The 72,089-nt window shown below is 37.6% G+C and overlaps 2 protein-coding genes across 2 annotated transcripts; one reads left to right on the forward strand and one right to left on the reverse strand.

The window, feature by feature from the left end:
- Nucleotides 1-4,096: 4,096 nt before the first annotated feature.
- On the reverse strand, nucleotides 4,097-4,800 carry LOC138896077 (uncharacterized). Its single transcript, XM_070180855.1, has 2 exons — nucleotides 4,494-4,800; nucleotides 4,097-4,413 (listed from the first exon to the last, which is right to left on the reverse strand). The coding sequence occupies exons 1-2, from the start codon at nucleotides 4,798-4,800 to the stop codon at nucleotides 4,097-4,099; spliced, it is 624 nt and encodes a 207-aa protein (XP_070036956.1).
- A 13,634-nt stretch (nucleotides 4,801-18,434) lies between these two features.
- Nucleotides 18,435-50,240, forward strand: LOC104089624 (uncharacterized). The gene is made up of 24 exons (XM_009594562.4): nucleotides 18,435-18,812; nucleotides 18,950-19,059; nucleotides 20,396-20,468; nucleotides 20,664-20,725; nucleotides 22,775-22,916; nucleotides 23,663-23,881; nucleotides 24,050-24,116; nucleotides 33,673-34,072; nucleotides 35,001-35,148; nucleotides 35,233-35,393; nucleotides 36,729-36,828; nucleotides 38,260-38,334; nucleotides 38,462-38,596; nucleotides 40,576-40,665; nucleotides 41,165-41,341; nucleotides 41,422-41,526; nucleotides 41,602-41,760; nucleotides 42,252-42,296; nucleotides 42,409-42,630; nucleotides 47,936-48,042; nucleotides 48,154-48,210; nucleotides 48,303-48,363; nucleotides 48,449-48,692; nucleotides 49,624-50,240. Exons 1-23 carry the CDS (start codon nucleotides 18,672-18,674, stop codon nucleotides 48,608-48,610), a joined length of 3,018 nt encoding a protein of 1,005 aa, XP_009592857.1. The 5' UTR covers nucleotides 18,435-18,671; the 3' UTR covers nucleotides 48,611-48,692; nucleotides 49,624-50,240.
- The last annotated feature ends 21,849 nt before the right edge of the window (nucleotides 50,241-72,089 follow it).

Consider the following 72,089-nt stretch of genomic DNA (forward strand, 5'->3'; position numbering starts at 1 on the left):
GTGTAGGCGAACAATCTCGCGGATATAAATCTCATCCAACCGCTCCGAAGAATAAGTAGTACAAACTGGAATAAAATGTGCGGACTTGGTCAACCGATCCACAATCACCCAAATAGCATCAAACTTCCTCAAAGTCCATGGGAGTCCAACTACGAAGTCCATGGTGATACGCTCCCATTTCCACTCTGGAATTTCAAGTCTCTAAAGTAATCTGCCCGGTCTCTGGTGTTCGTACTTCACCTGCTGACAATTTAAACACCAAGCGACAAACCCCACTATATCTTTCTTCATCTTCCTCCACCAATAATATTGTCTCAAGTCCTAATACATCTTTGGCATCACCGTGCTGAACTGTGTCCTTGAGGACCAGTAAATGGGGATCATCATACTGGTGCTCTTTGATGCGGTCATATAAGGAAGACCGAGAAACCACACAAGCTAGAACTTGATTGGGCTTCGAAACATCTAATCTCACGAAATGGTTGGCCAAGGCCTGAACAATAACTGCAAGAGGACTCTCACCAATAGGAATGAATACAAGGCTACCCATAATCAAAATGACTAATTTTCCGGACACACTACTAAGTCCAAAATCACCAAACAAGGCTATTGGAATCATCAAAACTCTATTATTGGGTCGTTTACACATAAGTCAACATTCGGTCAAGCTTTTCAACATAAGCTTTCATCCTTGAGACTAAGTGTCTCAATTCACTCCGAAACCTCACCAGACCTGAACCAATTACCCCGGCAAGTCACATAACAACTATAAAGTACAAAATGAGCAGTAAATAGGGATAACGGGTCTGAAATACTCAAAACAACCGGTCGGGTCATTACATTCCCCCCCTCCCCCCACTTAAACAAATATTCGTCCTCGAACGGGTTTAGAATTATACCTAGAGTCTCAAATAGGTGTGGATATTTGCTCTGTATCTCTCGCTCAATCTCCCAAGTAGCTTCTCTAACTGGCTGTCCTCTTCACCTCACTTTTACTAAAGCGATGTTCTTTGAGCTCAACTTTCAAACCTGCCGGTCCAAAATGGCCACCGGCTCCACATTTAAGTCAAATCACCATCCAACTGAACCATACTAAAATCCAAAATATGAGACAGATCTCCGACATACTTCCGAAGCATAGATACATGAAATACTAGATGAACACCCGATAGATTAGGCGGCAATGCAAGTTCATAAGCCACCTCTCCAATCTTCTTAAGTATTTCAAAAGGCCCAATATACCTAGGACTCAACTTGCCCTTCTTCTCGAACCTCATAACACCTTTCATAGGCGAAACTCGGAGTAGTACCTTCTCTCCTACCATGTAAGCAACATCGCAAACCTTCCGATCAGCATAACTCTTCTGTCTAGATTGCGCCGTGCGAAATCGATCCTCAATCAATTTAACCTTCTCCAAAGCATCCTGAACTACATCAGTACCCAATAGCCTAGCCTCACCCGGCTCAAACCAACCTACCGGAGATCAACACTGTCTTCCACCTCATATTGAGCAATCTGAATGCTTGATTGGTAGTTGTTATTATAGGCAAACTCTGCAAGCGGCAGAAATTGATCCCAAGACCCCCCGAAATCTATAACACAAGCACGTAGCATATCTTCCAATATCTTAATAGTGCGTTCGGACTGTCCGTCCGTCTAAGGGTTAAATGTTGTACTCAACTGAACTTGTGTGCCTAATTCTCGTTGCACTACTCTCCAAAACTGTGATGTAAACTATGTGCTCGATCTAAAATGATGGACACTGGCACACCTTGTAGGCGAACAATCTTGCGGATATAAATCTCAACTAACCGCTCCGAAGAATAAGTAGTACGAACTGGAATAAAATGTGCGGACTTGGTCAACCGATCCACAATCACCGAAATAGCATCAAACTTCCTCAAAGTCCATGGGAGTCCATCTACGAAGTCCATGGTGATACGCTCCCATTTCCACTCTGGAATTTCAAGTCTCTGAAGTAATCTTCCCGGTCTCTGGTGTTCGTACTTCACATGCTGACAATTTAAACACCAAGCTACAAACCCCACTATATCTTTCTTCATCCTCCTCCACCAATAATGTTGTCTCAAGTCCTGATACATCCTTGGCATCACCGTGCTGAACTGTGTCCTTCAGGACTAGCAAATGGGGATCATCATACTGGCGCTCTCTGATGCGGTCATATAAGGAAGACCGAGAAACCACACAAGCTAGAGCCTGACTGGGTTTCGAAACATCTAATCTCACGAAATGGTTGGCCAAGGTCTGAACAAAAACTACAAGAAGACTCTCACCAATAGAAATGAATACAAGGCTACCCATAATAACCGCCTTTTTACTCAGGGCATCGGCCACCACATTGGCCTTCCCGGGATGATACGGAATAGTAATATCATAGTCCTTTAGCAACTCCAACCATCTACGCTGCCTCAAATTTAGATCCTTATGTTTGAATAAGTGTTGAATACTCCGATGATCCGTAAATACTTCACTGGATACACCGTAGAGATAGTGCCTCCAAATCTTTAATGAATGAACAATAGCTACCAACTCTAAATCATGAACATGGTAGTTCTTTTCATGTGGCTTCAACTGGCGCGAAGCATAATCAATCACTTTACCCTCCTGCATTAAGACACACCCAATACCGATCCGAGAAGCATCACAATACATTGTATAAGAGCCTGAAGCTGAAGGCAAAACTAGAACTAGAGTTGTGGTCAAGGTAGTCTTGAGCTTCTGAAAGCTCTCCTCACACTCATTCGACTACCTAAATGGAGCACCATTATGGGTCAATTTGGTAAAGAGTGATGCAATAGACGAGAAAACCTCCACAAAGCGACAATAATTACCGGCCAAGCCGAGAAAACTCTAACTCTCAGTAGTTGAAGACGGCCTGGGCCAACTCTGAACTGCCTCTATCTTCTTCGGATCTACCTTAATTCCCTCACTGGACACTATGTGTCCCAAGAATGCCACCGAACTAACCCAGAACTCACACTTAGAGAATTTGGCATAAAGTTTCTCCTCTCATAGCCTCTGTAGTACAATATTCAAATGTTGTGCATGTTTCTCCTGGCTACGTGAGTACACCAGGATATCATCAATAAATACTACGACAAACAAATCAAGATACGGCTGGAATACACTATTCATCAAGTGCATAAATGCTGCTGGGGCATAGGTCAGCCCAAAAGACATCACGAGAAATTCATAGTGACCATAACAGGTCCTGAATGCCGTATTTAGGATATCCGAATCCCGAATTTTCAACTGGTGATACCCAGATCTCAAATCAATTTTGGAGAACACCCTCACCCCCTGAAGCTGGTCAAAAAAACCATCAATACGTCGCAAAGGATACTTGTTCTTGATTGTAACTTTATTCAACTGGCTGTAGTCGATGCACATCCGCATAGTACCATGTTTCTTTTTCACAAACAGAACCGGTGCACCCCAAGGTGACACACTAGGCCTAATAAACCCATTATCAAGAAGTTCCTAAAGTTGTTATTTCAATTTCTTCAACTCAGTTGGTGCCATGCGATACGGAGGAATAGAAATGGGTTGAGTACCCGGCACCAAATCAATACCAAAGTCAATATCCTTGTCGGGTGGCATACCCGGTAGGCCTGTAAAAAATACATCCGAAAAGTCTCGCACTACCGGTACAGAATCAATAGTAGGAGTGTCTATATCAACATCTCTCACAAAGGCCAAATATGACAAACATCCCTTCCCAACCATTCGTTGGGCCTTTAAGTAAGAAATTACCCTGCAGGGAACAAAATATGGAGAACCTCTCCACTCGATCCTTGGTAACCATGGCATCGCTAATGTCACTATCTTAGCGTGACAATCCAGAATGGCATGATATTGAGACAACCAATCCATACCCAAGATCATATCGATATCAACCATACTAAGCAATAAGAGATCAACTTTAGTCTGCAATCCCCCAATAGTTATCACACACGACTGATACACACGGTCTACAATAATAGTATCGCCCACCAGTATAGATACACGAACATGTGAAACTAAGGACTCACAGGGTATTTCCAGACAACTAGCAAAATAGGATGATGCGTAATATTAAGTACAACCAGGGTCAAATAAATTGGAAGCATCTTTGTGGCCCACTAAAACAATACTTGTAACCGATGTATCTGAAGCAACGATCTCTGGCCTGGTAGGAACAACATAAAATTGAGCCCGACCGTCGCCTGATCTGCCTCCCCCTCTAGGGAGACCTCTAGCTTCATGTGCCCCACCCCTTGCTGGCTGGACGGATGGCAAAATAATTGGTGCAGGAGTCGTAGCCTGACTCCTCTGCTGAACTGGACCTCCCGACAGGCGGGGACAATATCTCTTCATATGACCCAACTCTCCACACTCAAAGCAACCCCTCTCTGAAAATGTCAGCAAGTACTGAGTGGACCTCGAGAACCAGAATAACTACCATAAGAACCTAGTACAGATGAACCCTAACCTGATGGTGCCCGAGATGAACTCTGAGATAGAAGTGCACTAAGAGAAGACTGACTTGGTAGAGCACTATATGAACCATGGCTAGTTGATGCACCACAATGAGCTGGTCGAGCCATCCGAGCGGGCCTATAAGGTCGACCCCTGTTGTGATAGGACTGTCCCCTAGAAGGAACACTGCCGGAATTACCCGGACCATGAGACCTTTTGGACTCCCTCTCCTCATGCTCCTGAATACGGACCATCTCTTGCCACCGAGCACTATCAACCACCTCGTCGAATTTAGCAACTGCTATATTTCCCAAGGTCATAACAAAACAGAACTACTGGTTGAGGCCATTATTGAACCTCCAGATCTTCTCCCTCTCAGTGGGAACCAACCAAACTACATGACGAGCCAATTCTGAAAATCGCATCTCACACTAAGTCACAGACAAGTCCTTTTGAATGCTCAAAATGCCTGCGTAGTTCCTCTCTGCGGGTCTGTGGCACAAACTTCTCCAAGAATAATACGGAGAACTCATGCCATAAAAGTGGTGTTGCACCAACTGGTATGCTTCTCTCATAAGTCTCTCATCATCTGAAGGCTGCTCCGGTCAGCTGAAAAGTAGTAAATGAGACCTCACTGGTCTTCAGAATACCCGATGTACGAAGAATCCGCTGGCATCTGTCCAAGAAATCATGGGCATCCTCCGACTCAGTTCCACTGAAGGATGGAGGACGGAGTCTCCCAAACCTCTCTATTCTCTTTTGCTCCTTGTCATTCATAATAGGACCCACATGGGCCTGAGCAACTACAACTGGTTGGGCTGGTAATGCCCCCGGTATCTGAAGTCCCTGCACTACCTGTTCTGGAGTACGGGCGACAAGGGTATGAGTACCTCCCCCGACCTGAGAAGTGGCTGGTGCGCCCTGAGCCGAAACCACCAGAGCAAGGCCAGTGCAAACAGTCAATATGTGGGCCAAAGCCTCCTGAAGACTTGGAATCACAATAGGCATAGCTGCTGCCTAAGATGGTCACGCCGGCTTGACTATATCTGGAACCTGCTCTTGAGCTGGAGCAACTGATGGTTCTACAAGTTCTGCTCTAACTGTTGTACGAGTTACACCTCGGCCTCAACCATGACCCCGACCTCTCGTGGCCCTAACTGGTGGCACCGATGGTTGGCCGTCCGATCCGGTAGTACGTGTTCTCACCATCTGTGAGAGAATAGAATAACAAAAATTTAGTTTCCGTAATCAACAAATTCGCACAACAGAATACAAGAAAGTGAAGTTTTCCTAAGGGTTCGACAACCTCTCGAAGATAAGTACAGACGTCTCCGTACTGATTCGCAAGACTTAACTAAACCTGCTCATGACTCGTGAAACCTATGTAACCTAGGCGCTAATACCAACTTGTCAGGATCCAAAATTCGCATATCGTGATGGCGCCTATCTCAATACTAGGCAAGTCGATAACCTCAATAAATTACTATAATCTTTTAAGTTTGAAAACATAATATTTAGATTTAATAGAAAATCCCACAAATACTGATACAAATACTCTCCCAAAACCCGGTGTCACTGAGTATATGAGCATCTAATGATAACATAGTCTGACTAAAAAAACAATGTTTGGAAATATAGAACAGTACAAATAACTGAAAGGAAAGAGAGTCCGGAAGTACCTAGATATGCACACGGAGTGTAGAGCGTAGTATGAGTACAACCGACCCCATGTACTCAATAAGTAACAAGACGAACCTTTGGGCTGAAAATAGTGACGAGCTCAACAGGTACAGTCCAATATAGAAATAACAGTACAAAAATGTAGGCATGTTCTCAAGTTCAATAGATAAGCCCAATACAAGTAAAATAGATAAATTCTGCATGATATGAGGAATATGACATCTCTATATCTATATGCCAAAATACATGATGTATGTGATGTACCACAATGGAAACCTCGTGTACTCACACTCTCAGAATACTCAATCACTCGGTACTGTATATGGCTAGGGAAGATCTATCCCCAAATATATATCACTGACAGTCAGTCACTCAGTATTGTATAAGGCCAATCCAGCCTAGGGAAGATCCATCCCTCAACATAGATAATTAGGCAAGATCTATGCGAGGGAAAACCTATCCCAAAAATATAAATGATTCGGGCAAGATCCATGCCCAGGGAAAATTCATCCCAAAAATATAAATGATTTGGGCAAGATCCATGCCCAGGAAAGATCCATTCCTCAATATAAAATCAATTGCGCTCACTGTGTGGGGTGCAGACTCCAGAGGGCTCCTTCAGCCCAAGCTCTATAATAGCCAGATCTAGACATAAATAAATAAAACATGATGCGGCGTGCAAGCCGATCCCATAAATATCACTCACAATCTCTAGTCTCTCGGGCTCACATGACATGAAATCAACCCGACATAATGATATGATGTATTAATGAATGACAACAGAGACTGAGATATGATGTGCAAATAATAGATGTGACTGAGTCTGAAATTTACATTTTTAAACAATTAATTCAACAGCAATACGAACTATGTGGGTCCCAAAAATATCGGCATGTAGCCTAAACATGATCTTTAATACTAGTCTTAGCTCAATTTCTCTAACATGTGGAGGATATGTGGATAATGACATGATTATTTGATTAGGCAAATCCACATAATCAATTAAGCCGCAATTTCTATGGTGCACGCCCACACGCCCGTCACCTAGCATGTGCGTCACCTCTAAATAGGGGTGGCATGTGGGCCGATCCAGTCCCTAAATGGGCCAAGTGGACCGGTCTCGTAGGTCGCGGTCCCGGTCCCTAAATAAACGCGCTTAGCGGTCCCGGACTAAATGATCTTTTTGTAGGAACCTGCTGGGACCGAGCCCACGAACTCATGGTCCCTGGCTAAACGGGTCGAGCCCGCGGGCTAAGTGGGCCCAATGGTTAAATCATGATTTTTTTCAAAAAATTAAATAGAAATTAGAGACAAAAAGATGTTAAAAAAATATCTAAGGCAATGCCTTGTAAATTTATTATAGAATTGTGACCTAAATTTTTTAATTCAGATTTAAACACAAAAATATTATAAAAAGATATTCAAAGCAATGCCTTATAATTTTATTATAGCATTAAAAAATATGGCAATATCTTTTTTAGTCTTCCTCCCCCTATGGAATTAGCACAATATCATAATTGAGAAGAAAAAGAAACTAATCAAGATGTGCCAAAATACAAGTTACATAATACATACTAATTTTTGTTCATACAAGTTACATGGTATCTCTTACAAGTTTCATAAATCCTTCAAGATTCGAAAAAAGTTCCGTTTGTGGTGGCGAAAATGTAGCTTGGTCATCGCCGCTTCCATTGTCGGGCGAAGCAGTATCCTCAGCAAGTTCAGCTAGCATTTCTTCGTCCATTGCAAAATATTAAAGGAGCCGTCAGGATTCATTTCCTCAATTTGCTGCGACAAATAAACTTCAAGCTCATTTAGTTGTGAAAAATAATTACTACTAGAACCAAAAAATCCCTAAACCCCGCCCAAGCACTAAGTGCTCTTACTCTCACAGTTCTTTTAGATGATTGAGAATCAGAAGAAGAAGGAGTTCGAACATTTGGTCTAGATTATTTAATGCAACTTGATAAGCATTATAAATTGTTAATTCCCGGTTGAAATTGATTTGAACCGGTACTATGGTCAGCCGGACTAGGACTAGGTACACTTTTCCCCTCGGCCAAAGCTTTCAGCAGTTCGTATCTCACTCTATCTTTAGGGTATTTTTTTTATGTGTCTAGTCAAAGTCCCTCCCCCGCGATCCAAAATATTTAAAAGCTAACTCCATACCACAAGTTTTATACTTAGACTTATTTTGTGGAACTAGTTAAGTAAAAAATGGCCAAATAGGAGATGTTTCCTGCCGTTTTGTAGGTTGTCTAGAAAAAGTAGGGGAAGTAACAAGAGTTTGGTCATCATTTGGATTAGCAGCGTTATCACTAGTTGGGTTAACACCAGGAGCAGGACTAGTGGGTGTATCATCATCCGGTTGAGTTTCATCAAGATCAATTTCCTCCTCATCATTTTCATCAATAGTATTATAATTATTAGAATAGAGAGCATTCATTAATTCATGGTCTAATTATTCACCGGGTGCAATATTATGGCAAAATTGACTCTCGATAAATTGTAATAAACTATTATCGGTATCAAGAATAGCAGGTGTAGGATGGATATGGGATTTGGTTCGAGGAGCCGGGGGCAGGGGAGGAGGAACAACAGTACCACTAGATTCGCCAGTCTTGGATTTTCCCTTATTCTTATTTTTACCAAAAATATATTTTAAGGAAGACATCTTAATTAATCAACTAATAGCAAATAAATAAAATAAATAAAACAATAATATTAAGACTTAAGAGTTGGAACAAGTTTACCGAATTGACGAACAACTTGTTGATAATTGATTATCGTTGAAGACTTGGAGACTTCAATTCAACAACTTCACAATTCTTTCACAAATTGTAACAACCTCAATATTTTTTACTATTTTTTGGAATAAAGTAAGCAATAGCAGCAAGTATAGAAGAAAATTAGAGAGAGATTGTGATAGATTGATATTGATTTTGTAAGAAAAATGAAAGAATGAAGGGGTATTTATAGTTGTAAATAGGGAAAAAGTGTAATTATAAAAAGTTTGGGGTTAAAACAAAGTTGGGGGGGGAGGGGGTTAAATGGCTATTTTTTAAATAGCCAACGACTATTTTTTAAAGCCAACAACTCTTTTTTTAAATAGCCAAACGACTAGTTTTTTTAAAAAAAAATTACCGTTGGGCCCGTTTGGCCCGCCAAGGGACCAGTCCGATCCTGGTCCCTTGGCGGGCCAAACGATCCCGGTCCTAACGGTTCCTACTCATAAACCGGCCCACGAGATCGGCCCAAGCCCACCTCTAGCGGTTCTACCGGTCCCGGCCCACTTAGCCCGCGGTTCCGGGCCCGCCCCGGCCCATATGCCACCCTTACCTCCAAACAAATCATATAACATGTAGTTCAAGGATTTATACCCTCAAAATAAAGTTTAAAAGTGTTACTTACCTCAAACCGTGCAAATTCTTTATTCCAATAAACCCTTTCATCGCGATTCGGCCTTCGAACACCTCAAATCTAGTCACGAATAATTTGATACAGTCAACACAAATTATAGGAATCAATTTTATATGAAAATACTAAATTTTTCAACAACAATCTGAAACTCAACTCAAAAATCATCAGTGGCGCACACGTCTCGGAACCCGACAAAAGTTACAAAATATGAACGTCCATTCAACCACGAGTCCAACCATACCAAAATTAGTCAAATCCAATCACAACTCGACCTTCAAATCCTCAAATTATAGTTTATGAACTTTCTACAATTTTCCCAATTTTTCATCTCAAAATACTAATTAAATGATGAAAACAATGATATATTCATGTATATTAACAAAATTCGAGTAATAATCACTTACCCCGATAAATTTCTTGAAAAACCCATAAAAAATTGCCACAAACCGAGCTCTCTAGGTCTAAAAATGAAAAATAAGATGAAACCCTCGTTTATATGGTACCAATCTGATCTCCCAATGTGCTGACCACACATTTTTTGTGTGGTCCACACATTCCAGGTTTCGCGGCCGCAATCCAAATTTTGCGGTCGCATTTCCGTAATGACTGCACTATGAGGCTTCAGTAAATTAGCTATAACTTTTAGTACAAATATCCAAATAATGAATGGTTTATCTTTCTGAAAACTCGACTCAAAGGTCTAAAACTTTTGTTTTTGATTCATCTCCAAATTCCTTGTAGATTAAAAGATATAAGCTTCCGAAGTGAGACTATCAAACCTGCAGATTCTCTTTTCTGCGGCCGCAAGAGGATTTATGCAGTCCGCATCTTTCCTCTACGGTCCACACATGAGGCTTTGCCTCAACACTCCTAAATGTGCCCTCCGCACTCCAACTATTTCCAGAATATCATCAGAGTGCCGAAATGCCCAAACTCGTTCAAAACTCACCCTGAAACACACCCAAGCCACTCGGGGCCCCATCCGAATATACCAACAACCCCCGTAACATAACACTGACCTACTCGAGGCCTCCAATCTTGTCAAACAACATAAATTCAACAAATCGCAACACAATTCAAGTCCAATGAAAACTACGGAATTCCAACTTTTACATTCGATGCCGAAACCTATCAAATCAAGTCTGATTGACCTCAAATTTTGCACACAAGTCAGAAATGACATAACATACCTATGAAAAGTTTTAGAACTGGATTCCAACCCTGATATCAATAAAGTCAACTCCGCTCAAACTTCCAAACTTCCTATTTCTAATTTTCACTATTTCAAGCCAAAATCAACTACGGACTTTCAAATAATTATCCGGACACACTCCTAAGTTTAAAATCACCATACGGAGCTATTGGAATCATCAAAACTCTATTCCCTAGTTGTTTACACATAATTCAATATACGGTCAACTATTTCAACTTAAGCTTTAAATCTTGAAACTAAGTGTTCCAATTCATTCCGAAACTTTTCCGACAAATCACGTAATCACAATTAAGTATAAAATATTCAGTAAATGAGAAAACGGGGTTGTAATACTCAAAACGATCAGCCGGGTCGTTACAAATTATGAGGATTTCATAAGAGAGGGACCTAATGTTTACGATACTCTTGAAGAGTACGCCCCATGTTTATTCTGGCACTTGCATATGAAGTTTAAGTAACATTCAATTCAAAATCATATTTACATAAGCCGGAAAATTTATAAATTTGCTTAAGTATATAAAGCTGCCAATACATGTGGCTAACTTATACAACTTGTTTCTACGAAGCTAGTCATACAGTCCCTGGTCCTGACTCGAGGTCTTTCATAGCAACTGAACTTTAAAAGTTCAAGAAGTAATTGCCAGTTCTAGTAGTCCACGATCCCATTTGACACTTTTAATGTTCTATTATACAATAGATCCCCCTAGTGTTCAGATGCAAAGTATGAGAATTCGAACACTGGAGTTCTTATTGCTATCAACGATCCTTCTTCGGAGTACGTTTTACATTGATGCCTCATTACAAATCTTGCTAGAAAAATCCATTTTGGACAAAAATTGGACGAAGAAAATTAGTTGATATGACCCTTTACCGGTTATAGCTAAAATCTGACAGGGTCCTTCCCGGGTATTATGAGTCACCTTTCATAAAATCAAGTCTCCAATTTCGAAATAACGAATATTTGCTCTGTGATTATAGTATCATTATATCCTTTGCATTTTTGCCACCATTCTTACATAAGCTAAGTTTCGATGCTCCTCAAGCAAGTCCAACCTAACCAACATTGCTTCATCATTCTCTTACTCGTTTGCTCGGGAATACATCATGGTCGTTCCCCAATCTCTACCGGAATCTAAGCTTTTGCACTGTACACAAGGAAAAAAGGCATTTTCCTGTGCTCGACTTTGTCGTTATTCGATGTGCCCACAATACTCCCGGTAGCTCTTTTGCCATTTGCCTATAGCATTCTCTAATTTCTTTTTGAGGTTTTGAATTATACCTTGTTGGTTGACTTTGCTTGACCGTTAGCACTTGGGTGGTATGGGGAGGATGTGATCCTTTTAATCTTCAATCCCTCTAGGAATCATGTAATTTTGGAACCTATAAATTGTGGCCCATTTTCACATGCAATTTCTTTTGGTACTCCAAACCAGCAAATGATATGATCCCAAATGAAATCAATCACTTATTGATCTCCAATCTTCTTGAAAGCACTTACTTCAACCCACTTAGTGAAATAATTAGTCAAAACTAAAAAGAAATTTACCTACTCGGGCCCTTGAGGCAAATGACCGACTATATCCATCCCCTATGTCATGAATGACCACAGTGACACTGCTTAATGCAAAAGCTCTGCCAGTTGATGTACCAATTGAGCATGACGTTGGCACTTATCACATTTTTGTACAAACGCCTTTGTATCTTGTTCCATATGGGGCCAATAGTAATCGACCCTCATTAATTTGAGCACCAATGAATCCACACCAGAGTGATTTCTACAAATCACTTCATGAACTTCTCTCATCACATGATTAGCCTTTGATGTTCCTAAACACCGAGCCAACGGACCCTGGAAAGACCTTCGGTACAATTGTCCATCTACGAGACAATACTGGGCAGCTTTTGTTCGTAATGCCCGGGAGGCTTTAGAATCTTCATGCAGTTTTCCGTGCCTTAAATATTCTATAAACTCATTTGTCCAATCCCAGATTAGGTTGGTTAAGTTAACTTCGCAATAGCCATCCACGTCTAGGACTGAATGCAACAGCTGGACAACTATACCATAATCAACTCCTTTTATTTTTACGGATGAACCTAAATTGGCCAACACGTCTGCCTCCACGTTTTCTTCTATTGGAATATGAATCACTAACCACTCCTTGAACTGGGAAAATCAATCTTGAACTTTATTCAAGTACTGTTGCATGCGCCCTTCTTTGGCATCAAAGATTCTATATATCTAATTTACCACTAGATGGGAGTCGCACTTTGCTTCAATCACCTTGGACCCTAGTCCTCAGGTTAATTCACGTCCTGCAATCATAGCCTTATACTCGACTTCATTGTTAGTCAATGAAACAGTTATAATGGCATGTCTCAGGGTTTCTCTCGAAGGAGTGATTAGTACGATCCCAAGACCGGAACTTTTTACATTGGAGGCTTCATCCGTAAACAAGGTCTATACACCAGAGACAGTTCCAGATACCAGAACTACTTCTTTAGCAGCTAAAGGCATCATTCCCAGACTAAAATCAGCCACAAAGTCGACCAAAACTTGTGACTTAATTGCAGTCCGAGATGTATATTCAATATCAAATTCACTAATTTCAACTGCCCATTTAGCCGGTCGACCTAATAATTAAGATTTATGAAGGACGTTCCTCAAGGGAAAAGTCATCACAATAACTATTGGATGACATTGAAAGTAAAGTCTAAGCTTTCGAGAGGAGACTACGAGAGCTAGAGTCAACTTTTCTAAGTGCGGATAATGTGTTTTCGCACCCGATAATACTTTACTAACATAATATATAGGGAATTACGTACCTTCTTCCTCTCGGACTAGGGCTGCACTTACCGCAACCTCATACCGCTAAATAAATTAATAATTATTCCCTCTCATTCAGTTTAGACATTTACGGAGGACCGAACAAATACCTTTTCAAGTCTTTCAATGCTTACTGGCATTCTGGAGTCAACGAGAAGTCATTCTTCTTCTTTAATAGTGAAAAGAAACAATGACATTTCTCTGACGACCTCGATACGAATCTGCTAAGGGCCGCCAATATGACGTTTAACCTTTGCACATCCTTAACACTTTTCAGTTGGTCGGGAATATCTTATATTGCCTTAATCTTGTCGGGATTTACTTCAATTCCTCTTTGAGAACCCAAAAAGCCAAGAAATTTTCAGGACCCAACTCTAAAAGTGTATTTCTCCGGATTGAGCTTCGTGTTGTACTTCCTCAAGATGTCGAATGTTTCTTGAAGGTGGGTCAAATGATTCCATGCAATGAAAGACTTAACCGGCATGTCGTCAATATAAACTTCCATGGTTTTGCCAATTTGATGGTCAAACATCTTATTAACGAGCCTCTGATAAGTAGCTCAGGTATTTTTAAGCCCAAAAGGCATCACATTATAGCAATATATGCCAAATTTGTGATAAATGAGGTTTTTTCTTGATCCTCCAGGTGCATCCTAATTTTATTATACCCGGAGTATGCATAAAAAAACTCATCAACTCATGCCAGCAGTAGCATCGATCATTTGGTTGATGTTTGGCAATGAAAAAGAATCATAGGCAAGCCATATTTGGATCTTTATAGTTTATACGTATTCTATTCTTATTATTCTTTTTTAGTACTACTACTGCGTTAGCTAACCAATCGGGATAACTTACTTCATGAATTAAACCTATATTTAGTAACCTGGTTACCTCTTCTTTCACAAACTTGTTCCTGACCTCGGTTATCGGCTGCTTCTTCTGCTTTATCGGAGGCAAATTAGGGTCCAAACTTAACTTGTGGACAACCACTTCTAGTGGAAAACCTATCATGTCTGAATAAGACCACGCAAAACAATCAATGTTAGCTTTAAGAAATTCAATAATTCTAAGCTTGTGTTCGGGGCTCAACCCCTTTCCCAAGTAAACCTTCATTTCTGGGAAATCTGCAAACAAAGCGATTTGTTCAAGCGCTTCTGCGGTTGACTTCGTTGCATCCACTTCTTCCGATACCTGGAATGATATGGACACCTGGTAAATATTCGATGTTTCTTCTTCTCCATCGTCCTCTACCTGTAATGGAAGGGAAGTTGACACTGGTTCATATAGTTGCTATTTGCAGATTTCTTCGGCCTTGCTACTAGATAAGGTGACTGTATTTATCTCCCTTTGCAACATGTTGATCACCCCTAATCTTCTTGATCTCATCCGGTGTAGGAAACTTCAGCAATTGATGATAAGTTGATGGTGCAACCTTCATTTTGTGGATCCATGGCCTACCAAGAATCACATTATAGCCCATATCGCCATCCACAACTTCGAACAAGGTGGATTTTGTTACCCCTTCGACATAGGTAGGCAACACGATCTCTCCTTGAGTTGTTACGCCTGTTAAGTTGAATCCATCCAGAAGCTTTGTCACCAAAAATATGTTTCTAGTTACATTTGCTTGTTCCAAAGCCCTCAATTGGATGATATTGGCCGAACTATCTGGATCAACCAACACACGTTTAATTTTAAAATATAAAACATTTAGAGATATTACCAGAGCATCATTGTGTGGTAAAATAAGGCCGTCCACATCTTCCTCCGTGAAGGTGATTTCATCATATTTCGATACTTCTCGGATTCTTTTTCCATAGGTGATTAATATCTCCGTCTTCTTCGCGGCCGAAAACATCACCCCATTTACTTCACCCCCACCAAAAATTATGTTTATTGCTAAACGGGGTGACCTTGTAGTTGGTTTTGCCAGTTCCGTTGCATCTCGACTCCTCTCGTGGTTGTTCTTAGCCCAGTTACTTAAAAATTCTCTTAGGTGACCATTTTTAACAGCATTTCAACCTCTTCACAAAGATATCATCAGTTCCCAATCCTATGACCATGTGTTCTGTGAAATTCACACCACAAACTAGAATCCCTTTGACTGAGATCTGATAGAATTGGTTTCGGGAACCTTGCCTCTTTGATATTTCTCTTGGCAAAACCAGCTCTACCAAACTAATGTTGAAATTGTAATCCGATAACGGGGGATATAATGAATCCCGAGACCTCGATAGTTCTTTATCCTTTAAAGTTCTACTACCCCGACCATGATCTGTCCTTCTATCCAGTCCGAATCTTTTTGATAACTGAAAACTTTTAGCTCCATGCCCATAAGTTTTTTCATTTGAATAAGGCTGGAAATGGTTCCTGGATGATCTCCAGTCTGCATCAGAATTATTTTTGAACTTTTTCTGATTCCGATCGTCATTATGACCCTTGGATGAAACTGAAGAACTCAACTGATCATCTTCAATTCTAATCTTTGATTCATAACGATTATGGACATCAACCCATGTGGTTACCTGGAATTTTAATAGGCTCTCTTTCAATTTCCTCGAGGCATTAGAGCTTAAAGGATTGAGGCCTTTGGTGAAAGCCTTTGCTGCCTATTTATCCGGTACTGCTGACAATAACATCCTCTCCTTTTGGAACTGGATCACAAACTCTCGCAGCAACTCCGATTCTTCTTAAGCGATTATAAATATATCCGCTTTCCTGATTTGAACTTTCATTGCTCCAACATGAGCTTTGATAAAAGAATCTGCAAGCAATTCAAAAGAATCAATTGAATATTCTAGTAAGAGTGATTACCAAGTTAGAGCTCCCTTTGTTAGGGTTTCGCCAAATTTCTTTAGAAATACATATTCGATCTCATGCAAAGCCAAATCATTTCCCTTTACAACCATAGTGTAAGTTGTGATGTGCACCTGTGGATCCGAAGTTCCATCATATTTTGGAATATCCGGCATCTTGAACCTCTTTGGAATCAACTCAGGGGTCACACTTAGTTTGAACGGTAACTGAATGTACTTCTTTGAATCCGGGCCCTTCAATACCGGAGGTGCCCCCGGGATCAGATCCATCAGAGCGTAAAATTCTTTAGCGTTTTGATTTATTCGATCATTCGTTTACCTCATGAGCTCGGGTTTAAGAGGATCATCTGTGTTGTTATCATTCCCGGATCCACTGCCTGCACCACCTGCTTGATTATTATTATATCTGAACTCGTCCCTTGAAGCGATGTTATCGGTTCTTTACCCTGTCTGATTTGCAGGCACAGTGGGAGGGACTCGAACTCCTCCATTGGAATTATTTGAGGCAACCGATAACACTTTCTGGAGCTCAGTCATTATCTGGTCTTGTCTTGAGAGATGATTCGTGATTTTCCTTTGCTGTGCTCTCAAAACTTTTATCGTCTTGACAACGGGTTCATCATCCATATCATCAGAGGTAGGACTCCTCGCACGCCGAGTATTTCGTTCTTCGCGGACCAGAGTCATTTCATTTTCGTCAAATGCAGGTTTCACTAATCAAATCATCATGTTGATCTCCACCAGAGAAATTATCCTCGTGCTCATTGAGTGAGTTTTTAACATCATTAGATACCATATCTGTTTTTGCTTTACTAAAGAACAACTTCAAAGTATATTAGTAAAAGATGAACAGATCAAAGTAATATCACAATTGTCTACGCCCCACAGTGGGCGCCAAACTGTTTACCTGAAAACGGTACAATTGAATTTGTAATGTGGTTTATAAATACGAGAATTAAATTGATCTACAAATATAAAGTAATAAAGAGCAAAAATAAATAAATAAAGAATAATTGAAGAAAATACGAGTCTGGGCCTTGAATTAAACTTCTTCGAAAGCAAAAATAGTATCAAGAATAAAGAGCTTAATAAGATGATTTGAACAAAAAGTAATATTAGCCCTTTTTCCGTACTAGTGTTTTGTGTCCTTCCATGAATATAGATTTCTCTATTTGTAGCTAAATTAGGGGAGACAAGAATTTCAAATCAAGCTCCTCTTTAAAGTGAATAAAGACCCTCTTGATAGCCGCATAACGGTTGAGTGTAAATACTAAGATTCTTTATAATTATTGCTCCTTTAATGCTGCTTTCTTCAACCAGTATCTTGCTTTCAAATTCTTCTCTCCTGTCTTGATGACATCAGGACTCATGCAATACCGACCACATGCTTAGATCCTGTGTGAGTTATTTGCTGACTCATCTCCTACGTGTCTTTATTGCAACGTGTTCACTTGACGAACATCCACCTAACATTTGCTAATTTTACCCTATACAGATTCACATTGAATCCAAATAAGTATAAAAACATCCTGTATCATTTAATTTTCTACATCTTTCACTCTGCACTTAGTGTCTGCTTATACTCATGTACTAATCTATAGTCGATTAATGGTAAACTAATCAACTATCCAGAATTTTTTTTAAAGGGTAACAATTCCCCCTCCCTTGTACTTTCAATGTACAATATACAAAAAATAAAATAAAATGTACAATATACGAAAACCGAATGTTGGACATCCCAACCTTCAGAATGAGCTTAGAAAGTGGAATAGCAAATCAAAATGTGTATTTTCGGCTCAATAATTTCAATGGTATGTTAATTAAAAAAAAAATGCAACACGCCTTAATATGAAATACAATTTAAGGAGAAAGCATATAGTAAAAGATTTGCCAATTTGTAAATGAGATATATATGGCGCAAGTCGTTTTTAAAATGCAATTAGTCACAAAGTCCGATTATGAGAAATCCATTTAAGTCGCATTGACCATCTGCAAATTATAAGTACATGGATATACTCTTCAAAACGTGAGCAGGCTCTTTGCCGAGGGCAGAACTACAACATTTTTTCCTTCTCCTTCATTCATTCCATTTTTGTTCCTATCAGATCGCTAATCCATTGCCATTTCCATACAAAACCCTCCGCAGAATCCCCAAACTCTTCGCATTTTCCCATTCTACGATTCGACTCAGTATCAACTCAACTCCGGAACTCAACCGAACCTTCAACTCCTTAACGCCATGGCTCTATCAGCCTCCGACTTACCGGCGATGTATTCGTTGCTGACAAATTCACTCAGTAGCGAACAAATCGTGCGTAAACCAGCTGAAGCTGCCCTAGCTCAATCAGAAAACCGCCCTGGTTTTTGTTCTTGTCTCATGGTAATTTTTTTTTTTTTTTTTATTTATTTATTTTTTTTTTGGTTGCATTCGATTTTGTTGTTTAGGGTTTTTGAAGTACGTACATTGAATGATAAACTTGTGGAAATGGTGATGTTTTGTTGCCAATTTGTATGTAGGAAGTGATTACTGCTAAGGACTTAGTGTCTCAAGTGGATGTTCGATTAATGGCATCCGTCTACTTCAAAAATAGCATTAATCGGTATTGGAGGAGCAAGCGCGATTCCTCGTGAGTATTTCGCCTTGCTTTGAGTTTGTTACTAATACACATATGCATTTATGTTTATTATGTGTGTGTGTAAGATAAGTTAGTGTACTCCCCGAATTGTGCAGAAAAATCCTTTGAAATTGCTTAACAGATATAACTAGTTCTCAAATTCTGGAAATTTAGGGATGAAGATGAAAAGAATGGCATGAATGCCAGGAATAATAATAATAATAATAATAATTATTTCTGATGATGGTGGTGCGTAGGACAACTTGCGCATCTCGACTATTCCACTGTGTACTTGCTACCTCCACCAACACAATTACCGGGTAACTTGCCAACCAAGGTTTAGGTAGATTGGAAAAAATCACCTTGTGTTTTCAGCCTCCACTGGGATTTAGGAATGCTAGGAATTATTATGCTCCTTATCTCCCAAAGTGATCATGTCCTTTGAAAATTTTGTCTTATTTGCTGCAGAAATTCCCTGTGTTTTTCCTAACTAGCTATTCTAGGTGATGCCCTAAGTTATGTTTGACTGAATAGTTATTCGTTAAAGGAAATGGACCCCCATATATTGGGACTTTCGGGTAATGGACAGTAAATTGGGATTGATGAGTATCAGTTATTAGCATACTTTCCTGCTTCATTGTCTAAAGTGAAGTAATCATTCAAAGGAAATGGTCGGATCATATTGTTGAGCTTTTGTTATTTTTCCTGTGAAGGAACCATTCTGAATGCATTTAAACTTATAAATTTATTTCCAAGATATTTACCAAAAGAAATTACTCATTTACAGCTTACAAGGTAATATTAGCTTGGAACTTGTCAAAAGGTTGTTAAATTGATAGTGTTATTTGGGATATCAATAATCAAACTATGTACCTTTCCTCTCTCTCTCTCTCTCTCTCTCTCTCTCTCTCTCTCTCTCTCTGTCTCTCGCTCGCTCACTATATATATATACACTCATACAGATAGATGATATTCTGTGCTAAAATAAAATTATGGAAGTATAGTTACAAATGCTAAAGAAGTCACTATGTGGGATAAGAAGTCACTATGTGGGAAAGTTGGATGTTACTGTCAATATAATGATGGAAAATTTTAGTGATCGCCTGCTATAAGGTAGGTTATTATCCAATTTGTCTGATGATGCAACATATGAATGTGGATTGAATTGTCAGATTGCGTGTTCTTCCGGACTCTAGCACACTCCAAGCATCTTTTTATTTTTATTTTTTTTTATTTTGGGTGATTTGCCTTTTATGTTCCATATGTTGTGATTTCTCCTCCCCACATGTTTTATATTTGTATTACTGCTGTAAATGACTATTCGCTTCTTTCTGAAACATCTTGGCAGGGGAATTAGCAGCGAAGAGAAACTACATTTAAGACAAAAGCTGTTGTCACACTTGGGGGAAGAGAATTACCAGGTGATGCTGCTTTACTTATTTTTTTTGGTTTCGTAACGAGTACACAGTTAGCTGGAGCTCTCTTTGCGCTAAAATTTGTTCATTCCTGTTATTGACATTTGTTGCTTCAACTGCTATCACCACTTAGATATCTGCATAAAATTGTCATTGGTGCTTGCCTGATTTCTCAACTGGGTACATGATTGCATGATGCAGATTGCCCTTACGTTGTCTGTGATCATCTCAAAGATTGCTCGGATTGACTACCCCAAAGAATGGTAATTTTTTTGTAATGATTCAACTACGATAAATTATTGAGGAAGAACTATTCTATTCTTTTGTCTTTTATGATTATTATCTTGACTTCTTAGATTCTTTTTGAACATAAAGAGATTATAGAAAGAAATATGAAATCACAAGATGTTGTGGTTCACATTTTAGATGTCAAAGAGTTGAACCCTAACTGACAATTACAAGGCCCTTTTGGCGCCCAGGGGTTATAGCTCAATTGGCAAAGGTTGAGGGACTTGTGTCTTAGGTTAAAGGTTCGAGCCCTACGCCAAGCGAATTAACTCTGGTACTTAAATAGAGAAGGGTAGAGGGTAGAGCCCAGCATACCCGAGTTTCGAAGACTGTGATTGGTCCAAAGGGTTGGCTCCAGAGGGATTTCTCGGTAATTAACTTCCTTTTGTCTGGGGTAGACGCAGCCTCCTTATGCTCATTTTGAAGATTTGAACTATTCTAGTGAAAGGATTCCTTTGCTTGTCCACCCTTAACATAATCAGTTTTTTTAATTGGTAATTCACATGTAATTCATCTGATGGACGTATCACTTGGCCCATACCCCACCTATCGACCAGAATTGAAAATCGCTTGGTTATATTGCCAGAGCTGTCTCAAATTTTCAAAGAATGGTGATTCTGTACCATGTATTTCAGCCAATAATCTCATGCGTTCAATTTTATTGGGATAATTTTTGGTTTAAGTGCAAATCCAAATTTATATAGCTTTAGTTGATAGAGTTAAAGAGTGGCTGGAGTCGCATCCAAGAGGCCCTAAAGAAGTTAATGGTTTTGGTCTCTCAACTGTACTACTGTAGTTACCTGATTTCTTTTCCTGGACCACCAAGATGAATATTTTTAAGTTATAAAGCAAAACTAAACCACTGATGGTTTATGTTTGTGTTGGTTCTGAAGGAAACTAAGTTTCTACCAGCTTTTACATTTATGTGAATTATCCATCCTAATTACTATAATTCTTGTTTTGATACATTTGATTTTTATGGAATTGAAGAGCGTGTCAAGGTGAAGAATTGTCCTTTAACAGTATTATAGCGTTGATTATGACAGCACTTGTTTTGTTCCTTTTTCAAAAGGTATCCAACATAAAGAGATTATCTGCTAGAGCTTCTTTTTGATATTAGCTTCTTTTTGAAGGGTATAGATCTTTGCTGCACCTTAGGGTTCTAATTACTTGCTTCTTGATGACATGCTAATCAATTGATAGTTACTCATTAAAAAAACAAAACAAATGAAGGCATTATGGAGATAGACTGGGGCTTTGAAGTTATTATCCATTTATATGATCCTTATAAACTATTACAAATTTAGACTCAATTCATTTTTACTCAATTAACAAGTTTGGTTCTGTAGAGGTCCTTGTTCATTGGAAGTGGTGAGCACCCTCCACTTCCAACCAAGAGGTTGTGAGTTCGAGTCACCCCAAGAGCAAGGTTGGGGGAATTTGGAGGGAGGGAGCCGAGGGTCTATCGGAAACAGCCTCTCTACCTCAGGGTAGGGGTAAGGTCTGCGTACACACTACCCTCCCCAGACCCCACTAGTGAGATTATACTGGGTTGTTGTTGTTGTTGTTGTACTACCAATTTCACAAACGTACCTTTTCTTGTTATAGCTTATTATCAGCTATCAAGTATTAACCAGTCAAGTCAAGCAGAAAGAGCATGGTCAATTGCATTCGAATCAAATCAGGTGTTCAAACCCCCCAGGAGTTTTAAAAATAGCTGATTATTGCATATTAGAATTATAGCATTCCACCTTGAGCTCTATGTTATGCCTCGTTCTTTAGTACTATCCTGATTCAGTCTTGGTGGTCAAGAAGATAATGCTGTTGTTCTAGGTGGTTATACTAGCAATACTATGGATTGCCATAATCCCTAAGATCTCCCCCGGTCCTTAATGGACTTGCTGCTCTATGCTTTGGTTGGTTGTGTTCCGATAGTTATAATGAAATTTTATTGTCTAATTACTTTTCTGGTATTTTCCATCTTTATCTATGCACTTATCTTTGATTTTTGAATTCTTGTACAGGCCAGATCTCTTTTCCTTTTTAGCACAACAGCTTCAATCGGCCAATATTCTTACTTCGCATAGAATATTCATGATTCTTTACAGAACCTTGAAGGAGTTGTCTACAAAGCGGCTTACATCAGACCAAAGGACGTTTGCTGAGGTGCTGTCTTCTTCTTCTTCTCCTCTTTATATCTTTGAGGATCAAGTGATTTTCTGAAAAGTTAAAAGGTTTGGCAGTGCATCTATATCTCCTCAAAGTTGCATTAAGTATTAGACTTATAACTAAGACATTTAGTCCTCATTTGTGAAGAGAACACTAAGAAATCTATCTCCAGCTAGCTAGTTTTTCCTTCTTTGAGTTGTGGGAGTCTTGTGTTGTCAACTTTTGGGTTCAATAGCTGAATTGTAGGTAAGAGCTCAAATATGACATGGCACGCTTACTGCTATCTATTTTATAGAACCTTTCCACATGCACACACGCTTTTTACTTGTAGATGTTTGTACATTACATGTATCATCAGCTAGTGTTGTTGCATTGGCATCCTGAGGTCATCATATAATTTTACTCCAAGGTGTTAGAATGCCTACTCTTTGTCCATGTGAATCATAATTTGGCATATTCTCCTCTTCTTCCTTTTCTTCATCTGTCTCATCACTTTCTGCTTTATTTTGCTGACTGCTCATTTGAAATCTCTCTCTCATTTCACTTATTGGTCAATGGTCATTAGGTGACAGCTTAGTTTTGAGTATCGAAGTAAACTATCTTGTCCACCATTTCCCTAATAATTTTCGGTCATCACATACTTTTGGCTCTTTGAGTCTGCTGTGGATTGTGGTCATAAACTTTAATATGAAGGATTGCACTTGCTGAGGCGTCTCGCTTGTTATTTTGTGATCTTTTAACAGATATCCTCCCAGTTCTTCGATTACAGTTGGCATCTTTGGCAGACTGACGTGCAGACAATACTCCATGGCTTCTCAGCTCTTGCTCAAACTTTTGGTGGTAATACTGCTGAGTTGAATCATGATGATCTCTACCTTACATGCGAGAGATGGTTTCTATGTTCAAAGATAATAAGGCAGTTGATAATTTCTGGTTTTCCAAGTGATGCCAAAACCTTACAAGTATGGATCAATTCTTTCTTAACTAACTCCTCCCCTCCCACACCTCACCCCCCCTAAAAATAAAGAAAAAGAAAATCAATAGGAGAGAAAAAGGAGGGTTTCTAGCTAATTCCCGTTGGTCAGAGTGGTTTATTGACTACCCCCCCCCCCCCCCCCCCACAATTTTAGGAGGTGCGGCATGTCAAAGAGGTTGCTCCGGTGCTGTTGAATGCCATCCAATCGCTACTTCCATACTGTGAGAACTAACTTTGGATCCTTATCTAAACTTCGTATTTACTTCTGCTCTATGATTATTTTTTGTTTGAATATACTTGCATTTATTTTAGTGTTAGTGTATCATATCAGAGTATTCAGGTCAGGCAACGTTAATTCTTAATTGTCCATCATGCTTTTTCTTTGTAGTTCCAGATGTGAAGAAATTTCACATTTTGCATTTAACTTTCCAGTAGAATTTCGTGAAAAATTGCAAAAAAATAAGGGTTGCATTTTATTTGTAGGAATTTGTCATGCTAACCTGATAATAAATGGTAATCAAGATATGGATGTCAGTGTCTTCTTGTCAGTCCCTTTCCTGACTATCAGCCTATCACATGACAAGTGAAAGAGTTACTTGGTTTGGGTCTTCTTGTTCTTTCCCCTAAGTGCCACATGGAGAAAATGCATTGAAATGCTATTCCAGAGTAATTTTAAATTTGCTTGCTTATGCCGTAGTACTCCTAGGAGTCATTAACTGAAGTGTTGTTTGCTGACTTCTACTAGGAAGGAACACCGTGAGGTACTCAAAGAATATTATGGTTGACTCAGAATTTTTTTATTGGTGGTTATTTCGGGTGCTTCATTGTTGGCCAAGTGTAACAAAGAGGTCTTTTCTCTATTTTCTTTCTATTCTCTCCACAAACAACTAACTGTGTCACAAGTTATCCTCTTTCTTGTGACCTGATTTGAGAACTCGCGGTGCACAATGTTTTGTCAGTTTACTGTTACACAAGTTATCCTCTTTCTTGTGACCTGATTTGAGAACTCGCGGTGCACAATGTTTTGTCAGTTTACTGTTACAGGTGGAGATGCTATTTTTCTTATGCGGAGAAAAATGGTGTTGTACTTTCTCATTAGAAAAAAGAAAATTAGTGTTGTAGCTGTTGACTATGACAACGAATTGTATTAGAGAGGCGGCAAGAGAAGTGTTAGGGGTCTCGAAGGGTTTCTCTGGTGGCCATAAAGGGGATTGGTGGTGGAACGAAGATGTTCAAGGGAAAAAAGCTAAGAAAGCGGCATGTTTGAAGCTTGTAGAGAGCATAGACGAGGTGGAGAAGAAGGCAAACAGAGAATGGTATAAGAAAGCTAAGAAGGAGGCGAAGTTAGAGGTTACTGCGGCTAAGACCGCGGCGTTCGGTCGTTTATATGAAGAACTTGGAGACAAAGGCGGGGACAAGAAGCAGTACATGCTAGCCAAAGTGAGAGAAAGAAAGGCCCGTGATTTGGACCAAATAAGGTGCATAAAAGACGAGGAAGGTATAGTTTTGTTGGAGGAGGTACAGATCAGGCGAAGATGGCAGTCTTACTTCCATAAACTCTTGAATGAAGAGGGAGATATGAGTATTGTGTTGGGCGATTTGGAGTACTCGGAGCGACATCGAGATTTTGGGTACTGTAGACGCATAAGAGTGGGGGAGGTCGAAGGGGCTATGCACAGAATGAGTAGGGGTAGAGCGATCGAGCCAGACGAGATCCCTGTTGAATTCTAGATGAGCGGGGGTATGGCAAGCTTGGAATGACTCTCTAGGTTGTTTAACATCATTTTTAGGACGAAGAAAATGCCCGAGGAGTGGAGGTGGAGTACGATGATGGGGATATCCAAAACTGCAACAACTATAGGGGTATCAAGTTGCTAAGCCATACGATGAAAGTTTGGGAGAGGGTGATAGAAGGGAGGATGAGGAGTGTGTCCATTTCCGACAACCAGTTTGGTTTCATGCCGGGACGGTCGACTACGGAAGCCATTCACTTTGTGAGGAGGTTGGTGGAGCAATACATGGCGATGAAAAAGGACTTGCATATGGTGTTCATTGACCTAGAGAAAGCTTACGATAAAGTCTCGCGAGAGGCCCTATGGAGATGTTTGGAGGCTAAATGAGTGCCTGTAGCCTATATTAGAGCGGTCAAGGACATGTATGAGGGAGCTAAGACACGGGTAAGGACAGCAGGAGGAAACTCAGAGTACTTTCCAGTTGAGATGGGGTTGCATCAGGGATCAACACTTAGCCTGTTTTTATTTTCCTTAGCGATGATGCATTGACGCTACACATCCAAGGAGAGGTGCCCTGGTGTATGTTATTTGTAGAGGATATAGTTCTGATTGATAAGACGCGGGTTGGTGTTAACGAGAGGCTGGAGGTCTGGAGACATACCCTTGAGTCTAAAGGTTTCAAGTTGAGCAGGACCAAGACAAAATACTTGGAGTGCAAGTTCAGCGGCGTTATCCAGGAAGCGTACGTGGATGTGAGGCTTGATACTCAAGTCATTCCTAGGAAAGAGAGTTTCAAGTATTTGGGGTCTGTGATTCAGAGTGATGGGAAAATTGATGAGGATGTCACACATCGTATTGGAGCGGGGTGGATGAAGTGGAGGCTCGCTTCCGGTGTCTTGTGCGATAAGAATGTGCCATTGAGACTTAAAGGTAAGTTCTACAAAGTAGTGGTTAGACCGACTATGTTATATGGGGCAGAATGTTGGCAAGTCAAGAAACTCCCATGTCCAGAAGATGAAAGTTGCTGAAATGAGGATGTTGAGATGGATGTGTGGGCTTACTAGGTTAGATAAAATTAGGAACGAAGTTATTAGGGATAAGGTGAGAGTGGCCCCCGTGGAGGATAAGATGCGAGAGGCGAGACTTTGATGGTTCAGACATGTTAAAAGGAGAAGCACAGATGCCCCAGTCATTAGGTGTGAGAGGTTGTCCTTGGGGGGTCAGAAGAGGGGTAGAGGTAGGCCAAAGAAGTTTTGGGGAGAGGTAATCAGGCAGGACATGGCGCAACTTGAGCTAACCGAGGACATGACCCTTGATACGAGGGTGTGGAGGTTGAGAATTAGGATAGAAGGCAATGTTTTGAATAGCGTGCGGCGACAAATAGCGACGAGGGCCCGCTTCATTGAGGCGAGAAGCGAAGCGCTCGCCTTTTTGATGTGAAGCGACAATTTATACAAAAAATACTAACTAAAAACTCAACATCAATAATATATTAATAAATATATCAATTCAAAAATTAAAAACTCAATACATAGTCATAGTAGATTCATAAACTAAAACAAGCAACATCTATTCTTCTTCATGTTTGAAATAAAGCTCTCTGCCTCAGCCCAAAGTGAAGCTGTGAAGGAATTGTAAAACAAAAAACAGAGCAAAAAAAGAAAGAAGAAAAAGAAGAACTGAAGAACAAAAAGAAAGACAGAAATCAGAACAGAGCAAAAACAGGGTGCTGCTCGATAAAAAACAGAGCAAAAGAAAAAAAGAAGAGAAGAAGAAGAAGAAAAAGGAAGAAAAAACATAGCAAAAACAGACTCTGTTCTGTTGACTGCTGCTCGATAAAAAACAGAGCCAAAAAAAAGGGAAGAAGAAGAAAAAGGAAGAAAGAAAGAAAGGAGAAAGAAGAAAAAAAAAGGAAACTCGAAAAAGAAGAGAAACATAGGTGGGTCGAATTGGATGAAGAAGAAAATGGCAGAAACTCGAGATGTGGCTGGGTCGACCACTGTGGCTATGGCTGGAGAAAGAAATCGATGTGGCTGCTCTGCTGTTTGAAGCGTGAAGAAAAGGGAAATGTCTGAAAGCTCAAAGCCCTAATCGCGAGTCGTTTTCTTTAATCCCTGCGCTGTTTTTTTTTAAAAAAAAACGACGCTACAGTCGCCTCTCCCTACACAGGCAGAGGTGAGCGTTATTTGTAAAACGCAATGCAACACAACAGAAAAGCGATGGAGGCTCGCATCGCTATGCCTCACGCTATTAGCGCTGAGGCGAGCGCTATTTACAACACTGATAGAAGGTTAGTAGGGAGTCGAGTGTTTCCCCTTGTCTACCTTGTTTCATTAGTATTAGTGTTAGTATCAGTGTTTTGGATAGCGTGCGGCGGCAAATAGCGACGAGGGTCCGCTTCACTGAGGCGAGAGGCGTGCAGCGAAGCGCTCGCCTTTTTGATGTGAAGCGACAATTTATACAAAAACATAAAATATTATATATATTAATAAATATATCAATTCAAAAGTTAAACTCAACAGATAGTCATAGTAGATTCATAAACTAAAGTCTAAAGTGTAAAACACGCAACATCTATTCTTCTTCAAGATTTTCAAATTCTAGAACTTCATGAATGTTAGCATTATATTGGCTATCATCTTCTTCATCCTCGGAGTCTTCATCATTTAGGGACCGGCTTGAACTTGCTACTCCTTTTCCCTTGTAATTTGAACTTGAAGAACTCCCTCTAAGACCATAGATATTCTCCTCAATACCAGCCGCCATAGAAACAGTACCCCAATCAAGATCATCTCCTACATATACTTGTTCTTCTTCATGATTTTGTGGGGCTCCAGTTAACCATTCATTTGCCTCGTCAATGTTATCAAACAAAATTGGATCAATGGTATCGCGAGCTTCATAACGTCGCCTCAATGTTCTATTGTATTTAATATACACTAGATCATTAAGACGCGATAACTCAAGCCTATTCCTTTTCTTGGAGTGAATCGGCGCATAAATTGTTTAGATTAATTAATAGATACTAATAATAATACAATATAGAATATTTTAATATAATAAGTCTGTTTCTTACATGCTCAAATACGCTCCAATTTCTCTCGCATCCGGATGCACTACAAGTTAGGCTTAGTATTTTGATGGCAAACTTTTGCAAGTTTGGAGTTTGATGTCCAAATTGCATCCACCATTTAACTATAGAAAAATATTTTAAAAGTTAATAAGTATAAATCAAATAAATTAAATTAAAGCTATAAGGATATCTATATTAAAGTTAGTTATCTGGCGACCTTATTTCTCTGGCTCTAATGGCCGCCTGTAAACCAAAAAGGCCATCTGCTTGTGAGTACCTACCAAACTCCTCCCCTATTTGATCTACCATCGCTGAATAAGGGACCAACTTCTCAAGACATTGATGGTATCCAACCCAAACCTCTGAATCCAAAGTGTCATCTCTAGTGTTCTTGCAAAATAATCCTGGGTTCAGAAGATGGCCTGCTGCATGCAAAGGTCGATGGAGTTGATTCGACCACCTGCTATCAATAATCTCAAAAACTTTCTCATATTTCCTAACATCTCCCTCAAATGACGCTTCAATAGTCTCTTTGGCTCTATCCATAGCTTCATAAAGATAGCCCATTGGTGGTTTTCTCTCCCCATCCACCATACGAAGCACCCTAATCAAAGGACCACCAACTTTAAGAGCCCGAACAACGTCATTCCAAAATGATGGAGAAATAAGAACTTTGGCAACTTCTTTCCCCGCAGCTTCCTTTGCATTCATTTGAAAGAACTAGCTTTCTCAAGTTTTTCTTTTGCAAGTAAAAACTATGCAAAGTTAAGAAAGCCGTTGCAAATCTAGTCTTGGCCGGTCTCACCAAATTTCTTTCATTTGTGAATTTCCTCATCAAATTCAACAACAACGGCCTTTGACTGATGTAAGAATATATCTTGACGGCCTTAGTGAAAACTATAAAAGTAACAATAACAATTTTATAGTTAATACTTAATAGGACATAAGTATAAAACTATAAATAAAGTTAAAGCTTTAAAGATAACTATATTAAAGTTACCTGAAGCATATGGGTTTTCCTTGAATATGTCACCAAACATCAAGTTGATACAATGGGCAGCACATGGAGTCCAATAAATGTGTGGATACATAGCTTCCATCATCTTACCCGCACTAACATTCTCACTAGCATTATCGGTAACAACCTGTACAACATTTTCCTTTCCAATTTTATCAATAGTCTTTGTAAACAAGTTGTACATTTTGCTTCCATCCGTAGAAGAGTTGCTAGCATCGTAAGATTCAAGAAAAACACTCCCTTTTGGAGAGTTCACCAACACATTTATGATCATTTTCCCATTCCGCGTTGTCCATTTATCCATCATAATGGAACATCCAAACTTGTTCCATTCCACTTTATGCTCCTCAATAATTTTGTCTATCTTCTTCACCTCTATTTTAAGATGAGTTACTCTAACTTCATGATAGCTAGGAGGCTTCATTCCTGGGCCATATTGTCCTACGGCCTCAATGAATTTATCAAAAGTTTTGTAGTTAACACAGTTGAAAGGAAGCCCTGCATCGTACATCCATGCTGCAAAGGCACTTACCGCGCGATCCCTCAAAATCTTCTTGGCTTCTAAACCTGAACTAGAATCATCTTTTCCCTTTTCTTGTTGTTTTGCCGAGAAATAAAGATTGAGAGGACCTTTTGTCACAGTACGTGCCGTGGATGACCCACTAGAACTATTAGAAGATATCTTTTGAGTTTTTTGGAGGGGAGGTCCCATTTGATCATCTTCATCCATTTCATCATCTTCATCAATTAGATTCACCGATGCTTCAAAATTTATTTGAGTTTTTATCACATTTTTCTTATCAACAAATGCTTTTACTTCCTCCCTAACCTCGGGCGGACAAAGAGGACATTGTACTACATTTTTAAATCCACCTATCAAATGTTGCTTGTGACGAGTTATTCCACCATGATATGTTTTTTCACAAAATACACATTTAATTGCGGATCTTGATGAGCCTTTTATAGCATAATTCCAAGCTATATCATTTCGTTTATTACTATCGGATGACGCCATTTCAATGCTGTTATATAGAAAAAAAATTATCACGTCAGTATGCAATTAATTCTATTCTATAAGACTATAAGTTTATAATTGAAAAAACATAGCAAAAAAAAAACAGAGCCTAAAAAGAGACTACTGCTACTGCCTCTGCTGTCGAAAAAGAAACCCAAAAAAAAATAAGAGAAGAAGAAAGAGGAAGGGAAGAAAGAGGAAGGGAAGAAAGAAAGAAAGAGCCCCTGCTCTGCCTCTGCTCGAAAAACAGAGCACCAAAAATAAGACAAGAAGAAGAAGAAGAAGAAGAAGAAGGAAGGAAGAAAGAGAAGAAGGAGTTGATCGCTGAACTGAAGAAAGAAGAAGAAGAAAAAGAAAAAGAAAAATCGAAGTGTTGACTGTCGAAGTCGAAGTCGAAGAAGAAGAAGAAGAAGAAGAAGAAAGGAGAAGAAGGAGATCGCTGAAAAGAAGAAAGAAGAAAGAAGAAAGAAGAAAGAAGAAGAAAAAGAAAAAGAAAAAAAAAGATGACACCAATGGTCGAATCCAAGTGTCGACTGTCATCGAAGAAGAAGAAGAAGAAGAAAGGAGAAGAAAGTAACATACCTGGTTTACTGTGCTGATGTTTGATTATGGAGAAGATGAATCCCAAGCCCTAATCTTTGAAGTTGCTTAGTTGTATTCGCTGAAGGAGAAGCAGTTAAAACCAAAGCCCTAATATTTACAGGCTTACACTGTCGCTGCCTTTTTCTTCTTTTTCTCCAAATAGCGTCGCTACGCTACGCCTCTCGCCTCGCAGCGCCTCGCGCTACACAAGCAGAGGCGTACGCTTTTTTAGAATCACACCGCAACAGCCCAAAATAGCGCTACTGCCTCGCGCCGCGTCGCCACACGCTATTAGCGACGTAGCGCTCGCTATTTACAACACTGGTTAGTATGATATTATTTTTTTCTTATATGGCTATTACTACATATCTTATATTGTATTACTTGTTATTAGTGCTTCTTTCATCTTGTATTTTGCTATCTTAGTCTCAGTTTTCTAAATATCTTGTACTGTTATTATTTGCTATCAGTGCATCTTTCATCTTTTCTTTAGTTGAGGGTCTATCGGAAACAATCTCTCTGCCCGTCCAGGGTTGGGGTAAGGCTGCGTACATTTCACCCTCCCCAGCGTTGTTATTGTTGGTGTTGTGGCTGTTGGTGAACTTTCCTGAGTTATTTCAAGTGATCTCTGGCTGTACATATACTTTATATATAGAGTAGAATTTCTGTCACTGGTTTCATTCATGGACTTAAAAAGTACATTTCGATCCACTGCACCGGTTTCATTCCTGAACTTAAAAAAGTATATTTCAATCCAACCACAAATGCACTTAAGAAATTTAAGGCAACTTGCTTGTCTCAGATATTGACGTTCTCTTGACAGTCTTTGGGGCATGCTTATGATTTTATCTATAACTAGGAAATATCAATCAACAATGACAACATCATTAACTTGCTAACCTTTATAAAGGTCAGCATGCATCCTTTAAGTGAGTACAAGAACAACTACTCCTCAATCCCAAAGAAGTTGGGGTCGACAACATCTACGCCTCAGTCTTGTACAAGTTGGGTCGGCTATATGAATCCTCAGCGATCATGTTTCTTCATTTAAGCTCAACTTATATTATCATCATACCAAATAAAAGAAAAAGTGAAAAATAAGCTCTCTCTCTCTCTCTAATATATATATATATATAAAATAGTAATAGTAATAGTAATAACAATGATGATAATAATAATATTAAAAGTTCTCTATGTCTTTACTAACGTATAAATCTATGATAAAGTCAAAATACTCCTAAAGAAGCATCGGGTTCAAAGTCGACATACCAACAAGACTTAAAACCTATTTCCAACTAGTAGATATCATCTATATGGATCTTTTTCTTTCGTTGTGCCCTATCTTTAGCTATGTCTGCATTGATACCGAGAAATTGTATGTCTTTCCGGGCAACTTCCTTTCATGTGTGTTTTTAGAAGGAGTTGATATTAGTGTCATGTGATTATAGGTCTACCTCTTCCTTTTAACACCTTTACTTATCATAGTTTTTCACTTACAGACTAGTGTATCTGTCGGCTGACGTAGGACATGACCAAACCATTTCAAACGACTTTCTCTCTTTTTATCCTCAATGCATGCTACTTGCACCTTCCGGCGAATGTTGTCATTTTTAATCTTATCTAATCTTGTATGATCGCATATCCATCTTAGCATCCGCATCTCTGCAACACCATCTGGTGGATATGTTGTACTTTAGCGGCCCGACTTTCACTACCATAGAACACTGCCGGTCTTGTAACTGTTTTGTAGAACTTACCTTTTTCACTTTTATAGGCATCCTTCTATCACATAGCATCCTTATAAGGGAGTAACTTAATAAAAAGTGCCAGTGTTGATTGTGCCTGCTATGCCAAAGTCTCTGCATCTGACAAGTGATTCATTGCAGCTCTAGTTACAAGCTTTGGAGCTGCTTGGGACTCCTTTAAATACTAGTGCAATTTTGCTAAATTACTGCTACCTTACACTATTAAATGTTGATTAGCATGATATTATGCCTCAACTTTTCTTCCCTCAGACAGTATATAGTGGAAACCCGAATTCCTGTTTTATTGGATACTAGGAAAGGAAGATTGACAAAGGAAAGTAGAATGAAAAGGTAGAGGGGAAATGAACAAATTTTCATTGTCTCCCTTCTGTTTGATTGATAATATAACAGAGAAAAAGTAAAAGAAAAATGAGATTTGAACTTCTTTTTTTTTTCCGGGGGGGGGGGGGGGGGGGGTTAAAAGTTTTTAAATTTTTCCTTGTTTCCTATTTTTTCTCCATTGCTTTGATGCTGCCTAACAAAAGTAGGGAATATGTTTTATTAATGCCTTCTGAACTAGGAGATATCCTTATCACTACTTAAATTTGCAGATTCATCTTTCGGGGACCATCATCCTAAATTTTGGGACTTCTTAAAAAGGGCTTGTACAAAGTTAATGAAGATTTTAGTCGCTATCCAGCAGCGACATCCTTATTCTTTCGGGGATAAATGTGTCCTTCCACTTCTCATGAAATTCTGTTTAAGCAAGATTATAGATCCTGAACCACATATTATGTCTTTTGAGCAATTCATGATTCAATGTATGGTAATGGTGAAAACCATTTTGGAATGTAAAGAGTATAAGACAAGATTGACAGGGCGTGTCGTTGATGAAAATAGGGTAACATTTGAGCAGATGAAGCAAAACATATCTAGTACGGTTGCTGGCCTTCTTACTTCCCTTTTGCCTACGGACCGGGTTGTGCTCCTGTGTAATGTATTGATAAGGAGGTGAGGCATCCCAACTCTTTATGGTCTTCTGTTGTTGCTATTTTTATTTGAAGAAATCGATTTCCTGAATTAAGGCTTGCAAGCACCACATTATAAATGAACAAGATTAACAATTTTTAATGATCTTTTGGTCCTCATCTCCATTCTCATTTGTGGTAGACCAGTCATAACATCCTTAATCAATCTAGATAGTCCAACTTGAGTGGTGCTATTTTTGGTGCCGTAGCTCGCTAGTAGTATTAGATGATGTTCTCCTCATAACAGCGTTTGGTCTTACAGGGTTATTTTAGGTGTGTGTAGGGTGTGAAGGAGGTGGAGAAGGTGCAATAAAGGGTAGTTGTATTTTTAGGACAGTGCAAAATGATAAATCCTGCTATGTGAGATGGCCTATTCTGACTTCTGAGGACATTAGAATAATTGAAATATCCTCTTGATCACTTGTTGTCTTTCGAAACGCCATTTTGGTACCTGGCAAGCACTTTCAGTTTGTTGACTTCAAACACTCCGATTTGCACAATAAACTGAAAAGAGCATTTAGAAGGGAGTGAAGGTGGAGATTTATTCTGCTATGTGAGATGGCGTATTCTGACTTCTGAGGACATTAGAATAATTAAAATATCCTCTTGATCACTTAATTTTGGTACCTGACAAACACTTTCAGTTTCTGTTGACTTCAAACACTCTCCGATTTGCACAATAAACTGAAAAGAGCATTTACTTATCAAAAAGAAAACCAAAAGAAGGGAGTGAAGGTGGAGATTACTTTCTTAATTTCTAGGTATCATCTGAATGTCCATAAGCTACAAGTAAAGGGGGTAGTTTGAATATGAATTGATGGTTCAATCTTCTGAGAGAAAATTTAACCCCTTGTAATTAAAATATGTTGTTGTGACATGTCTCTTTATTCTTGCAATTTCTCCAAATGTAGGTACTTTGTTCTGACTGCAAGTGATATGGAGGAATGGTACCAGAACCCAGAGTCTTTCTATCACGAGCAGGATTCAGTACTATGGTCAGAGAAACTAAGGCCTTGTGCTGAAGCTCTATATATTGTCTTGTTTGAAAATAATGGTCAGGTATGTTTACCCCATTCGCTGTGTTATTCGACAATCTTAACATATTGCCTTAATCCCCGTATGAACCTTTTATTTAATCTTCAGTTGCTAGGACCTGTTGTTGTCTCTATTCTGCAAGAGGCTATGAGTGGTTGCCCTTCTGCAGTTAATGAAATAACTCCGGCACTGCTTCTGAAGGACGCTGCCTATGGTGCTGCTGCATACATTTACTATGAGCTCTCGAACTATTTGAGTTTCAAGGATTGGTATGTGCTTTGATATGCTGGAAATATTGCTGAATCAAATAGATTTGACCCCTCAGACATGTTCTAGAATTTTCTATCCTCTACTATATTACCAATGGCATCTGAAACAGGGGATTCTCTTAAAATTCCAAATAAGGGAACCCTAACATGTCAAAAAGTTAATCAGTGGTGATAAAACTAGCTAGAGCAACCACACTAGCACTGGAATGAGCCATTTGGTCCTTCCAAAGTGGCAGTTAACCATCATAACAATAAAAACAAGCCACAAGTAGTACAGGAATGGAAGTTGCTATTATTAATAAATCCCTTTATCAAAAACAAAGTACGGGGATGGAAATAGTAACCACTGTTAATGTGACTGATAAAAGAACCACTGTTAATGTGACTGATAAAAGAACCACTGTTAATGTGACCGATCAAAAAAAAAAAAAACACAGTTGATGTGCCATAAAAGAAAATATCAGTTGTTATGAAGAAAATCCTCAATTATTCACCATTTATTAGCCTATATATCACAACATATTAAATTGTGAAAAATATGTTAAACCAAAAGGAAGTTCATTTATGTAGTTCGCGACAAGAAATCTGTACCGAAGTAGAGACAAAAGAGGAAGAACTTCATCCCCCAGTATGGTAAAAAGCTTAAATCATGAGAGACAAATCTCTGGTGAAAGCAACCTAGATGCACTCACAAAATGTAAATCGTGGTTATTGGTAAAGCTTTTGTTTTTTCGTTTTTTTGTGTTTTGCCCAATGCAATCCTAGGAGGTTGTTCCTAGGGAATTCTGGAGTTCCTAGGTTCTTCTTTCCTCTTATTCTCTGGCTTTCTGCCCCAAGACCTTACAAATTTAGCCCTAAATCAAGCCTCTTTGATGTCCATATCAAATTGGAGAGATCTTGTACGTGTTTATTGCTTTGCTCTGTATGGAGGAAACTTTTTGTCCACCAACATTTGTCCTATAAATTCTTGATGAAGTTGCATTTCCTCGTTAGAAATACTCATAGAAGAATAAAAGAAATAGCAAATGATAGGTGGCTTCGCCTTGATGTGTTATTCCTATGAATGGAATGAATAAAGTCAACGACATTTTTCTCAACATCATGATTTATTAAGAACTTTTCTCCTATAATCTTAAAGTAAATTTAGGTGCCATGCATATTGAATGGTTTTGTTCTCCCATTGCTTAAGATAGTGAAACTCAGCTGTTAGAGACCACTCTGCTATACGTCATCATTATTAAATATATCACTAGAAATTTTTGTTTGGGTTTGAAAGTTGAAAGTCAAGTTCTATTGGCAGTATAGGTCTTCACAATCTCTTAACATGTTATGCAGGTTCAATGGCGCATTGTCCTTGGAGTTGTCAAATGATCATCCCAATATGCGGATCATACACAGAAAAGTAGCACTAATCCTTGGACAATGGGTTTCAGAGGTAATGTGAATGCAGTTATAAAAAAGGAGAATTGCCCGGAAATCCCTTTACACAGTATTTGAATCAAGAAGGGTAGATGGAAAGTTAAAGATGTCTGCTTCTTCGTTTTTGTCAATTTTGGAATGGGTTAGAAAGGCTGAAATGCAAGAGTTACTTACCTTCCACTTTTTCTTCCTACCTAAAAAGGCTGAAATGCAAGAGTTACTTACCTTCCACTTTTTCTTCCTACCTAAACAAGGGAGATGGTACTTTTCTCTTCTTTTCTTTTGGGTTGAATAACTTCCCCTTCTGCAGCTCCTCTTTTAATCGTACTACACAAGACTATTACTTTCCTTCTCCTTGTTGAGATTGAGCATAGATGAATTTCCTTGAGCCTCCACACTGCAGTGATAAATAAGTTATTTTATCTTTGAGGTTTGAAGTTTCCTTTACGAACTTCTCGTAACTCTTGATTGTCCCCAGTTCCATGCTCTTGAATAGGTCAAACAAATGATTTTTATTAATTCTCTTGTCATCACAGAGATACGGAAAAAAAAAGGAAAACCATTACTCAAGAATCTTTTTAATAAAAGAAGTTCAGCATTCTGTTAGTGAGAGTTCATGAGTGACAAGTTGGTCCAAAAGACCCTAACAAGCGTCTGCCCTAGGGGAAAGATTATATGCTGTTCCTCACATTTCTACATACTTCCGCTTAATTTTAAGTTACTTTATTTGGGTTTTTACTAAAATTTGCCAGACTACAAGTTTAATGATCACTTAATGGAGTCAAGTAAAGTGTTTCTATTGCAATGGTGCTCATACTTGTCTTGGAAGTCGAGCATAAGAAATTTATGTAGTTGGTGTTGGATTCCCAGTATGTATAAGGTGTATTTATGGGAATTTATAACGAGGAGTATTCTATGAAATGTCCATGCAATCTTCTCTCTTCAATCAGCAGATCTGGTAAGAAATTTTTTAATATGGTGAATCATTGTTGGTTCTTGGTAATCTAAAATTAGTATTGTATCTGGATCTGTAATTGGAAATCTTCGAGTGTTTCTGTTTTCTAATTTCTTGCTCCATTACTTTTCATATGCTATCATTCCACTGGCAATTGTAGGTTGTGAACCTCTTTCATTGTCCTAATATCACCGAGATTCAGGGAAGAGTAAATAGAGGAATTGGTTCAATGCTGGCGTCATGCCATCACGTTTTTGGCTATTTTGTTTGTCAGATGTTTTTAAGCCTCTTAAAAAAATAAAGAAATGTGCTAGTGCATTTGACTGACCACCACCCAGATTATTTGATTAAGGGAGGTTAAGTTAGATATGTAAGCTTTAAAGTGTCAAGACTTCTATATGATGTATCTGTGCTTTGTTGTATGTGCCATTACCCATAGTTTTTTGGAGCTAGTGATCGCGCGTACTTTTGTGTAACTATGTTTTCTCGCAGATTAAAGATGACACCAGAAGAGCAGTTTATTGTGCTCTAATCAGATTGCTTCAGGACAATGACTTGTGTGTAAGGGTATGCCACATTTTATTCAAAGCAACTACCTTCTGAAACAAGTTGTACATCTATCATTGTTTTCTGAATTTTGAGTTCCCATTGATTCACTTTATGTTATACTGAAGCTACTTTGTCTCTTCTTTAGCTGACAGCATGTCGGTCCTTGTATTTTCATATTGAAGATGCAAATTTTAATGAGAAAGAGTTCTTAGATCTTCTTCCCATATGTTGGGATCTGTGTTTCAAATTGGTGGACGAAGTACAGGAATTTGACTCGAAGGTAGATACCAGCTGGTGTTCTTCGTAACTTCACACGGCCTATTTAGTTCTCATTTATTCATTCATCTATTAGTTTTCTTTTCTGTGTGTAATTCTATCCTATTTCTGGTATACTTAGTTCCATGGACCTCCGCAATAACTTTCAGTAAAGGGGAAGCAGTACTGATTCAGTGGTTTAATACACACACATAAGCTAATTTTTCAACATATTTTGGGTTTTATGTGTGGTTGTTACTGGTTGATGCTTGACTAGATTAGTATGGTTGAGGAGACTCCCAAATATTTGGAGGGGGAGGTTAGAAAGAGGGATCTATCTCCGAGTTATCTCTTGCCTTGTTCTTTTTCTTTGTTCTGTATAAAGAAATGCTCATGTTATAGTTGTCAGAAAATGGACAAAAAAGGAGAAGAAAAAGAAACAAGATTTGTCCCTTTCACTTTTTTAGTATCATGGAAATCCTTTTGTCTGATTCATAAGGATAGGAATAAACCGCTTTATGCTCAAAATGAGCAATAGTCATAAAAGGTCGTGTCTTCTTTCTTCCATTTTTATCAATTGGATATTTAGTTTTTGCAAAAAAAATAAGTACTTTCATTATTATTCATTGTTTTTTTTGATGAAGTAAGAGTATTATCATTGAAAGGCATCAAGAAGATGCAAAGTAGTTACAAACATAAAAGCAATGCTAGCTCCAGAACAATGTTGGCTAAGCTAAGTTTAGGGAGCTAACAAAATCCAAAAAATTGATCGGGCAATTTACAGGGGTAAGGAAATTCCAGCTGTAAAGGCTGACTAAACAAATAGCCTTCAAAGTGTGTGTTGGAGTTGAAATTCTATCAAAACATCTGCGGTTCCTCTCATTCCATAAACACCAAAAAATAGTAGCTGGGACCATCCTCCAGACTCTTTTGATGGCTTTATCAACTCTGCAAAAACTCCAAAACTCATAGGTATCTTTTATTGACTGAGGTTGCACCCAGCTCAGTCCAAAAATAGAAAGGAAAAAGTTTCAAAGTTCTATTGCAATTGTGCAGTGAAGGAAAAGATGGTTGATGGACTCCATATTTCATTATTATTCATTGTTAATAAACAAGAGTTTTTCTTGACTCCGTTTTTACCCCATAGAGATATTGAATAGAAGGGGGTTTTTTGTTTCCCACCATAATTTTTAAAATGAACGTTTAAATGCCCTTCAAAAGTAAGTAAATAGATCCGAAACATATAAAATGCGGTTAATCCTGCCGTGGCCCAAGCTATTATTGCGAAAATTGGCGAATACAACCAACTATCATTAAGAATTTCATCTTTGGACCAAAAACAAGCAAGGGGTGGAATACCACAAAGAGAAAGTGTACCTAATAAAAATGTGATTTTGGTAATTGGTACATGTTTTCTTAAACCTCCCATAAGACCCATATTCTGGCTTTTAGCTGGAGAATATCCAACAATAGTTTCCATTGAATGAATAATGGATCCGGATCCTAAAAATAATAATGCTTTGGAATAAGCATGAGTAATCAAATGAAATAAAGCGCTTCGATAAGACCCCATACCTAGAGCTAACATCATATAACCCAATTGAGACATTGTGGAATAGGCTAAACCTCTCTTAATGTCTTTTTGAGCAAGAGCTAAAGTAGCTCCTAATAATACTGTTATTATTCCTATAACCGAGATCAAATACATTATTTAAGGTATAACTCTGAAAAGGGGAAGAAGCCGAGCTAAGGGCTCGGAATGGATTTAGGAGTCTTTGTGTGAGCCGTATGCGGTGAGAGTCGCACGTACAATAACGAGGGGGGTTCGTGTCTATACGTGTAGTGTGGTGCTTAGGCCTACCCACCCTATTTGTTCCATGATCTCGACTTATGATGTGTTCTTCAATCCGTCTTTGGTTTTCATTTTATTACGGAATCTTCTACATATTCCAGTTGCTTTTAAGTTTTCTGCTCACAGTGTTTTCTTTTTGATAAAATTTTCAGGTTCAAGTTTTGAATACTATCTCTGTTCTGATAGCACGTGTTACTGAAATTATGCCATATGCAAACAAGTTGGTGCTATTTTTCCAAAAGGTATCTTTTTGGGCTTTCTTCTGCTGCTTCTTGTTGATGGGTTCACTTAAATATGAAAATTTATGTGTAGTTGAAGTTTTGTTTTATTGCCGTTACCATTCCAGAGTACAATCTCTGTAAGAATTAAGATTTTCCTGAAATTTCTTTTAGATGTTAGGAAAAGGCTCAGGACTTTCTAGTAAAGCCTTTTCATTAGTAATGCCTTTGAAATTACTACCGGTGGACCAATATCCATGTGAGTGGTAGATCTATGAGTCACTTCATGCTGTTTCTCAAGCACTTATTTGGAGACCCAAACTTGATTACCTCTATTGTCCTTACTCTCATTTTGTTTAGTTTGTAAAACATGTAAATACATCCAGAGAAGACTTTGTTGAGAGAATTGCATGTGAGAGCAGGGATTCTTAAAGAATTCCATGTGTTTTTGTTTCCATTATGTTGTATCTGCGTGAGTTTTACAGTTATTTCTTTTTGCTGATTAGAGCTGTTCCTTTATCAGGCATGGGAAGAATCTTCTAGTGAAAGCATCTTGCAGATTCAACTTCTTACTGCACTGAAAAATTTCGTAGTTGCTCTTGGTTATCAGTCAACTAAATCATACAGCATGTTGTTGCCGATATTGCAAAGTGGAATTAACGTAAACAGCCCTGATGAACTACTAGAAGACTGCATGCAGGCATGTTTTATACGTGGCCCATTTAATTGATTAATTTCATGTTAGAACTGTGTTCTAATTCCAGCCAGGTTATCATGCAGTTATGGGAAGCAACACTAATCAATGCACCTTCTATGGTACCAGAGTTGTTGGGATTTTTTCCATGTCTTGTGGAAATCTTGGAAAGAAGTTTTGATCACTTGAAGGTTGAGGAGAGATTTAACGAACTAATATTTTCAGTTGTCGATTGTTTTTTGTGCTGATCTTCCATTGACATGTAGGTTGCTACCAATATCATTGAAGACTATGTTATTTTGGGTGGAAGGGAATTTCTCAATTTGCATGCGTCTAGTGTTGCTAAACTTCTAGATCTGGTGGTTGGGAATGTTAACGACAAGGGATTACTCTCAGTTATTCCAGTCATTGACATCCTAGTTCAGGTGATTGATTTCCTTGCCACTTTTATTAAATTATGTATTTGGAAGGCTGTGGATTAACCAAATAAATAATATGCTACCTAAGCTGCTTTAGTTTCAGTGTACTTCTTTTGAACAGGAGTGCAAATGCTCAGAAATGAAGGGAGACTAAAAAAATAATGACATGCTTCTTAAAATGTATAATTCCGTATGTTCTGAATTTGAGCTTAGATAAGAGAAAAGTAAAGGAAAAGAGTAGTTGATATGATTCTTAAAACCCTCAATCCGTTTGTTCTACAATTTGAGCTTTGATAAGGTTAAAATGGATCAAAACTAAGTTTCAATACAAGCTTCTCATGTTATAATTTTGAGCTTTGATAAGATAAAAATGTATCAAAACCAGGTTTCAATACAAATTTCTCATTAACTCCCACTAGAACATTAGTGGATATAATATAGACCTAAAATGGTGCTTCCTATGAATGATATGTGCTGATGCTTTTGTGATGTGGCAGTGTTTCCCGATGGAAGTGCCTCAGCTAATCAGCTCCACTCTGCAGGTAGTTGTAGTTCTCTGCTATGTCTTTTCTTGTTTTTTCCTAGGCACTCCAACATGTCTATTTACCTTTTCTTTTATGGAATGATTTAATGTGGTTCAATGAATGTTGCCAGAAATTAATAATCACATGCCTGACTGGGGGAGATGATCATGATCCTTCCAAGGCAGCTGTAAAAGCATCATCGGCAGCCCTGCTGGCAAGGATTTTGGTGATGAACACCAATTATCTTGCACAGCTAACTTCTGATCCATCACTGTCTATACACCTTCAGAAATCTGGTTTTCCTGGTGAAGAAAATATACTGCTTTGCCTAGTTGACGTATGGCTTGAAAAGGCAAGTTAAATGATTAAATTTTGAGTTTTGATAGATATCATTGTGATTGATGGTTTTCTTTAGGACCTCTACAAAACCTGAGCTGGTATTTATGATAGTAAATGTGTTCTTGGTTTGTTTGTTCAATCAAAATATTGTATCAAGGTGCAAATATGTGAGCCATATCCATTACGATCCCAGTTGAGCACAAACATAGATGAGAGGCCTTTCCAGAACTATCAGAGAGATGCTACTAGTTACAATAGTATAACTGACTTTTCGGCCATAGCATCATTCAGTATAAGATGACCTATAAGATGAACTATTTGACATATCAGTCATGTGTAACTTGTATGGCTATAAATGCACTTCTACCATAAATACACTTCTATAGTAACAGGAGTTGCGACAGTTTCCTGAACCTGTAGATGGTTCTATAGTATTATCAGTTTTTAGGAAGCTAGTATGCTCGTCTTCTTTTATCAGTAACGAAGAATGATTTTGTTAATGATCAGAGCCAATCACGTTGGTGTTTGGCCTTTTACAAAAGTTGGCCGTCCACTGTACAAGAACGGCGATTGGGATCACCTCTACAAATAACTCCAGAAAAGTGCTAATGAAGTCCTACCATATTTTGTAGCTCATGTACTTCCTGAAGTTTACACCATAAAGCCAACATACACGAACATATATATGCGCGCAGTGTCTCGGCTTCGCTTCGGTTGTCAGATTGGTTTGCTTGTTATTGCCTCTCCCCTTTCTCCTTCCCGAGCCGAGGGTCTTCCGAAAACAACCTCTCTGCCTTTTTAAAGGCAGGGGTAAGGTCTGCGTACACTCTATCCTCCCCAGACCCCACTTGTGGGACTACATTAGGTTTGTTGTTGTTGTTGTTGTAGTGTCTCGGCAAGTGCGTTGCACGTGTATGCCTAGTCGTGTATCAAACAATTTTGTAAAATAATATTAATATTATTAAGTCAAATCTTTGAGTATTTAATTATACATGAAAGAATAAAGTACAAGTTTCTATGAATGCTGAATATGGTTTTTCGTATAAAGGCTTGTTTATCGAGGTAAAGATGATTAAATATCATCTGAAACCTACGAAGATGAACAATCCAAGTTTAAATAGATACATGTGATTTTTTCAAGAGGCTCAGTGTATCACCTATCACTTCTACGGAGAGCTTTGATTCCCGATCCACTAGATCCATACTCACACCATGCACCTTCACCCATAATTCCAAAATTTTAGCTCAATATTGACATTAGCGATCAAATACACCAGAAAGAAAAAGTGAGGAAAGAAGATGTGAAGTTCATATTTGTAGGCCTCGTTTTTTTTCAATTTTATAAATAAGGTATTTAGGTTATTTAGATTAGGTCTTTAACTTTTTAGTTTAAGGGTTCAAACTTTTTTTAATAATATAATATAGATTTAGATTTGTATATACCCACAATGGCACTTTTTAATTGATGCTAATTCAACATAATCTTCTTCATTTGCTCACAAATTTAATTTATATGAATTTAAAATGTAGTAATTATTCAAGTGCCAGAGTGCTAATTTAGGTAGAGTGCTAGTCGTGTATCAAACAATTTTGTAAAATAATATTAATATTATTAAGTCAAATCTTTGAGTATTTAATTATACATGAAAGAATAAAGTACAAGTTTCTATGAATGCTGAATATGGTTTTTCGTATAAAGGCTTGTTTATCGAGGTAAAGATGATTAAATATCATCTGAAACCTACGAAGATGAACAATCCAAGTTTAAATAGATACATGTGATTTTTTCAAGAGGCTCAGTGTATCACCTATCACTTCTACGGAGAGCTTTGATTCCCGATCCACTAGATCCATACTCACACCATGCACCTTCACCCATAATTCCAAAATTTTAGCTCAATATTGACATTAGCGATCAAATACACCAGAAAGAAAAAGTGAGGAAAGAAGATGTGAAGTTCATATTTGTAGGCCTCGTTTTTTTTCAATTTTATAAATAAGGTATTTAGGTTATTTAGATTAGGTCTTTAACTTTTTAGTTTAAGGGTTCAAACTTTTTTTAATAATATAATATAGATTTAGATTTGTATATACCCACAATGGCACTTTTTAATTGATGCTAATTCAACATAATCTTCTTCATTTGCTCACAAATTTAATTTATATGAATTTAAAATGTAGTAATTATTCAAGTGCCAGAGTGCTAATTTAGGATGATCAAGATGCTTTTGATATTTTCTTTTGTAAATAAATAAAGGGCACAAAAACTATTGTTCCCAAAAGACACAATTTTTTAGGAGTTTGAATATGCGTCTTTTGCAATTTGAGTTTGAATTGTTGCAAATAAACACGACTTGATAATGCTTATTGACTATTTTGTTCATTTCTTCTCACCCACTTCTACAAATTTGATATGAAAAATTAGACGTTATTCTTAATTTCATATTTAGTTTTCTTAATGTTTAGTACAAATGGCGGAGAAGAAATAAACTATTCCTTCATAGATCAATATAATTTATTAGTTTGTAACACCAATAATAAAAATCACATTGAATAGCTATAGATAATGGTATTATTTATTAATAATAATAATAATAACAACAGAGCCGGAGGTCTATTGGAAACAACTTCTCTATCCTCACAAGGTAGGGGTAAGGTCTGCTACTCTGCGTACACACTACCTTCCCCAGACCCCACGGTGTGGGATAATACTGGGTATGTTGTTGTTGTTGTAATATTAATAATAACAACAATATAAATAAATAAAATGTTGTATCTTTTCTCACACAAAGAGTTGTGCCCTTTAATAAAACAATTAACCTTTTGAAAAGTTTTTTCCTAACTGCTAAATACCAATGAAAAAAACACAAATATTTAGCGAAATATAATATAATCACTATTTAAAAAAAAGGGTATTTTGTCTTTATCTCTCAAGAGGTATCAAATTCATGATAAAAGATCATCAACCTTTAAATTCAAGTATTAATGTAAGACTATCCACGTCTTACTAACTTTGGAATATAATCTTTCACATAATACATGCATGAAACTAAATTGTATACCAATAAACTAATTTTCTACGTCAAAATGAATAAATAATACTCCCTCCGTTCCAATTTCTGTGAACCTGTTTGATTGAGCACGAAGTTTCAGAAAAAATGAAGACTTTTGAAATTTCTGGTCCTAAACAAATCAAAAAGGGCCCCAGAGTATTTGTGTGGTTATAAAAGCTTCTCATTAAGGGTAGAATTGTAAGTTTAAGCTATTGTTTCCAAATTTAGAAAGAGGTCATTCTTTTTGGAACGGACTAAAAAGGAAATAGGTTCACATAAACTGGAACGGAGGGAGTATAAATTTTCTTGTTTCTAATCATAACAAGCATGCAAGACACAATATATATCATGAGACCATGATCCTTTACCCTAACAATTATAGAAATTGTCTTTCATAAACCACTAAGGGTAGGAAACAACAAATAAAATATAAGTCGAGTAAAAGAAAATAGAACCTGTTTTGTCGTCATCAAACCATTCCAATATCTCCAAATAAAGGCCTGGCATGGTAGAATCCTTGCCAATGTCATGTGAAACCTTCTTATATAAAATCGTATTACTTTGACGTAATTTTACCAGAGCACTATTCATAGCCAACTTTGCAGAGTCAAACACCGCTCCTTTGTAGATCTCTTTTTGTGCTGGTGTCAGTGCTCTTAAAATTCATTTCAATTCCTCCACCCTCATTTCTTTACTTTTTGCTATATCGTTAAAATTGCTGGGTTTGTTTTCTATATGCGTGCCTTTAAGATAATTGCTTTAACTTTCAATCTATAAGACCATGTTTTTCCCCTCTTCAACATGATATTTATTCAAGGAGGCATCTCATTCAATCACAATGAACTTGGGTCTTAACATTTGAAGACCGCGTAATTTCATCATCTAAAGTCAACACATGTTTGGTCTTCTAGTTCCTGGGAATCGATATGTACGTATTGGTTACAACCGTTGGTGAAACAATATCTTTCATTATGGAGGCATCTGTACTAACACAAGAGTACTATATAAAATTCGACATTGCCAATATTCTCATTTTTTATTCCCTCTAATCTGAAGAGCAAAGCAACTGTTTTGTATTGTACTCATAGTGCAGTTTTGCATTTTCCTTTTTCTCGTCTTATGGAAGGCTGTTTCATGAGTAACTTTGTAACTATCTTCTCTTTGGTTTCACAAAGGCACAATCGTACTTGGGAGGCCCCTAATTTGAAGAGTAGTATAAAATTAGAGAGTACCTAGGAATCGTTAGTTAGAAAATAATCTAAACATTAGTAACTAATCTTTAAGGGTTGCTTCCTTCAATAAACTTGATATTTTTAGTTAACCTTTTTAAAATAATAAATAGGGTATTTAGCTTTTTTAGAAGGATATTTTGGTAATTTAACTTTTAATTTATGGGCTTTCCACTTTTAATATAATATAGATAGATTGTTCCTTCCAGGTTTTTGCCAGCGGTAGGGTTCGAACCCGTGGCAACTGGCATGCGCGCCTAACCCACATATCATGAACATCTATATTTTAATACCTATGCAAAGCTTGCTTACCCTCTAAACACCTAGAATTTCTTTCTATCCATAATGCCCAACAATCACAGACCTGGGATTGTCCTCCAAACTTTCTTCATCAATTTGTTCCTTCCTTTACCCCAATGACAATAGATCCTTCAACTCCCATTTCCTTTGCGCCTTCCGGATGACAGTCTGCTTCTTCAGCACTCAGAATCGCCTTTTCCAGTTCATGTAAGAGTAAGGCCATCATTGACACTTCCCAGTTGAAATATTGCCTTCTACAGTTCACGCACCAGCCAGTGCCACTCCAGTATTAGTGAACTTACAATCCTGCATCCTTAGTAAAACTATATATGTCAACAAAGGGGAGCAATTATTCTTGTTTCAACAAAATGTCCAACAGATGAAATTTCAGCGAGTAAAAGATCTGTTCTAATGGTAAATTGCGCGTCTATACATGCCAGAAGTATGGCTTTTTAGCTACTGTGCAAGTAAGATACGTCTTTCGTTTGTAGCAGCACCTCTTATGATTTTGACCTGTGTCCGTGAATTATTTATGCATCTTTATTGTGGGTTCATGTTGTTAAGCCTGTATTGCTCACACTTGAGGTCTTGCATCTTCTCAATCCTTTTATAGAAGGTTTGGGGACGCTTAGCTTGAAATTCTTCTTTGAACCTAGTTCTGATAACAACTTTGTGTGGTTTCCGTACCTGAAGTTTTATGTTATCCTTGGTTTTTTGTTTTCTGAAATTTTCGTAGGTTGACAATGTTACTTCGTTCCAGAGGAAGACAATTGGTTTGGCCCTTTCTATAATTCTAACTTTGAGGTTGCCTGAAGTACTTGATAAGCTAGATCAGATTATGAGGTATTCAATTGAATTTGTATTCATGAAATTTATTTCTGTATTTGTTTTTAATTATCCTAATCTGATATGTACTTTTTGTTTATGCCAATCTAACCTCTATGCTTTTGCTAGTGTATGCACTAGTGTTATGCTAGGTGGAAGTGAAGATATAAGTGAAGAAGAGTCTAGGTATGGTCTATAATCTTGTTTTTACTTTAATGGCTCTTGAGATTTTGACAACTAGTGAGGCTTTCTTCTCATTATAAAATGTGAAACCACAGTAGTGACAGTGTAAACTCTAGCAAGCCTCATGTGCCGAGCAAAGAGTTGAGGAGGAGACAGGTAACCCCTGGTGCTAGTACTTATAAATGAATAGCGCAATGTAGCTTTTTACCGAATCAGTTTCTTAGTGAAATTTTCTTTCTAGATGAAACTTTCAGATCCAATAAACCAGATTTCGTTGGAGAACTCAGTGAGAGACAATCTTCAGACTTGTTCAGCTCTTCATGGGGAATCCTTTAGTGCAGCCATTGGTAGACTGCACCCTGCAGTACTCAGTCAATTAAAACAAGCATTGAAGATGCCATGAGTTAAATATTGGGTGTCAATTCTTGATGTAATTTTCTAAGTTGGTCTTTGAGTTCCAATGATCCCACCAAGGGGTAAGGAAGGTGAGTCATTCTTTTTATGCATGCATTTAAGTTTCTTCCTTCTCCTTGATCCCCAAATACAGAAAAATTTCGTCTTAATGTTTTTTGGACATATGTTAAGGGGGTGTATAATATCACAACAATGAATCTGTAGCAATTTAAAGGAATACATGCAGTAGTGAGTTATTATAACGGATCTTGCTCAAGGCTTTTGACTATGAACTTCTGCGTAAACTTCCTCTATTAATCATGATATAGGGTGTTTGTCTTGATTGCAGTGGAAAACCACATATATGTCTCAAATGTCTTTTGGTATTCACTCTCAAGTATGAATAAAAATGACAAAAGGGGGAAGGGTGGCGGGAGGGGGGACATTATGCTGCAAGATTTCTTTCATATTTGTTCGTTTAATATGGATTTAGTTTTGTTTAAGCTCAAGTCAGTGATTTCCTCTCACCTTTGCTTGCAAATTGAAAAAATGACTAAACAGCTGACAAAAATGGGAATAACTTCTAATATCATGGAGATTATTTCAAAATGTAGTACAGTGGTTTCTGAAGTTCCTTTTTTTTTTTGAAATGGTTAGGTGTAGGTTTCTGAAGTTGATTGATTATTCGACCCTTACATTTGATCGTCGCAATCTGCAAAACTTCCATTTGGCTTCACTTTAACTTGCTATGTAACATTTTGCTTTAGCAGACTATCTTCACCCTAACATTGACCTGCATCCCCCCGCCTGCCCGCTTTATATTCTTTCCCACATCTCTCTCTGTGTGTGTGTGTGTGTGTGTGTGTGTGTGCGCGCGCGTGTGTATGGGTTCCTTGTATCATTTAAATGTGAAAGTTCGTTTGTTGATGAATGTAAGATTATTAGGGAGCTCTCTTGATTTGCATCTGTTTATGCTTCCTATCTTTACCAAGATTAAAACTGATGTAGTTTTCTACTGTCCAGGTCTCACTTGGAACATGCTGCTGCCCGGTTATTAATGAAATATTCCGAAAGTTCGATTGTTTAGCCCCTATGATTTGGTTGAATTTTGTTGTTCTGGATGGGTGAGCACCAATTTGTTCACTTTTTGGGCCCTAGTGGTGCAGGGGGGCTGGTGTTGACCTAATTTTTCTCTCCATTTGGTGTTCGGGTTACATTGTAAATAGCATGATCCTCTCATGTCGTGGTTTTTAAGGCATAAGGATCAGAGCTTGAGGTCTCAAGTGCACGAAATACTTTATAGTGTGCAGTTAAGATACTGCGTTCAGTTTTTTCGCCTCTTCAAAGTTATACCGAGTTTCATATTTCATGTGTGAAAATGTGACTGCATTTTAACATTTGCTCAACCAGGCAAGGACAATGACGGAGCCACTCCTAGAGACGACAATCTGGCTTAGCGACATTATCCAACTATTCTAGTTGTGTGCCTGTTTTTTTTTTTTTTTTTTTTTTAAACTTCTTTGATGTGTTTGAAACAATATATGAAACAAAGCATTTAGCGGCTACATCGGTTCAAATTTCAACAGAGTGCTGCATGCAATAATGTAGAAAAGCTGCGTGTGCATTATTTTGAGGTCAAACGGTGCAAGATTCAAATATAGCCTTATTGTCTTTTTGAATGATAATCTAGTGTTATAGACTAAGGACGGAGGATGTTGTAGAGTCCAAAAACCTCAGCTTATAGGCTCTTAGTAGAACAAAGTGAAGCAAGAACTTTTGAGTTCATTTCTCATGCATTAGTTGGGGGCAAAGGGAAGAGGAGGGACATTGCATGAGGGAGAGGGACAGTGGGAGTGAAATCTACATTATGTGCAAGACTTTCAGCGGTACCATTGGGCTACAAGTAGTTGCATTTGAAGTAACATAACGTTTGTGTACCTTTACGTGAGATCTCGTTGAAGTCCTAAGCTTATTGGTAACAAATAAAGGAATTGAAACAAGATTTGCGAAGGATGATTATATGAATCCTCATAATTTCCGCTACGGCTTTACTCATTTTTCATATCCTGGATATTACGTGGATAAGAATACTACGCTGGGAATCTTATTACATAGGGTCAAGTCTAGTAGTGCCTTTTCCTTCTATTCAGCTTAATTTAGATACTTGGCACTCCTAGACAACTATAAACTGGTCCAAGAGAATAAAAACCAGATTTATCTTGTTGTAAATGGCATGATAGGAAAGGTCTGGTTATTTCACTGAATATGATTCTTGATGCTCTCTTCAGGTGTAGTTCTTATCAACGTTCGCTTATATATACTCTACTAGTTCTTTGCTTTTCGTCCAACAATTTAGGCTGCGTAAGTGCAGCAGATTCATATAGTAGTGTTAAAAGCTAGGGAGTTAGAAGGAAAACAAAATGAGACACGTTCCTATATTTGTATCATTTACCTTGCTTGTCACCAATTAATGCTTCTTTTATATTCGAGAAATCTACAAGGCCAGCAGGCGCAACCCGAGGGCAGTGCTTGTCACTAGCATTAATTTCATTCTTTTCAAACTCAGCATCATCCACTCTAATCTCAGGATTTGAAACACTTCGAACGACCTAATTTACATCAATCATAAACTGTTTCAACTGATACAAGGACACACCACCTACATTTTTGCAGCCTAGGCAGCTGCAACCATTCTATATCCTTGTTTGAAAGCATTTTAGACCATATGTTTTGCTTTTCATAAGCATCTGTTAGTAAAACTGTGTCAAACCAGAAAATCAAAATGTTAGTTAACACAAAACAGAAAATGCAAAAATATTCCGAGCCCACAATTTTCTTATGCTGTCCTTAACGAATTTAATCTCTTTACTGTTGCCCAATGTCGTGGATTAATTCCTCTAGGATAGAACGGAAAAATTATTTTTTAATAGCTACACTTCAAATTACAGAACTTGAGCAAACTCAAATGACACTTATGTTTATTTTGAAAAACAATGCAACAACATAGAGGAGGGGAAATGTTTTTAGATCTTTCGGTGCGTAAAAAATGAGACCAAGCCTCTGAATTTTATAGAGAATAAAGAGTGAGATGGAGAGATGCAATTAAAAATGTGCATCTTCCATTTCCCCTTCACACCCTTACAAAAAAACCCAACAGCATCTACAATGGGCATTCAAGTGAACAACCGACTGTGATCATTAAGAGTTACTGAGTTACGCAAATGCCCAGGATTGAGACCTTATCAGAGTAACTATGACAAAAAGCCTCATTTAGATGTTAATCCATAGCTTACTTGAATTACTCATCATTTAGGATGAATTCCTTCATGCACAGAATAAACAAATCCAATTGAAGGAGAAGAAAAAGATGAATAAATTCATCTTTAGGCAAATCTGGTATTACACTATAATCAAAGTGGAGTCATCCAATTACATTCAGAGGTACAGGTAATGTTGACGAAATTATGGACTTCGCCAATAATGAGAAGTCAAAAACGTCTTTGTTTTTTAGAGAGAAAACGAATAAGATGTTTTTTGGCGAAGTCCAACACGACTATGATCCTAGTCAAGAGATGACACATTAAAGCAAAAACATCTTATCAACAGAGTAACTAAAAATGGGCATTAATGTTCACATTCCTACGACAAAGAAAAAATATTTAGGCACACCCATAAGAGAAAAAAAAAGGAAAGCATTGCCATATAGTTCAAAACGGAAGGCTTAAGCATCAAAAAATTTATTTTTAGAAAAAATGCCTATGAATCTAGTCAAGAGATGACACATTAAGGCAGATCCATATTAACAAAAGAGGTTTTTATTTATTGACAGAGTTCAAAAACAGGGAAGGATGGGCTAAAAAATAGATGTCAGCAGTCACATTCCTGGAATTCTAGTCAAAAGAAAAACAATTTTAGGCTTAACCATATCAAAGAAACAGTATCGTCATCCATTATATAGAGTTGAAAAGGAGATAAAAATTAACAAAAAGTATATCTTTAACCATAGGGCAACTCAAAAATAGGAGTAAATTTCATGGGTGATCATTCAACTTTGTGTTCATTACCCAAAAGTCATTTTTCTTTCCTTTGTTTCGTAAAAGTCATTCAACTTTATGTTTATTACCCAAAAGTCAATTTTTTAAAATCTTTTGTTACACAAAAATTTTACTATGCTCTAGTTATCACAATAATCACTTTGACCAGATTTACAAATCTTTCATCTGAAAAGTCTATTATGCCCTTGGCATTATAAATCATCTCATTTATGTAATACCTTCTATATTATATGCTATACAATATACTTTTACCAGGTATTTTACTATTTTATTTATTATTTTTATAATATATAGACCCTTGTGATCTGGCCCTTCTCGGACCCCGCACATAACGGGAGCTTAATGCACCGGGCTGCCTAGCATTCGTACATTTAATTTTTTCTTAACATTAATTTTCAAGATATATAAGTAGCATTATTAAATTGTCAGTAATATTATCGTGAATAAATCTCAAGTACATGTTCTTAACCATGCTTAATGAATATTTTTAATAAAAATTATAAAATTAAAGCTCACTGATTTATCAGCCAAACCATACTCATTAATCCAATAAATAAATACCCACATTTAGCACAATGGCACATCAAATTAATACTCTCAAATAAATAATATTATTAGATAAAGCTTTAAAAATTTAATATTAAACACAAATATCTATGAAACTTTTTTTAATATTTTTATTGACTATAAAAACTATAATTTGATTAACAAATTTGTTTGTTATTACTTCAAATAAATAATTTTTTTTATCATTTTTATATTTAAAATATGTTCATGTTTAAATATGATTAAAAAAATTGAGTGCCATGAAAAAAATTAAATGTATGGATATATTATAAAAATAATTAATAAATAATTTAAATTATTTTAATTATACATAAAATACCTAGGTAAAAATATATTATATAGTATATAACATATATAGTGTATTACATATATGAGAGGATTTATAATGTGTGCATAATAAACTTTTTAAGTGAAAGTATTATAAAATCTGGCCATGGTGACTTTTGTGATAAATAGAGTAAAGTAAAATGACTTTTGTGTAACAAAAGAAAGAAAAATGACTTTTAGGTATGGAACACAAAGCTGAATGATTTTTACGTAACAAAAAGAAGAAAAATGATTTTCGCGTAATGAATACAAAGTTGAATGACTATCCATAAAATTTATTCCAAAAATAGATGTTAGCATTCACGTTCCTAAAATTCTACGATAAAAAGAGAATATTGTTAGGCGCGCATATATATATATATATATATATATATATATATATATATATATATATATATATATATATATATATATATATAATAATAATAATAATAATAATAATAATAATAATAATAATAATAAAACAGCATTGACATCCATTACTAAGAGTTCAAAAACAGAGAAAAAAAGGCTAAGGTATCAAAATAACTCTTCTTTCTTCTCTTTTCATTAATATTCCCGCGCCCTAGCTCCATAGCTCAAATTCTCTAGTTAGGCTTGCATTTCGATTCATAACTCGCATAAATCACAAATCTCTTAAGCGTCCTAATCTATGTGACAGTGTTTGACTCAATACGAAATTATTATTATTTTATTTTTTAAAATTTATGGTCTAGAACAACTATAAATTTTTGTGTAACTATAAATTAATTTATTAAGGGTAAAATAAGAATTCTAAAAATAAATTATTTCTAAAAAGAATATGATATTCTTTTCGGAATGGACTAAAAAAGAAAATATGTCACAGAATATACATTTTTTGTTTTTTGACTGTTTCACGAAACCCATATCTGAGAGTTTTATTGTTTCTTTGCTACATAAAGTAAGTAGCTCATTTCTTGCAGCACCTCTTACTTCAAATTAATTTTTGCGTCCTTTCCTGTCTTTAAAGTGAACTGTTAGATTGGACTTATAGTGCCGTATCTAGATAAGAGATTGTACAAAGTAGTTGCCACAGAGATTCTTATGCCACAAAGTATCTGGTATATTTTGTTTGGATAGTTCATGAGGCCTCGATCATAATATTGAACATGTTTTATATGTTTAAGAAGGCGTTGTAAAATGTAAATAATTTATTTTATATTGTGTTGTAGCAAATGCAATTGCTGCTTATTCCCGAGCATTTTCGCGTTCAAAGGGTGATGTCAAACTTCTCTAAATATTAGTTTCTATTTAGTTGGAAATGGAGGAACTGTTTACCCATAAAACGGTATAATTGAATTTGTAACGTGGTTTATAGACAAGTGAATCGATTTGATCACAAAATAATAAATAAATCAAATAAAATGCAAGACATACCGTTAAAATCGAGATAAGGCAGCAGATAACGTAGTTCCGGAAGCAGAGCTTCTGAAGACAGTCAACACTACTAAAAAACAGCAAATTTGCGACTGAATAATTCCGACCGATTTAATTCAGTCGCAATTTTCAATAGATTCGGCCGGAAACTTTATTAAAAATACATGTTATTTTTTTTAATTTTTGGCTCAAAATTGCGACTGATTTAGTCGCTCTATTACGCAAAAAATACCGTGAAAATATTTTTTACTGTTTGCGACTGAATCAGTCGCAAAAATTAAATTTTTTTTTAAAAATAAATTAAATATTTCGACCGATTTGGTCGGAATCTACAATAAAAACGAGGTCTGACTGGTCAACGGGATTTGCAACCGAATCAGTCGCAATTTGAAAATTCAAATTTCAAATTTGCGACCGATTCAGTTGCAAATCTTTTTTTGTAATACACCATAACCTGTTTTTTCTTCTTTCTTCTTTCTTTTCTAACTTTTTTTCCTCTCCTCCCCTCTCCTTTTCTGCCTCCACCCGCTCTATTTCTTGATTTTCTCCTCTAATCTAACCATATTAGGTATGATTTCCCTCTCTCTCACTCTCCCTCTCCCTCACCCGCTCTATTTTCCCCGTCCACCCCCCCCCCCCTTCTAAATTTTTTGTTCCCAAGTTGTTTAACTCGTTTTTGGTCCAGGATTCCGGCGGCTCATCTCCCCTCTTGTGGTGGTTCGGCAGCAGATCCGTTGGTCATTTTCCGGGTTTTATTTTTGGATTAAGTTAGAAAAATATTATGTATAAATTAACTATATAATTTTCAATATAGTATAGATAAATTAGCAATAATTTTTGCAATATAATATATATATAGTGATGTTAAAATTTTATTTGTTTAGATTAATTAGCTTTTGTTTCTTTTTCAGTTAGATGTTCTTGTGAAAATGGCTAGTATACTTGTATGTATCCAATAGTAAATCAAGAAAAAGGTTTAGAATAATTTGGGTATGTTCTATAAGTATGGAATTCTTATTTATATAAAAATATTTAGAATAATTTGGGTATGTTCTAAAGAAACAACTTAAGTGCTAATACTTCGTATAATTTAGGTTATAATAGTTAGAGTTGAACAATATTTTAAAGAGTTCAAATTTTTATACATTCAAGTTATGTTAGTTAAGAAACAACTTAAGTGCTAATACTTCTCTGTTTCGGCTTTTCGTTTGGAAATTCTCTATGATCTATCTATGTGTTAATTATATTATTTATTATTGAAATAAAATGAAGAAAATGCAATCAATTAAGTATTAGAGCGCTATCATATGCTAATTTGAAATAAATTAGATTAATTTTTATATTTTAGGACTTTTTTGTCTTACAATTATTTAATGTACATATTAATATTGAAACCACCCAAGTATTATAGTAAAATATATAATTAAACTATTTAGATAACCTTTGGGAGAATATAACTTAGTAAGTAGTATAAATAAAATAAATATGTCAATTTCTAGTTTTTTTTGTTTGTGTAGATGACATTTGCGCATCATAGATGGATGTATAATAGGAATCATCCTAATCGTGTGGGGTTAAGGGATGAATTTAAAGAAGGGGTTGCTGGATTTATTGCAAAGGCAAGGACACTTGATGATTTTCGTATTTAAGGAAAGTTTAGGTGCCCTTGTGTGAAATGCAAGTGTGTTAAGTTATTGTGAGAAGATGTTATTACATGTCATCTTTTTTAAAAAGGGACTTATGGATAATTATTATGTATGGACTGCTCATGGGGAGAATCTTGATAACGTAAATGATGTTGATTTTTATAATTCTTTTGGTGGTGAGGAGGGTAGTCCCGTAATGGAGAATAATATTGAAAATTCTAGATTCAATGATATGATGAAGGATGCCTTTGAGATGTTCCCGAGGACTCAATCTGAACCAAATGATGAGACTAAGAAGTTCTTCAAAGAGTTAGAGGAAGCTAGTTGTCCGTTGTATAAAGGCTCAGTGTATTCTAAGCTGTCTGTTGCTGTTCGATTACTTCAGATTAAGTCGGATAGTTCTATTTATCAATCGGGCCTGAATTCTATCATTGGGCTTATGAATGAACTTAATCATAGTAACATTGATCTACACAAAGGTTTCTACACGGCAAAAAAAATTAGTTTGCAAGTCGGGTCTTTCATCAGAGAGGATTCATTGCTATCAGAATGGTTGCATGTTATTCTATAAGGATGATGCATCTCTAGAGAACTGTAAATTTTGTAACAAGCCTCATTACAAGGATGCCACAAATGATAAGAAGAAGAAGATCTCGGAGAAGGAGATTCACTACTTACCCCTTATACTAAGGTTAAAGAGTTTGTATGTATCAATGAACTCCGCTCCTCATATGAGATGACATTATGAGCATAGAAGGCCAGGTGGTGTTCTATGTCATCCATCAGATGGAGAATCATGGAAGCATTTCGATAGGGTGTTACCGAACTTTGCTTGTGAACCAAGAAATATTAGGTTGGGATTATGCGTTGATGGATTCACTCCATTTGCAGTCTCTGCTGCACCATATTCATGTTGGCCGATGTTTGTTACACCGTATAATCTTCCACCTGAGTTATGTATGACAAGTCCATATTTATTTCTAACTTGTATTGTTCCAGGTCCACGCAATCCAAAAAAGTTGATTGATGTTTACATGCAGCCTTTGATTGACGAGTTGAAGTTATTATGGCATCAAGGCGTGGAAACATATGATGTATCAACATATTACTTAATTTTTAATATGGTCTTATTAAGGGTAAATTATAATAAGTTATATATATTTAAATAATTCTAAATTTTTTTGCCCTCTATAGGTTCATAATCTAGTTAATGGCATAAATGATCAATTTTTGTAAGATATAGCTTGGGGACCTGATCCTAGTGTGAGAAAGATGTCTAAGTATTGTATCAATGGGTACAAGTTTCATACAGAAGAATGGTCTCTAAATTAAACAAATATATATATATATATATATATATATATATATATATATATATATATATATATATATATATATATATATATATAATTACTTCTTAATTTTCAGGAAAAGGAACGTGGGGGAGCTGTGACTTATGCTGAGGTCTTTGCAGAGACCCACAAGAAGAAGACGAAGGACAACACACGAGAAGGATGGGTCGAATCGCGTGCTTCAGAGACATTTGTATGATCCCAACACCAACACTATATTATTTTTTCATCCTGGTTTATTTTATTTATATAACGTATATTATTTTTATTTCAGGATAAGTATCATATTGATCTTGATGCATGGCGACAAACTTAGCATGAAGGAACTCAGCCGGGCCCGAAGGATATGACTGCAATTTGGACACAAGCGGCTAGTGGCGTGAATAAAGTTATAAATATTATATAATTATCTATTTTAGTATTAGTTTGAAAGTTGCGTGTTTGTTTTCTTACTTCTTTTTCTTTCTTTTCTTTATTTCTCGTGAAAATAATAAATAAAGGCCAAGTCTACGGGATTGGAGTAAAACCATCTTCCAGTCGTCCACCAGCAATATTATTCACTGGAGCATCAGTTTTCCAAGAAGACATGGAAGCTATGCGTCAAAAAGTGGATCAAATGTCGCAAAAATTTCAAGAAACTCAGGCTTTGATCCAAAAAGTGTTAAAAAAGAAAAGCAAGAAAGGAGTTGCAATGGAGTCTGAGTCTGAGGAGGAGACTAATTCTGAATAGGCTATTTGAATATTTTAGAGTTGAAGTTAGAGACATGTGTAATTTATGTTGTTTGATAGTTGGTTGTTTGATTAGTTAGTTGTTTGATTAGTTGGTTGAATTACTACAAATATTACTGTTTGTTTTGTAGTAAATATTGGATTTGGATTGTTATATTAGGTTTTGGATTGTTATATTAGGTTTTTTTTTGGTTGTTAGGTGTTTCGTTGGCTGTTAAGTTTGGCAGGTGGTGTAATTAGAAATACAATTGAATTTTACTTAAAAATGCCTAGATTTGCGACTGAATCGGTCGCAAATTTCACCAGGAATTACCTAGATTTGCGACTGATTCAGTCGCAAATTGAAAATTTTCTAACAAAATTTAATTGATATTTGCGACTGAATCAGTCACAAATGGAGAAATATCGATATTTTAAATTAATTAATAATCAATTTTTACAATTGTTTCAGTCGGAATAATTAATTAAAAATTAATTTTATTTTTTAATTTTTCGACTGAATCAGTCGCAACTTTTAATTTATATTTATTTTTTTAATTCCGTTTAGTGATTGAATCGGTTGCTAAATTTGTGACTGATTCGGTCGCAAATGGCCTAATTTCAAATGTCTCCGTATTTTTCAGTTTGCGACTGAATCCATCGCAAATTTTTGACTGATTCTGTCGCAAATATATTGCGACCACGTGTTTTCTGAATGGCACTTTTCAGTCGAAAATCCGTCGAAAAAACACGATTTCTGATTGATTTGACGTTAGCAAATTTGTTGTTTTTTAGTAGTGCAATAAAAATATCAATAGACAAGAAATAAAGTATTATTGTTGTGATGACCCAAAAAGTTATCTTTAAATTTAATAATTAATTTTGTGTTCTAAGACCTCGAAAAGCACTATTTATTATTTCTCGACTTACGTGCACAATCCGTAAAATTTTCCGAAAAGTTTTCAGGTGAAAAATGGATTAAAATGTGAATAGGAAGTTTAAAACTCAACTGAGTTGACTTTGATCAACATTTTGAGCAAACGGACTCGGATCAATGTTTTAACAATTCCGGTAGGTCCGTATCGTGATTTGAGACTTGGGCATATGCCCGGAATCAAATTCCGAGGTTCTTAGTCCGAGATACAAAATTTTGATGAAAAGAATTAAAATTTTAAGTTCAAATAGTAACCGGATGTCGAATTTATGTGCAAACGACCCCGAAATAGAGTTTTGATGATTCCAATAGCTCCGTATGGTGATTTTGGACTTAGGAGCGTGATCAAAATTTTATTTGGAAGTCCGTAGTGAAATTAGGCTTGAAATGGCTAAAATAGGAATTTAAAGTTTGGAAGTTTGACCGGGGAGTTGACCTTTTGATATCGGGGTCGGAATCCAGTTCTGAAAATTTTCACAGCTCTGTTATGTCATTTATGACTTGGGTGCAAAATTTTAGGTCAATTAGACTTGATTTGATAGGTTTCGTCATCGAATGTAGAAGTTGGAAATTCTAAGTTTCATTAAGCTTGAATTGGAGCATGATTCGTGATTATAGCGTTGTTTGATGTGATTTGAGGTTTCAAATAAGTTCGTATGATGTTTTAGGACTTGTTGGTGTATTGGGTTGAGGTCCCAAGGGCCTCAGGTGAGTTTCAGATGGTTAACAGATCAAAAGTGGGACTTAGCTGCTGTAATATTTTTGCTGGAAATGCTGTCAAAATCGGGCTGCCTGCCAAAATCGGGCTGCCTGTCAAAATCGGGTTGCCTGTCAAAATCGGGCTCCCTGACAAAATCGAGCTCCCTTACAAATCGAGCTCCCTTACAAAATCAAGCTCCATGACAAAATCGAGCTCCATGTCAAAATCGGACTCCCTGACAAAATCGAGGTCCCTGACAAATCGAGCTCCCTGACAAAATCGAGGTCCCTAACAAAATCGAGGTCCCTGACAAAATCGAGGTCCCTGACAAATCGAGGCCCCTTACAAAATTGAGCTCCCTGACAAATCGAGCTCCCTGACAAAATCGAGCTCCCTGACAAATCGAGCTCCCTTACAAAATCGAGCTCCATGACAAATCTGTAAGTTATAAAAACAGGTGACTTCGTCCCATTTGCCCTTTTGACGAATTGGAGCTTGAGGAGAGGCAATTTTGATATATTTTCAAGGAAAAATATTTGGGTAAGTGATTCTAACTCGGATTTGGTCAATATACACGAACATATCATTGTTTTCACCATTTAATTAGTGTTTTGAGATTGAAATTTGAAAATTTTTAGAAATCTCATAGAAACGAATTTTTGAAATTTCGGTGTCGATCCGGAGTCGGATTTGAGTGAAACTGGTATGGTTGGACTCGTAATTGAATGAGTTGTAGGATTTTGTAAGTTTCGCCGAATTCCGAGATGTGGGCCCCACGGGCAATTTTTGAGCTAATTTCGCATTTCATTGAAAAATATAATATTTTCTTATGAAATTAATTTCTATAACTTTTGTTGACTGTATCAAATTAATTATGACTAGATACGAGTCAACCGGAGTCAGAAAATCGAGGAAAAAGCATAATACTTGATTAAATTGGAGCAAGTCGAGGTAAGTGACTTGTCTAACCTTGTGTGGGGGAATTATCCCCTAGAATTGATATTGATGTGATTATTGAAATGTGTTGAAAGTCGTGTACATGAGGTGACGATTGTGTACACGGGCTAAATATGAAAGATTATATTTTTAAATTGTGTAGATCATTGTTGCGCATTTATTAAATTATTTTATCTTGTTATATTCTTTATCATTGGTCTGAGATATATACTTTAAATTGTTTGACCTTTTCCTGCTAATTGTTATACTTGTTTAGTTGAAACTTGAATTCTTTTACTCTGTGCATTATTTGAAGGGTGATTTTCTTTAAATTAAACATTATTAATAGGAAGTATTTGACATTTTTAAATTTGATATTGAATGCAACGTATTAAAATTTTTTAAATATTATTTTCCTGAATTATTTATTCTTGAATATTTTTGTAAGATTTTTTGTACTCATTGTGATGGAGCCGTGAGCTCTTTATTGTGGAAAAATATTATTGATGATTTATTTTGGCATGAGCCGTGAGCTCTTTATTGTGGAAAAATATTGTTGTTGAATTATTTTGACAAGATAAATTATTTGAGCACTTGAGGTGCAAATTGTGATATATATTGTGATATTGATACGCATGCGGTGGTATAAGGTCTGGGTATTGAAACGCATGCGGTGAGATAAGGGTGGCTTGATACGCGTGGCTAGTAGGGGAAACTACTAGAAGTCATGCGGTGTGATAAGGATGGCTAAAACGCGGGATGCTATTTTGGAAAAAATATTTTCTTTAAAATAAATTGTGAAGGCTCCCGCGGTGAGATAAGGAACTGTGATATTGTAAATTTATTTATGATTTGGGACTACGAGACGGTACCTCGGAAGTGCCCTTGTTGATATTGATTTATGGCAGCAGTTACCTTGATTATTTGTTGTGATTTTCTTAATGTTGAAAGGAAATTCTGTTTTGTTTCCACGAGATATCATTTGCCATTATTTTGCGTAACTAAATGGTGACATACTACTTGATTCATTTCCAATGTTATTTTATTTTACTATATTATTAAACATTTTACCATGCCATTATTATATTCCAGTAGGGCCTCACCTGACCTCGTCACTACTCTACCGAGGTTAGGCTTGGCACTTACTGGGTACCGCTGTGGTGTACTCATACTACGCTTCTGCATATCTTTTTGTGCAGATCCAGGTACATCTTACCAGCCTAGACGTCAGTGAGTTACCTGCGCACGGAGACTTCGAGGTATATCTGCCAGCGTCCGCAGACTCCGGAGTCCCCTTCTATCATTTTATGTTGCTTCCGTATATTTTATTTAGACCTTGATATATAGAGACATTGAAAAAAAATTATTAGAAGCTTGTGATTTATTTCTAGCGGGTTTTGGGAGTTGAAATTATTTGAATTGTAGTTTATTTCTTTCAGATATTTATTATTATTCCGCATTGTTAGGCTTACTTAGTTTTAGAGACTAGGTGCCATCACGACATCCTACAGAGGGAATTTGGGGTCGTGACAATTGTGCTCTTGAATAGTATATAGCATCAGTTTATAAGAAAATTCCTATCCTTACAATGGCTGTTGAAGTCACTATTTATAGTTGCCCCTAGGGAACAAGGTCCTAGGATCAAGCTTCTCTTAAATGACAATTATAGGGGCAATTGAAAAATGTGTAATGGTAGACTATGAATGCCAAAATTCTCTATAACAGACTGAATATTTAATACTTTAGAATATTTTTCATTGAATGCTATCGTGTGGTAGACATTCGTTTGTCTTCACTAGCAATATTCCCTTCTGGGGCTTCCCGGTGCTACCCGAAACTACTACCCCCGTTCTTGATTTCCATCTGTCTCCGGTTCCACGTGTCGTTCTATTATACGAGTATTTAATATAAACCGATTTTACCCTATACAGATAGTCCCCATGCTCCGCGGTAGCACATCTTTGTGTCATCGGGAAGTTGGTGAAGATACCATTTTTGGCGGAAACTTTTCTGATCTCCTCTGAAAAGTTTCTCATGCTTGATTAGACGCACGTCTCTCCGTATTTAATGCCCGAAACACGCGTCACTCCATGATTTAGCAATACTTTTGCCGGTTCTCGAGGTAATCATGGCCACGATTTTAGTCGCCTATTCCTTTACTTATAGGCCTCACCCTTCTTCCTTTACACTTCATAGTTTTTCAAAACTCTCTCAACTTATTTGCATTCAACTCTTTCTTGCTTTCACTCCTCTTTAATATTCTTCTTCAAAGAATTCTTAGTTCCTTCTACTAACAATGGCCTCCTCCTCCAAGAACTCAAGTTCTTCAAAAATCAAAGAAAGTACCGATGATTGTGCTCCTCCCACGGTGAGCACCATCATCCCTAGAAGGCTTAGTACAATCAAGGATTTTGAAGAGAATTTTCCTTCCGCCAACTCTTGTACATGGGCTGTTGGTGTGTACCCTTCCTCCATCCGTCCTTCTAGCATTCCTGCTGTTAAGGAAGATTGTGGTTTCCATGACCTAGACATCATCGCTCCCGACCTGGCGGAGCGAGTAACCTCCCCTAAGAAGGATTTTACATACATTTATACGCATCTCTTCACTTTGGGCCAATCTCATTGAGCGGGAGACTTGACCCCATAATTTTGGAGTTCTGCTTCCGGTATCAAGTCTACTTGGCACATGTGAGTCCTTCTGTATGGCGGACGGTAGCCTTTCTTCGGCGGTTATGCCAGGATACGGGGGAAGAGCTCTCCTTGGATTGAATGATGAACCTTTACTCCTCCAAGATTTCCGTGGAGGAGTAACAAACTTTAGCAAACGTGGTCACCATGCTTTTCTCACCATCATAGATGATGACAACGATTGTGGATGGATGGAGCTATTCATTATAGTTGCCACCAGGGACATCATCCCGACCATAACTTCATCTTTCCCCGAGTCATGGAATCGTACACGTAAGTTCAATGTCTGTCTTTTACCTGATTAAAGGTTGTTTCAAGTTGTTACTGATCCTTCTCTTTTCACTATTTCAGCAACTCGGTGGACACCACCAAGGGTTGAAGGTTTGGACCAGTAGGTCCAGAAGATTTTGGATATTACTACGCCCGAGACCTGCCGGTGGAAAAAACTAGCCCTCAAATACGGGTGGAAGGCCAAAAATTATAGTAAGTTGATTCTCGAACTAATCTTATTTTCACCTTGTGTAAAGGAAATTGGCTAGCTTCTGTTTCCGTTGAATTCAGTTCTTCCGCAGGGCTCTGTTACAGTCCCCAAGGAGGATATTTTAGTTGATCCCACAGATGCGGCAAGGTTACTGCTGGAGGCTTTCACCCGAATGGGCACCATCGAACCTCCTTCTGGTATAGGTGATTCCTTTCAGAGTCCCAGGCCGGAGAACAAGCAACAAAAAAGGAGACATTCCTCCATGGTCGAGGGTAAAAATAAAAGGGTAAAGAAAACCGCGATTGACGATGATGGGGAAGCAAGTGATGAAGGGGCTTCCCTATGGAGGAGACAACGACCTTCATCAGCTCAACAAACTGCTCATAACCCTAACCGAGGACGATGCCCAAGCGCTCTGGGGAGAGTATAACCTAGTGGAGAATGCCAATTTACCCTTTCCAGTCCCAACTGCTGCTCCCAGTACTATGAGGCTAAATACCAGGTCTCTTTCGTCTTCGGCTGATGAGCAACCTATAACCAGCACTGCCTTTGTCGCAGCTGCTTCTCATCCCACAATACCATCGGATTCATCTCCTTCCATGCCAATCATGCCTTTATCACCAACACCTGCTATATCACCCCCACCGGCTGCAGACACCGGAGAGGAGGATTTCCCTCCTCCCCAGTCCCCAAACCATGGGAATTTGGGGCGCAACTATTCACCCCTTTCTTCGGATCCTCAGAGAAGGAGGAATGTCTCTCTCTCGGTCTCTATTGAGTGCCATCTGCTATCTTGGCCGGTGGAACTCGTCAATTACCTGAAGCCGCTGATTCAGAGAAATATAAGAAGAAAATACACTCTCTTTCGGGGAAGTTTTTGATAAATAATGCCATGCACAATGCAGCAGCGGTATGGTACTCGTTCTCTTTGCTAACTTTTTTCTTTTGATTTGTTATGGAATAATTTATGACTTGGATTTTTGCTTCGTAGGCCAACTTCCTTGCTTCTAAGGGCCTTCAAAAGTTGATCCTTGATAAAGAAGAACTTACATCCGAGCGGGATCAACTGTTGGTCGAGCGAGACCAGATCGCTGCTCGCCTCCTAGTACAAGAAGCACAACCTACTGAAGGCAGTGAATTGGAGGCTCGGTTGTAGCAGAGTAAGAAGGAGGTGATGGCCCTTAGCCAAGAGGCCGCTCTGTTAAATGTACAATTTCAAGAGGCCAAGGCTATGTGGTCTAAGGTCCAAAATGATGTTCTTGCTGCTGCCGAACGCGAGGCTGCCTCAACTAAAAGACTGAATAATTTGGAGGCAACCTTGAATTCCAAAGATGAAGAGGTTGCTGCTGCTGAGGAGAAGCGTGCCCAGATGGAAGAGAAGTATAAGAAGGTCATGGAGCATAATAAAGTTTTTAACTCCACTATCGTGACCTTGATCTCAGCCTTCAGGCCACAAGGTCCGAGCGGAATAACCTTTCGATCGAGGTTCATCAACTTAATTAAGGGCTTCAGCGCCGAGTGGATTCCCTCATTGTTGAAAAAACATATTTTATGTATATCATGAGGAGAAAAACCTTGGAAGAGGCTAAAGCGGGCGTCATTGATTTTGATGCCGAGATTGCCAAGGCTCGTGTGCTGGAGTCAACTGCCCGAAGGGGCCTCCCGGTTCAACCTGATGCAACTGACTCTTTTGGTTCCAGTCCGCATTCTCAGTAAATGAGGAGGAAATTGAAGGGGATGATGATGAAGGCCAAGGTCCCGAGCCTACGACAGATCCGCCTACTTCACCTGGGGGCGCAAACACTTCTCTTCCCCCAAGTTCTGGGGTGCACTTGTTTAGTTTTTTGCTTTCTTTTCCCTTTATTGTTCTTTTCATACTTTTGTACTTGTGCTGCTTGGCATGCTTGTTATATAAAAGTGCTTTTTAAGCATTGCGCAAAGTTTACTTTTTTGCGTCTAATTATACAAGGCTTCAGGTGTATTTCCCCCCGATAGCATTTGGATTTCGGGCATAAATGCTTCCGAAACCAACCCTTTACTGTGAGGGTTTCATGAGAGAGGGCCCTCTTATGTTTACGGTGCTCTTGAAGAGGACACCTCCTGTTCATTCCGGCACTAGCATTTGAAGTACTTGATTAACTTTCAAATGATAAAATTAATTCACCGTTTGGACAAGAAACAAGATAAAAATAAAAGGACTTTACTTTATTCCTTTCATTTTCAAAAGTACATAAGCATTTGTTGTGGTGAAAAGCATTTGCCATTACTTGTGGCTAATTTGTACAACTTGTTTCTACGGGGCTGGCCGCGCAGTCCCCGATCCCGATGATACATCTTTGTTCCCGGTTTTCGTAGTCCCGATTTATGTGGCAGTCATGTTTCCGTATTTGCATATCATTCCCCCCAGTGTTTGAATGCGTAGAATGCGAATTGGAACACTACAAATCTCGCTCCTTTGAAGATCCCACTAGTGAATGGTTGGATAATCTTTGGTCTGATAGCAAGCTTCACTTCCTGTTAGGAACTTTTCTATAGAGCCAAAGATTATCTGACCACCCCTAGTGTCTTGCACTCATCAATGGTCAAGTAACCTTTAGCTCAAAAGCAAGATTTATTTCCCGGTAGGAATTTTGCTACCGAGAAAAAGATTATCTAACTGTCCCATAGTGGTTCATTGTTTCCATGCCTTGTCGTTTAAAGGTCTTATTTATATTGACGGTGCTTCCTTCATAGTATTATTTTCATTGCTGACTCGTTAAAAACCTTGCCAGAAAAACCCAATTGGGACAAAACCTGGATGAAGGGAAAAAGAGTGCAGTACATACTTTCAGTATAGGTGGTGCTCATCAACAATAGTACCTTTTGAGGTGTGCCACATTCCAGTTGCTCGAAAATTTTACTCCGTCTTGATTTTCCAAGTTGTATGATCCTTTCTCGGAGACAACTAAAACCCGGTAGGGGCCTTCCCACATTGGACCTCGTTTTCCTGCATTGAGCTCTCGGGTGTTTTGAGTTACTTTCCTCAAAACCAAGTCTTCTACTTTGAAATAACGGAGATTGGCTATTCGATTATAGTATCTTTCCATTCTTTGTTTCTGGGCCACCATCCTTATATGTGCCAAGTCCCTGCATTCGTCGAGCAACTCCAATATGACCAACAACGCTTTGTTATTTGCCTCTTCGTCCGTCTGGAAGTATCTCATGGTAGGTTCTCCCACTTCCAACGAGATCAGGGCTTTTGCTCCGTATACGAGAGAGAAAGGTGTCTTTCATGTGCTTGACTTGGCCATTGTTCAATACGCCCATAGCATTCCCGGTAACTCTTCGGTCCATTTGCCTTTGGCTGCTTCCAATCTCTTTTTGAGATTTTGATTAATCACCTTATTTGTTGACTCCGCTTGGTCGTTTGCACTGGGTGGTATGGCGAAGACGTTATTCTTTTGATCTTCAAATCTTTAAGGAATTTGGTGACCTTTGCACCTATAAATTATGGCACGTTGTCGTAGGCTATTTTCTTTAGTATTTTGAACCTACAAATTATATTCTCCTACAGGAAATAGACCATTTCGTGCTCGCCGATTTTCTTGTATGGACCTATTTCAACCCACTTAGAAAAGTAATCAGTTAAAATCAAAAGAAACCTTACCTTAACGGGAATAATACCGAATGCAATAGTTCTATTAGTTGATGCACCAATGTTGCCTGGCATTGACACTTGTCACATTTCTGAACAAATGTCTTAGCATCCTGTTCCATCCGGGGCCAGTAGTAACCTGCCCTAATTAGCTTTAATACCAACGAGTCCGCACCCGAGTGATTTCCACAAATTCCTTCGTGAACGTCTCTCATAATGTAATCGGCCTCGAAGGCTCCTAAACATCGGGCCAACGGGCCTTGGAAGAACTTTCTATACAATTGACCTCTCGTGAAGCAGTAACGGGCTGCTTTAGTGCGTAGCGCCTGGGATGCCTTGGGATCTTCTGGTAGTTTTCCATGCTCAAGATAGTCAATGATATCATTTATCTAGTCCTAGACCAAATTGGTCGTATTTACTATATAATAGCCGCCCATATCCAATCTCAAATGCATAAGCTGCACGACCGTACCGGATTCTGATCCCTTCATTTCCGTGGATGAGCCCAGATTGGCCAGCGCATCTGTTTCCATATTTTCTTTTCTCGGGATGTGGGTGATTGACTATTCCTTGAACCGTGCGAGCATAGTCTAGACTTTTACTATATATTATTGCATGCGTTCCTCTTTGGTGTCGAAGCCGTATACCTGATTTACTATAAGTTGGGATTCACACTTGGTTTCTATGACCTTAGAGTCTAGTCCTCAGGCCAGCTCAAGTCCTGCAATCAAAGCCTCATACTCGGCTTCATTATTAGTCAAGGGAACAATTCTTATGGCTTGCCTCTGGGTTTATTCCAAGGGCAGGATTAATACTACCATGATCCCGGACCCTTTCACCTTGGAAGCTCCGTCCATGAACAAGGTGTAACACAGAAAGTTGATGTGCGCTAATTATATTATTTTGTGGGTAGACGAGAACTATTAATGGGATGGATATCAATTGGATATGATAATAAGTGTACGAGTCATATTATAAGTTATGTGGGGTCTAGGGAGAGCCCTAAATCCAAGTCAAGTTGGAAATTTCATGATAGACTAAAGTTCCAAATGAGTACGCACAAAACTAAGATTTGGACGGTCATATCTATATATATATAAGAAGTTAGGTGATTTATTACTATAAAATTAAAGGTATTTGAGTCTAGTTTCTAATGCTTCAAACCGTTTGTCATTTGGACATTCCTACAAGAAGTTATGACCAAATTACCAAAGGCTGGCGGAGGAGCCTGCAGATGCGAAGCATCCGAGGCCGCGTCAGAAAGAGAGGCTGGCGGTGAAGTGCTTCCATAGCGTCCAGGACCGCATCCAAGCTTCAAAGAAGAGTGAAGTGGGGATGCGAAGCATCCAGGGCCGCATCCGAAACCCAAAAATCTAGGCCTATAAATATAAGGTCGGGTAAAGAGGGTATTTTGTGTATTTGGGGGTTAGGGTTCTTGAAGTGAAGGGACGATTTTGAGCTCAAATCAAGTCCAATCAATCAAGGTAAGTTGTTAATGATGTTTTGGGTTGATTATTACTCAATATACATGAGTTCTAACATCATTCTTACATCCAAATACAAGATTTCATCATCAAATCCTCAAGAACACAAAAATCACCAAAGTTGTGATTTTTCAAGATTGATCTACTAGAGGTAATTCCAATGCTTCAAACTCGTTTATTATGAGTAGTTAGAAGTATTTGAAGCATTTGTTACAAGTTTTAATGGTTGAAAGATTGGATTATAAAACTCTAGTTCATGGCATGAATAGTACTTTTGAGAAAATAAGAGAGAAGGTGAATGGTAATCTTGGCGACGAAATTTATGAATACAATGAATCTATGGGATTTGTTACTAATATTGGTCTCATTGGATGTTGTTATTGTAGATTGAAGTTGATTAGTGTAGTGCATCGTTGTAGTATCATTAAGGGAAGAATTTGAGGTATGTTGGCTAAACTTTCTCTCTTGGAATTGAATTCCATAATGTTTCCGTAAGATCAAGTATGATTGGCTCAAGATTCCTAACTCCTACATTCTGGGTCATTCCCTATAAATTTGATTATCCCGAATGAGCCTTATGTCGAAATATTGATGTTCAAAGTATGGGTTGTGTATTGATATGTTATGGCTTTGAATCGTGTTTCAATGAAAGATAGTATGCCAAATTGTGCGAGAAAACTCAATATGATTAAGACTCTTAATTGCTCATATGTGTACCTAAATTCTTGATTGGAAATGTCTTACTGTTGATAACCTATAAAGATGTGAAAGAAGTATGAAATGTGATGATTGATATAAGTGAAAGTTTTACATGTTGCCAATGGAGCCAATGAAATGAAATGATGTGAGAAAGGTTATGAAATGAGCCTTGATTCAACTATTCCGAATTGACTTCGAAAATAGAATTGCCTAAAAGCCTATAAACTCAAGTCATGCTCATAAGTGGTTGTTTTAACATACGTTATGATTTGTGAGTATCTTCAATGTGTTTAGCGTTCTTACATATTCGTGAGTGAAAATTATGTATTGCCCTTTGTGGGGGAAAACATGTCAAGAGTAAATGGTGTGTTATTTGCTGATGATTTAAACTTGTGCATCAATTGCCAATCATTTTACTCCACTTCTCAAAAAGAAATCTATGGTGCTTAAATTGGTAATTTCTAATGAACTTAAAGTTGTGATTTCCGAAATATTATATGTATGTTAATATTTATGATGATGATACATGAGAGAGAAGAAATAAAAGTGTGGTATAACAAATATGGCCACCGTGCCTTGAATAAAGAATCTTGTGAATGGCCAAAAGAGCCAAGAAAATATTGTTGTTATTATTGGTTGAAAATACTAGTGGAGATTTATACAATATGGAAGATGATGAGGTAAATACATTTGTACCTATATTATTTTTGTGAATTATTCCCCTTATTTAGGATGAGATTGATGTGATAAAATTATTCCTCTTAATTGGGATAATATTGATTGATATAAAAGGGTTGATGTCTCAAATAAGACAGCCTAGCCGATGATCGGACACCATGTCGCACACATGGTGGTGATTGTGCTGGAAATTATAATTGAAATTGAGATTTTAGTTGATGTCTTCAAATAAGATAGCCTAGCCGATCGGGTCGTGATCGGACTCCGTGCTAAGATTACGGTGGTATTAGTATTGATAGTAATTGTGGTTGATTCTCTAATGAGATAGCCTAGCTGATCGGGTCGTGATCGGACTCCGTGTTATAGACGGTGGTATTGATATTGAGAGTAATTGTGGTTGATGTCTCTAATGAGATAGCCTAGCCGATCGGGTCGGGACCAGACTCCTTACTGAGAATACGACGGTAATGGTATTGTGAATAATAGTATTGTGGACAATGGTATATCGATGCTAATGAAATCTCCCAATGTGAGATATGGAAATTAATTTGAACATTGTCTTGATCGTAAATTGAGGTTTGATGTTGATTAAGTTTTTCATTGATATTATGATAATCTTGTTTGTATTATTTGTCATTCTATTGAGAGGGTGTTTAGTTATACATACTAGTGCTATTCGACAGTACTAACGTCCCTTTTGCCGGGGCGCTGCATCTTTCAATGGATGCAGGTGGTTCCACAGCAGGAGACATTGATCAGTGATAGCAGTGCACCTTTTTCCCAGTTGACTTGGTGAGACCCACTTCATCCCGGGGTCATGTATCTTTTGTACCTTGTGTATTCCGTTTGAGGTATAGCCAGGGCCTTGTTACCGGGATTATCATTGTACTCTCCTTTATCCATAGAGGCTCCGTAGACATAGTGTGGGTTGTGTATTGGTGCTGGGAAAGACAAAATATGTTATGTTGTGGCTGTATTACTTGTCCCTTTGAGATATTAAAAATGATGAATCTATTAGAAATGAATTGGTATTGTAGACGTGAACACCATTTTGTCTAATTAATGAAAATATGTATTATCTCCATTTGTGGATGAGTTTGGGTAGAATAAAATCTAACAGGCTTGCTCGGTCGGGTTCACTCGGTGGGCGTGACAAGCTTGGTATTAGAGCCTATGGTTTTAAAGTGTCCTACGATGTCTCG

Source organism: Nicotiana tomentosiformis, chromosome 7 (assembly GCF_000390325.3).
Source record: "Nicotiana tomentosiformis chromosome 7, ASM39032v3, whole genome shotgun sequence".
NCBI classification, from domain to species: Eukaryota; Viridiplantae; Streptophyta; class Magnoliopsida; order Solanales; family Solanaceae; genus Nicotiana; species Nicotiana tomentosiformis.

What these genes read in the sequence shown, in the direction of transcription:
- LOC138896077 (XM_070180855.1), bottom strand. Translation starts at nt 4,800, where the DNA reads ATGACCTTGGGAAATATAGCAGTTGCTAAATTCGACGAGGTGGTTGAT. An exon ending in TTCATCTCGGGCACCATCAG is followed by an intron (nt 4,414 to 4,493) that starts GTTAGGGTTCAT and finishes TGACATTTTCAG; the next exon opens with AGAGGGGTTGCTTTGAGTGT.
- LOC104089624 (XM_009594562.4), top strand. Translation starts at nt 18,672, where the DNA reads ATGGCTCTATCAGCCTCCGACTTACCGGCGATGTATTCGTTGCTGACA. An exon ending in ATTGACTACCCCAAAGAATG is followed by an intron (nt 20,726 to 22,774) that starts GTAATTTTTTTG and finishes ATTCTTGTACAG; the next exon opens with GCCAGATCTCTTTTCCTTTT. An exon ending in TTGGACAATGGGTTTCAGAG is followed by an intron (nt 36,829 to 38,259) that starts GTAATGTGAATG and finishes GTTTTCTCGCAG; the next exon opens with ATTAAAGATGACACCAGAAG.